At 46.2% G+C, this 72,089-nt stretch overlaps 2 protein-coding genes across 2 annotated transcripts in view; one reads left to right on the top strand and one right to left on the bottom strand.

The window, feature by feature from the left end:
* The window catches only part of LOC122552377 (glutamate--cysteine ligase regulatory subunit-like), a 24,987-nt gene extending 16,798 nt beyond the window's left edge, over positions 1–8,189 (top strand). The window contains exons 4-7 of the mRNA XM_087983210.1: positions 1,301–1,357; positions 2,838–3,040; positions 5,010–5,124; positions 7,673–8,189. Of these exons, the coding sequence (XP_087839336.1) occupies positions 1,301–1,357; positions 2,838–3,040; positions 5,010–5,124; positions 7,673–7,851 (554 nt within the window). The 3' untranslated portion in view covers positions 7,852–8,189. The remainder of the gene's footprint in view (positions 1–1,300; positions 1,358–2,837; positions 3,041–5,009; positions 5,125–7,672) is intronic.
* Positions 8,190–14,232: 6,043 nt separating this feature from the next.
* Positions 14,233–61,514, bottom strand: LOC122552273 (uncharacterized). The gene is made up of 10 exons (XM_043694965.2): positions 61,123–61,514; positions 52,462–52,575; positions 49,903–49,977; positions 39,059–39,130; positions 36,339–36,410; positions 33,806–33,880; positions 31,620–31,694; positions 25,618–25,733; positions 24,230–24,306; positions 14,233–15,857 (listed from the first exon to the last, which is right to left on the bottom strand). Exons 1-10 carry the CDS (start codon positions 61,370–61,372, stop codon positions 15,797–15,799), a joined length of 987 nt encoding a protein of 328 aa, XP_043550900.2. The 5' UTR covers positions 61,373–61,514; the 3' UTR covers positions 14,233–15,796.
* Between the last annotated feature and the right edge of the window lie 10,575 nt (positions 61,515–72,089).

The raw sequence follows: 72,089 nt of genomic DNA, 5'->3' as shown, positions 1-72,089 counted from the left end.
GATCAAATTTCCTCTCAACTTCCACTTCTCCGAACCAAACTGATCCAGTTTCTCCAACTTATCCGTACTCTGATGCTGAGAGGGTGTAGGGGCTGGAGGGGGTTACAGAGATAGGGAGGGGGTGTAGGGGATGGAGGAGATGACAGAGATAGGGAGGGGGTGTAGGGGATGGAGGAGATGACAGAGATAGGGAGGGGGTGTAGGCGCTGGAGGAGGTGACACAGAGGGAGGGGGTGTAGGCGCTGGAGAGTTTACAGAGATAGGGTTGGGGTCTAGGGTCTGGAGGAGGGGACAGAGATAGGGAGGGATGTAGGGGCTGGAGGGGGTGACAGAGATAAAATCATAGCGATGTACAGCATGGAAACAGAACCTTTGGTCCAACTTGTCCATGCCAACCAGTTATCCTAAACTAATCTAGTCCCATTTGCCAGCACCCGGCCCATATCCCTCCAAACCCTTCCTATTTATATACCCATCCAAATGCCTCTTAAATGCTGTAACTGTACCAGCCTCCACCACTTCCTCTGGCAGCTCATTCCATACACGTACCATCCTCTGCGTGAAAAAGTTGCCACTTAGGTCCCTTTTATATCGTTCCCCTCTCACCCTAAACCTACGCCCTCTAGTTCTGGACTCCCTGACCCCAGGGATAAGACTTTGTCTATTTATCCTATCCATACCCCTCATAATTTTGTAAACCTCTATAAGGTCACCCCTCAGCCTCCGACGCTCCAGGGAAAACAGCCCCAGCCTGTCCAGCCTCTCCCTATAGCTCAAACCCTCCAACCCTGGCAACATCCTTGTAAATCTTTTCTGAACCCTTTCAAGTTTCACAGCATCTTTCCGATAGGAAGGAGACCAGAATTGCACGCAATATTCCAATAGTGGCCTAACCAATGTCCTGTACAGCCACAACATGACCTCCCAATTCCTGTGCTCAATACTCTGACCAATAAAGGAAAGCATACCAAACGCCTTCTTCACTATCCTATCTACCTGCGACTCCACTTTCAAGGAGCTATGAACCTGCACTCCAAGGTCTCTTTGTTCAGCAACACTCCCTAGGACTTTACCATTAAGTGTATAAGTCCTGCTCAGATTTGCCTTTCCACAATGGAGCACCTTCCAATTTTCTAAATTAAACTCCATCTGGCACTCCTCAAAGATAGGGAGGGGGTGTAGGGCCTGGAGGAGGTTACAGAGATAGAGAGGAGTGCAGGGCTGGAGGGGTTGACTGAGATAGGAATCTGTTTACTTTAATTGCTTGTACTTCCTGACCTCATATTTCTCCTTCCCACAGCCAAACTGTTCATCTGTCAATCTGACTTAAGGATTGTTAAGGAGGCGGTGATGTGTGGTAAGTGAGATTGCCAGTTGGGAGAACCATAAGAGAGGGGTCTGTCCTCTGTCTGCTTTGTGTGTCTGGGACTGTCAGAGACATTGACATTACAACTGAGCTCTTTACTATGAATTTCCCAGAATCTGCAGGATTTGCCTGAGATTTCTCTTTGAGATGCTGTTGATAACAGTGTACATGGTCAAGACAATGTCTCTTCAGCCTTCCCTCCAGAGTTGAGCACAGGGTTTAACCTCCCTGTCCAGTGCACTGCTGGGAGAGGGCTACATTGCAGCTGGTGCTGGGAAATTATACCAAGGTATTCACCCACAGCTCCCATCCAACTGCTCCTGGATAACAGGCAGCAGAGTCACCATCTCAATGTGAACCCAGAACTCGCTTTTACCCCTGGGCCGCATTCATGACCTGACACCTCTTCACACCGGGCCCTTTGCTGTGTCTGGGATCCTGCTGTGCACAGGCGGGCTACTGTGGTTGCCTGGGAAAACGCAGAGAAAAGGTCGTGGATATGGCATAAAGTTCTGGTGTGCAACCTCTCTTGTCCGGTGACCGTTACCTTCAACGGGCTGAATGGCCTCCATCGGGCCAATCATGACTCCTTGAGGGTCCCTCAGCACATGTCCCAGATCCTCGCTGAAGGTTGGAAATGGTTCTCCTGTTCCAGCACCTTATTGGGCCAGCAGTGCTCCCTCCAACCTCAGCCTCCATGAGCATCCTCCTCAGCTGTGGGTGCTCCGACCCCAGAGGAATCCGCTGCCACTCACCTTAGCAATCACCCTGTGTTGTGCGGTTGCCAGCAAGTCCTTGGAAATCTCCTCCTAAATGTATCAAGAATGGTGGGGGGAGGGGTTCAGTTACAGATTCTCCCCCTCAGCATGGACCCCCTCCAAATGTAATTCTGGTGGGTCCTAAACTCTGGTGTTCACTGTCAAAATATGTGGTGCTGGAAAAACACAGCAGGTCAGGCAGCATCCGCAGAGCAGGAGAGTCAATGTTTTAAGCATAAGCCCTGTTCACCATCCACCAACGTGCAACTTCCCTTAATCTCAGGGGTCTGTTCACCATCATCATAGAATCCCTACAGTGTGCAAACAGGCCCTTTAGCCCAACGGGTCCACACCGACCCTCCAAAGAGTAACCCAGCCATTCCCCTACCCTTACCCCTGACTAATGCACCGAACCTGAACACAATGGGCAATTTAGCGTGGCCAATTCACCTGACCTGCACATCTTTGGATTGTGGGAGGAAACCGGAGCACCCGGAGGAAACCCACGCAGACACGGGGAGAATGTGCAAACTCCACACAGTCAGTCGCCCGAGACTGGAATCGAACCCGGGTTCCTGGTGCTGTGAGCCAGCAGTGCTAACCACTGAGCCACCATGCCGCACAGGTTGGGCAACTAAAGATCCAACTGACTTGTGATTCCAAATTCAGGAAGCGTGGAATTACAGAGGGCCTTTTTCCCTTTCCAATTACAGCCTGCTCGGAGCTCGGGGTCAGTCAGCTGGATTCGGTCATTCTCTCAGTTGTGGCCCTGTCGGAGGAGAACCGGCCAACTCTGGAGGACCTGATGCCTTACTGGAAGGAACTGGAGGTCTTGGTCCAAGGGCAGAAGGTTGCATCCATCGGAGTCTCAGACTTGGACCGGGAAGTGCTGGAGGCCTTGTGCCAACACGCTCAGGTATGCTCCCCACCCCTACACCCCACACACACCCCTCCCCACTCACCCCGGTTTCTCTTCCGTCACCATTCTCCCGAAGCCTTGTTGCATTTACAGCTCCCCAATTCCTTACCTAGGTGGATATACTCCATCGCCGGTGAGGACTTCAGTCAAAGCTCAGCATGTGTCCCTTTCCAGAGTGTAAACCCTCGCCTGAGCGTCCCCTGCATTACTGAGGGAGTGCTGCACTGCCAGATATGCTGGGTTTCTGATGAGGTGTGAAATCCAGGACCTCCTTGGCCTGAGTAATGATGCCACTAGGAGATGAACAGCCACATTCACCTTGACCAGTGTTTGTTCCTCTCTCAACATCGCCAACAGAGTGAGTGATCACATCACCGTCTGCTGCTGCACTGTCCCTTCATTAAACATCGAGGATTCCAGAATGACAGACAGAGCCACCCACGTCAGGCTGACTCCAGGTTCAATCCCTGATCTGACCGCACTGTTCATCAGGTGCAATGGCAGCCGCAGAACCAAAACAGCTTAAAATCGTTGTGTCTCTGTGTGTGAGTGAGTGTATGAATGTGTGTGACTGTCTGTGTGAGAGAGTGTGTGTCTGTGTGAGAGAGTGTGTGTCTGTGTGTGTGCGCACATGTGTGAGTGTATGTATGTGTATGCATGTGTGCCTCACTGTACATATACGTGTCTATGTGGGCAAGTGTGTGCACGTGTGTATGTATGTGTGTCTGTGCATTCCTGTATGTACATGCAGATGCATATGTGTCCATGTGTATGTATCAGTGAGTCTTGTGCATGCATATATGTGTCTGCGCATGCATATATGTGTGTGCAAGTGTGTAGAGTGTTATGTGTTTGGGAGTGTATAGACAGTGGTGTGTGAATGTATAGTGGGTGTGCACATGTATGTGAATGTGTGTCAGCAAGTGTGTAAAGTGTTGTGTAAGTGTTGGTGTGTGTGGGTGCATGTGTATGCATGCCTGTGTGAGTGATTGTGTGCTTGTGCGTGAGAGTGCGTGTGTGTCTGTGTGTATGACTGTGGATGTGTGAGAGAGTGTGCATGCATCTGTGTGTGTGAGGACTGTTTGTGTGTTTGCACGAGTGTGTGTGTATATTTGTACATGTGTGTGTATATGCATGTGTGTCTGACTATGCATATGCCTGTCTATGTGGGTATGTGTGTGCACATATGCGTGTGTGTCTGTGCATGCATTTGTATATGTTCGTGTGTATGTGTCGACGAGTCTGTGTGCATGTATGTGTGTCTGTGTATGCATATATGTATGTGCGTTTATGTAGTGTGCATACAAGTGTGTGTGTGCAAGTGTGCAGAGTGTGTTGTGTGTGGGAATGTGTAGTGTGTGTGTGAACAAGTGGGGTGAGAATGTGTAGTGCTTGTGCACATGTATATGAGTGTGTGTGTGTGTGTATGTGACCAAGTATGTAAAGCTTGTGTGAGTGTCTGTGTTTGTGTGAGCGTGTGACAGAGAGAGGGTGTGTGTGTGTGAGAAAGAGAGAGAGAGAGAGAGTATGTGTGTATGTGTATGTGTGTGAGTATGTAGTGTTGATGTGGACTGAGATTCAGTGTAACACATGTTGTAATTGAATAAGCCTGCATATTCTCTCTTATCAAGTCCCCACTCGGAGCAGGAAATATTGAATCCATCCACACCCTCTGTCAACAGGAAGGGTGTGAAGGCAATCAGAGAGGAGCAGATAAATATGAGAGAAATAAATCCGCAGAGAGAGAGAGAGAGAGAGAGGATAGAGACTGAGTTAACATTCCTCACGGAAAAATTCTTGAAATATTACCTCTCTTCCTCCACCCACAGAGACTACTGCTGAGCTTCTCCAGCACTTTTGATTTCTCTTTCAGATCTCCAGCGTCCACAGTATTGTAGCTTTATCAGTCACATCGAATCCCAATGTTTTCAGCTGCCTGATCTAACCCGGATATTTTTACTCCCAGGTACAACCCAGCAGTAATCAGGTGAACCTGGCCTCTTGCTGTGTAATACCACCTGACCTGGCTGCCTTCGCCAAAGACAATAATATCCAACTGCTGACCCATAATGACCCCGCAGGTAAGCTATCGGTCTGTTCAGGGCTTTCTCCAGGCAGTTTCTACAATGATCTGAACAATATTCCAGGCCGTTGGCTCGATGGATTGACTGTTAGAGGTGGAAATTCCTGCTCTGGTTCTGATAGCCATCAACATGTGTCCCCCTTGACAGAGTGGCTCGGGTTCAAATCCTACTTGAGTGATCCAGCCCCCGACAACTCAGGGGGAGAGAATTCTACAGACCCAATTGAGAGGGAAAGGTAGTACTCCATATTAAATATGGACCCCCCGGTTTTTAAACAACCTCTCCAAGTCTTAGCCTCCCTTAGAAGGTGAAACAGTTCAGAAAATGGTTCCGGGGGAGCAGAGAGGGGGAGGAACTTAGATATCAAGGACTTGAAACACCATAGTGTCCAAGCTGCAGGCTGAGTAGGAGAGGGGGGGGGTTAGAATAGAATCTTTACAGGGCAGAAAGCAGTCACTTGGCCCATTGAGTCTGCACTGACCCTCCAAAGAGCATCTCAACCAGTCTCACACCCCCAACATAGCCCTGCATGGCTTTTATTTTAACTATTGCTAACCCATATATTACAGGGCAGTTTAGCACGGCCAGTCCACCTAGATTGTACATCTTTGGACTGTGGAAGGAAACTGGAGCACTCAGAGGAAACCCACACAGACACGGGGAGAATGTGCAAACTCCACACAGACAGTTGCCTGAGGCTGGAATCGAACCTGGGTCCCTGGTGCTGTGAGGCAGCAGTGCTAACCACTGTGCCACCTTGTGGCCATTTACCCAGTTGGGAAATGAGTGTAGGGAGGTGGGCACAGTGAGGGTGGGCAGCTTGGACAGCGGTAGTGGGAGTGTTGGGGTGCGGCCGGGAGAGACAGAATTGGAAGCCTGAGGTAGATCCTCCAGAGAGGTGGTGGGACTGGGTTGAGGGGGAGGGGGTGCTGGGTCCTGCTGGGACAGACAGCAATCTCCAATCAGTGGGCAGGAATCTGCTCACATGATCAGCATTTATAACCCATCCCCCACTGCCCACGACTGTGTTCTGGGGCCGTGAAGTGTCCACCCCATTTCCTGCGGGTCTGGAGTTACATGTAGGCCAGGACAGATTAGGGAGGCCAAGATTTCCTTCCCCATTAGTGAACCCAGGTGAGCATTTACAACATAATAATAAAACAGGGAACAGCTGGAGATCCAAAACAGAAACAGAAATTGCTGGCAAAACTCAGCAGGTCTGGCAGCATCCGTGGATAGAAAGCAGAATTAATGCTTTAAGTCTGTTGACTCTTCATCAGAACTAAGCAGTTGCAACAATGGGTTTGCAAATTTATTAATTGAATTTAACTCAACATTTATGAATGAAATCTAAAGCTTAGCAGTCCCCTGGGCGGGATTCGAAACGATGCCCCACAGAATGTTAAGCTAAAAATCACTGACTTTGTGCCATTGCCAGTACATCACCATCGCCCCTGGTGTTGTCTGAGAGATGGCTAATTGGCTGCTGTTTGCCCTGGGATACTGTGCAGCTTTGAAGGCAGTTCAGAGAAGGTTCACTCGACTGGTTCCTCAGGGAGTAGTTTGGTAGGAAAGGGTTGGTTCTGTAGTCATTGGAGTGTCGGGGGGATCTTAGTGAAACCTGGAGGACGCTGAGTGGGCATGACAGGCTAAAAGACAGAGTCAGAGAGTTTCTACAGCATGGAAAGTGGCCCTTTGGCCCATCACCTCTGTGCCAGCTGTTAAAATCCATTTGTTGCAATCTGGGCGATTTTTGGGTGGCTCCGTGGTTAGCCCTGCTGCCTCACAGGACCACAGACCCAGGTTCGATTCCACCCTCTGGCAACTGTCTGTACATCCTCCTTGTGGGTTTCCTCCCACAGTCCAAAGATGTGCAGGTTAGGGTGGATTGGCCATGGGGAATACAGGGATAGGGTAGGTCTGGGTGGGATGCTCTTCAGAGGGCCGGTGTGAACTCGATGGGCTGAAAGGCCTGCTTCCATCCTGCCGGGATTCGATGATTTGACAGCCCAAAGCCAATCATCCCTCCCCCAGCCCAAGGACTACAGTCAGTATCTGCACAATAAAATCAATAGCTTTTTGCTTTAATTTAAGAGGAACTCAAATCTTTAATTGCCTCAAATCGAAGCCAAACACAGCATAAACAGAACTCCGAAACAGACACTGGAGAAACTCAGCAGGTTTGGCAGAACCTGTGCAACGAGAGGGGCAGAGTTCAAATTCCGAGTTGGGTACAACTCATCACCTGCGCATTGTTGTTTTCCCCCTGGTTATTGCTGTTGTCAATGGAGATGATCCTCCTATTCCTGGAGACTTCCTGGTCAGTCCCAGAAAGTTCCCAATCAATAGGAATCCTCCTTTAGAAATGACAGTCACATCACATGTCAGAAAATCAATGGGATCAAACTTCCCCAGAAGAATGCAAGAAACGCCACCCTACAGTGGGGTGGGGGGGTGGGGGGTGGGGGGAGAGCTGGGGAAATGCTACAAACAGTGAATCTTTCATCGAGAATGCAGATTTACAAAAGTGGTCTCATCCGTCTAGATATCCTCCCAGTGGGATCTTTCCAGCAAGCCCTGCGTACCAGTCTGCAGGACCCTCGTGCTGATGAGTGGGTACCACATTGGATCCTTCGATACTCAGCGGTCATTAAGGAGAGAGGAATCATCAAGTCAAAGGGTTACATGGTCCATGCTGAGAAACCAGCTGCAAGACACCAATGAAGTTGCCTTAAGGGCAGTTGGATTTGACGCTGCCCCAGTCTGGTTCTGACTCACTCACATTCGGAAAGCTTGGTGCACAGGAAGACACAAGCTAGAATCAGCCCTGAGAAAGGACATTTGTGAGAAATGTCATTCTCCCCTCTCTTTCTTTAAGACTTGGCCCTTATGTTTTCTTTCTATGACCATTTACAGTTACCGAAACTGCATCTCAAATTGTTTATTGCAATGGACGCATCCACCGAAAGCTGGTTGCTACAACTCCAATCGAGTGTTATGTTGTTAATCAGACTCACTAGGTTGCCACGTTATGGGATATTAAAGCAATTCTTACATTTCTATAGCAGCTTTCACGAACTCCAAGATGACCCCACACAATGATTTGCAACCAATGTTGTACCTGGAAACTCTGAGCAAAGTTGTGCATAAATTAAGACATCCAGAAACAGCCATGTGACAAATTGGCCAGCAAACTCAGTTGAGGGATTGTGAAACAAGGGAGTTAAAGCGAATTCAATTCCAGAAACACAAATAAAGAGAAGGAAAATGAATGAGTAGAGAGAAATAAGAGACAGAACGTAAAAGTAACAAAATAATCAAAGTATTTTAGTTAGAATCCCTACAGTGTGGAAACAGGGGCCCAACAAGTCCACACCAACCCTTCAAAGAGTCACCCACCCAGACCCATTTCCCTCTGACTAATGCACCTAACACTATGGGCTATTTAGCATGGCCAAGCCATCTAACCTGCACATCTTTGGACTGTGGGAGGAAACTGGAGCAAACCCACACAGACACGGGGGGAATGTACAGACTTCACACAGACAGGTGCCCAAGGGTAGAATCGAACCTGGGGCCCTGGTGCTGAGCAGCAGCAGCAGTGCTAGCCACTGAGCCACCATGCCACCCCAAATTTAAAATTGTAATTTTTTATTAACGAGGAAAAGTTGACTAGCTGAGGTAATGAGATTGATCAGGTTAAAATTGTTCCCTCTCCGGACCAATTAGTTTGAGTGGTTTTGCATTAAATTATCATATCATGAATAGGATATCAATACTATTTAGTATGAGCCCTAACATACTCAAGGGAATTTCTACAATTAATGCTGAAATTATTTAAAAATAACAGGTGCTTTACCACAAAAGATGGTGGCAAGCCAAGTGTGGAGCATTGTAAAATCGAGAAGCTATTTCTGCAGATTTGCAATGCAACCTGGCCCCCTGAGTTTCCTCATTTGTACGTTTACCAACAGCATGCAGTGTTAACTGTGATTTAATCCCCATCTCACAGAAAAACAAGAGAATGGGTGTCATGGTCAATATTTATCGTCTAGTCCACACTCAGCAAACTGGTCACTATCAGTGTGTGAGAGCTGGCTGTGAGGAAATTGGCTGCAGCGTTTCCTATATTACAGCACTCTAATTGGCTGTAAGGCATTTTGTAAAGCTATAAAACTTTACAAACCGAAGTTGCATTTCCACAGCCAACGGACTGCAGGAGCTGAAGAAAGCAGTTCATCATTTATTTCTGAAGAGCAATGAGAAGCAGCCGTGCCCACATCCCTTTCTATTTCCTTTCAAGGGATGTGGGGGCCACTGGTTAGACAAACAGTCATTGCCCGTCTATCATTGTCCTTGCACTGAATGGCTTGGTGAACCATTTTGGAGAGTAGTTAAACTCCACTGCTGGGTGCAATTCCCGCACTTAACTCAGCTGGCTGGTTTGTGATGCACAGTGATGCTAACGGTGTGGGTTCAGTTCCCACACCGGCTGAGGTCACCATGAAAGACTCTCCTTCTCTGCCTGAGGCATGGTGACCCTCAGGTTAAACCACCACCAGTCACCTCTCTCTCTCTACTGAGAGAGCAGCGCTATGGTCTGATGGGACCATAGTGATTTTATCCAATATACAGCCATTACACTGACGGGCCTGTGCTGATAAGCTACTGATTACAACCAAGCAGCATGCCATGCTTCAGGTCATCAGAGTTAAGATGGAGTACAGATTGTATCTTGCTACTCTGAGTCCTTTTTGTCAGGTAAAGGCCTAGTCCCAAAGCTACAGGGTCGGGAGATCCTTTGACATCTAGGTCCCATGATATGATGCAGTGTACAACATCACGAGCATGCCTCTTAAAGGTATACACCATACTGTGCTCCAGACTATGTCTCTTAAAGTTAAAATGACATACTGTGTTTCTTAAAGATATACCAATAGACTGTGTCACTTAAAGATATCCAGGCAGGAGGCTGGAAGAACACAGCAAGCCAGGCAGCATCAGGAGGGGCAGAAGTCGACATTTCGGGTATAACTCTTCTTCGGGACTGGGGGGTGGGTGTGAGGAGAACTGTAGATAAAGGAGGTGGCGGGGGCAGGGTGGTGAGTTGGGGATAGGTTGAAGATAGGTAGAGGGTACGACCTGGTTGGTCAATGGGAGGAATGAATCCGGTTGGTGGCGGGAGCAGTGGAAGGAGGAGGGAGGGGCTGGGAAAGGAGTCGGGGGATGGGGAGGGAGGTTATTTGAAATTGGAGAACTCAATGTTGAGTCCTCCGGACTGTTTGGTGCCCAGGTGGAAGATAAGGTGTTATTCCTTCAATAGGAGCTGTGGTTTGTTATGGTGTTGGAGGAGGCCAAGGATGGTCATTCAGGAAGGGAATGGGAAGGGGAATTGAAATCGGCCTTGAGTGGGAGGTCCAGTTGGCCCCTGCAGACTTGGCTGTGATGCTTGGTGAGCCATTCCCTGAATTAACATTTGGGTATACCAACATACTACACATGGGGTAGCACGGTAGCTCATGGCGCCAGGGATCTGGGTTCGATTCCAGCCTCAGGCGACTGTCGGTGTAGAGTTTGCACATTCTTCCTGTGCCTGTATGGGTTTCCTCCCACAGTTTAAAGGTGTGCGGGTCGGGTAGATTGGCCTTGCTGAGTTGCCCTGTAGTACCCAGGGATGTGTAGGCTAGGTGGGTTAGCCATGGGAAATGCAGGGTCACAGGGTTAAGGTGTAGGTCCAGGTGGGATGCTCTTCAGAGTGTTGGTGTGGGCTTGATGGGCTGAATGACCTGCTTTCACTCTGTAGGGATTCTATTCTATTTTTAAAGGTGTACTACATATTTGTGTCACATTAAGTTGTATAGACCTTGGGGGGGAAGGGGGATGGGGGTCAGGTTCACTCAGTTGGCTGGACAGCTGGTATATGGTGCAGAGTGATGTGTGGGTTCGATTCCCATCACCAGCTGAGGTTACCCTGAAGGACTCTCCTTCTCAACTTCTCCCCTATCCTGAGGCCTGATGGTCTGGTGGGACTATAATGACTGTTCACTTTATACCGACATACAGTGTGTCTTAAAGGTACATTAATCCTGAGCTGCAGTACACAATCCCTGATGGTTTTCCCTCATCGGGAATGTCCAGGGGATTACCCTTCAATCCCAGAGACTCGGATACAGTGTTAACTGGTGGCCTTTCTCCTTGGTGGTGCTCTGGGTCGGCAATGATGTGGAGAAGGGGTTGGTTCATTTCCAAATCACGGGGCAGTGATATTAATAAAATTATTGAGGTTTCTCGAACCTGAGTGTCGCCAGCAAAGCAGAACCGCAGCGAGCAGATTTCACAAGTCAAAAGGATCTGTCTCTAAGCAACAAGAACATAGACCACAGTTTTACTCATGCCGATTAGACATCTCAGTCTCTGAAGCCTCCCCATAAACCTGTATCCTGCTGAAGGAGCAGGGTAAAATGCATAAATCAGCAGAGACTGGTTTACCCACTGCCTGCAGAGCATCACAAGAAGGATGTTCTCAATCTTTCTATCACTTCGATTAGATAAGGAACGTACAGGAGAGACACAGTAGATGCTATCTCTGACCATAACTTGTATATTGCGCTTGGAAAGAACAACAGCAAACTTATCTCTAAACTGTGCTTCTTTGAGAAAGTAAATAACAAAAACCATTCTTGGCTACTTAAAGTTTCATCAGTTTTGGATTCATTTAGCAATGCTTCCTGGAATAGAGCTGAGACAGCAAACATTCTGGGTTCCCCCAGACTTCAGACAATACTCCAGGGACAGGGTAAAGTCACCACACAGTTCTCCCTATCAGACCATAGGGCACGCTCTCATCAGAGAGAGAGACAGACAGCTGAAGGAGAGTTTAACCTTAGGGGAGAGGTTGAGATGGAGAGTCATTCGTTGTAACCTCAGCCCCGTGCAGGAACTGAACCCACACTGTTGCCATCACACAGCAGATGTCCAGCCAACTGAGCTAACCAATACCTCAGGTACAGACAAGCCAGCTGCCAAAAGAAAAGGCCTTTGTTTGATCCTTCAATACCACATCCAGTTTCGGAGGTTGTGAGCTGTAATATAGACCTTGCCACATCAGAGGAATGCTGCTGGAGGCAAAACTACATCAGGGTAACCTGATCAAAACAATGTCCATATTCAAACAGCAGGGATGGGATGGGGAAAATAGGTTCAGAGGGATAGGGTGTTTGGTGGTGGGAGTGGACTCTCGGATTGAGTATAGAAGCAAAGAGGTGCTTCTGCAGCTGTACAGGGCCCTGGTGCGACCACACCTGGAGTACTGTGTGCAGTTCTGGTCTCCAAATTTGAGGAAAGACATTCTGGCTATTGAGGGAGTGCAGCGTAGGTTCACGAGGTCAATTCCTGGAATGGCGGGATTACCTTACACTGAAAGACTGGAGTGACTGGGCTTGTATACCTTTGAGTTTAGAAGACTGAGAGGGGATCTGATTGAGACCTATAAGATTATTAACGGATTGGACACTCTGGAGGCAGGAAACATGTTTCCGCTGATGGGTGAGTGCCGAACCAGAGGACACAGCTTAAAAATACGGGGTAGACCATTTAGGACAGAGATGAGGAGAAACTTCTTCACCCAGAGAGTGGTGGCTGTGTGGAATGCTCTGCCCCAGAGGGCAGTGGAGGCCCAGTCTCTGGATTCATTTAAGAAAGAGTTGGATAGAGCTCTCAAGGATAGTGGAATCAAGGGTCATGGAGATAAGGCAGGAACAGGATACTGATTAAGGATGATCAGCCATGATCATATTGAATGGCGGTGCAGGCTCGAAGGGCAGAATGGCCTACTCCTGCACCTATTGTCTATTGTCTATTGTCCATCCAGGTTCAACCAACCAGAGTGGACAGTAAATGTGGCCCTAGGGAAGTTTCTATTGTGGGTGTGTGGAAGTGGGAGAGGTATGTGTTGGCCAATGTGGCTGTATGTGGGTTTGTGAGTACGTGGTTGAACTGGGTGGAGTATGTGTGTGTTTATTTTAATTCATTTATGGGATGTGGACATCACCGGCCACGCAAATACTTATTGCTCATCAGTTGAGAGTCAACCACATTGCTGTGGGTCTGGAGTCACATGTAGGCCAGACCAGGTAAGGATGGCAGATTCCCTTCCCGAAAGGGCATGAGGGAACCAACAATCAGCAACAGTTTCATGTTCATTGTTAGACTCTTAATCCCAGATTTTTAAAAAATTCAAATTTGAACATCTGCCATGGCGGGATTTAAACGTGGGTCCCCAGGATTAATACCCTAGTAATAATACCACTATGGAGGTGTACATGTGTGTGTGTGCATGTGTGTATATGTGCATCTGCGTGCATATATCTGTGTGTGCGTGTGTATATGCCTGTGTGGATGCATGTGTGTGTATGTGTGTGTGAGAGTGTGTGTCAGTGTTTGTGAGTGTGTGTGTGTGTCTGTGTCTGTGTGTGTATCTGTGTGTGTGTGTGTCTGTGTGTGTGTCTGTTTGAGTGTGTGTCTGTGTGTCTGTGTGTGTGTATCTGTGTGAGTGTGTGTCTGTGTGTGTGTGTGTGTCTGTGTGTGTGTATCTGTGTGAGTGTGTGTCTGTATGTGTCTATGTGTGAGTGTGTGTCTGTGTGTGAGTGTGTGTCTGTGTGTGTCTGTGTGTGTCTGTGTGTGTGTGTGTGTGTGTGTGTGTCTGTGTCTGTGTCTGTGTGTGTGTATCTGTGTGAGTGTGTGTCTGTGTGTGTGTCTGTGTGTGTATCTGTGTGAGTGTGTGTCTGTGTGTGTGTGTCTGTGTGTGTCTGTATGTGTCTGTGTGTGAGTGTGTGTCTGTGTGTGTCTGGGTGTGTCTGTGTGTGAGTGTGTGTCTGTGTGTGTCTGTGTGTGTCTGTGTGTGTGTGTGTGTGTGTGTGTGTCTGTGTGTGTGTATCTGTGTGAGTGTGTGTCTGTGTGTGTGTCTGTGTGTGTATCTGTGTGAGTGTGTGTCTGTGTGTGTGTGTGTCTGTGTGTGTCTGTATGTGTCTGTGTGTGAGTGTGTGTCTGTGTGTGTCTGGGTGTGTGTGCGTATCTGTGTGAGTGTGTGTGTATCTGTGTGAGTGTGTGTCTCTGAATCAACAAGACATTTGGGTTACAAAGAGTGCTTGAAATAAAAACCAATATTCTTCAGCAATTATTTAATGAATTAGATGTAAAAATACAGACAACAAGAGACTGCCAAAGTGGTTTATGCCTCGGCTTTACCTTCCTCTTCAGCATGTTTCTAACCCTTCTCCAATAACAATGTTGTGGTTCCTCCTGGGGGGAAGGACCAGTTATTGTCCCAGTCCATTTCCCAAAACCGGCTTCAATCTTCACCATCGGTATTTACAAAGTACAACCCAGTATTCAGAGTAGGCAAACAGCCTGCTAATTCAACATCCGATCTAAACCATCAACCTTAGAGACTTTCCTCATTTCTAACAAACATGTGAAGAATAAATAGGATAAAGAACAGAGACACAATCAACATAAAACCAAGCACAGTGAGCACAGACACACTGCAGAGCTGCGGGGGTGGATGGTGTGTGTGTGTGTGTGTGTGTCTGTGTGTGTGTGTGTGTGTGTGTGTGTGTGCAAGTGTGTGTGTGTGTGTGTGTGTGTCTGTGCGTGTGTGTGTGCAAGTGTGTGTGTGTCTGTCTGTGTGTGTGTGTGTGTGCAAGTGTGTGTATGCGTGTGTGTGTATGTTGCGTGTGTGTGTGTGTGTCTGTGTGTTGTGCGTGTGTGTCTGTATGTGTGTTGTGCGTGTGCATCTGTGAGTGTCTGTGTGTGTCTCTCTGTGTGTGTCTGTGTTTGTTTGTCTGTGTGTGTCTGTATGTGCGTGTGCATATGTGTCTGTGTGCGCGTGTGTGTGTGTGTGTGGTCTGTGTGTGTGTCTGTGTGTGTTGTGTGTGTGCGTGTGTGTGTGTCTGTGTGTGTTGTGTGTGTGTTGTGTGTGTGTGTCTGTGTGTGTTGTGTGTGTGCGTGTGTGTGTGCATGTGTGTGTGGTCTGTGTGTGCGTGTGTGTCTGTGTGTGTTGTGTGTGTGTTGTGTGTGTGTGTTGTGCGTGTGTGCATGTGTGTGTGTGCATGTGTGTGTGTGTTGTGTGTGTTGTGTGTGTGTGCGTGTGTCTGTGTGTGATGTGTGTGTTGTGTGTGTGTGCATGTGTGTGTGTTGTGTGTGTGTCTGTGTGTGGTGTGTGTGTGTTGTGTGTGTGGTCTGTGTGTGTGTTGTGTGTGTGTGTGTATGTTGTGTGTGAGAGAGAGAGGATAGATATAACTAATAGCTATCACTTGATCCACCTTAGCTCAATTTCCCAGAGTAAGAAACCCATCCCTGTTTGCTGGTGCATTTATATAGTGCCGTTGGCATCCCATGTCCCTTCACAGGAGTGTCACCAGGCAATATGTGGCACTGACCGGTGATTACACAGAGCTCAGGTAAACACATGAACTGGAAGGGTAGACATTCAGAAAGTTGGTCCAAAGAAGTAAATCTCAGCTGGAGGACAGACAGGTTCATGAGAGATCATCTCCCTCCGTCAGTGGGTTCCCCAGGTCAGCAAGTTAGCAGTTTTTGTCTTGAAAATCCTAGTAACATATTCCAGCAATGTCATCTGTGTATTCCACCTCCGCACACGTCCTGTTGGTTAAGGTTCCATTGTGTGGCAAACCAGTTCCCTCGGAATCAGCTGCTTATGGAACACGCACCTGGACATGGAAGCAATGGGCTCCTTTTAAATGATTCAGCAACACCGACACCACTTCCTCATCTCTCTACAGTTGCCCAGGGCAATACTTGCCATGCTTACTTGTGGCTTACAAGATCTTGCTGCGTACAGGTGGCATTGAATTACCATTAGACCAGAAGCCCATACGACATAGGAGCAGAAATTAGACCATTCGGCCCATCGAGTCTGCTCCGCCATTCAATCATGGCTGATAGGTTTTTCAACCCCATTCTCCCGCTGTCTCCCTACAACCTTTGATCCCCTTGGCAATCATGAACTATCTACCTCTGGTTTAAATCCCTTTACTCTAAGGCTGTGCCCTGGAGTCCTCGTCTTCCCTGCCAGTCACACAGAACATACAGTATAGAAACAGGCTCAGCTAATCTGTGCAAATCCTGATATTCCACACCTATTCCTTAACTCCACTTCTCCCCCAAACCCTCAACCTTTCACAACATCTTTCGGTTCCCTTTAATTTCATGTACTGGTCGAAATTCCTGTCAAAAATGCCTGACTTACAGGGGGATCCGCGATTCACAAACTTCCAACTCATGCTCTCACAAAAGCAATCACATGCAGGAGTATGATTTTGAAGACCCACCCCAGTGGCTCAGTGGTTAGCACTGCTGCCTCACAGCGCCAGGGATCCAGGTTCGATTCCCACCTCGGGCAACTCTCTGTGTGGATTTCCTCCGGGTGCTCCAGTTTCCTCCCACAATCTAAACCTGTGCCAGTTAGGTGGATTGGCCAGGGGGAATTGCCCCTTAGCATCCAGGGTTTGTAGGTTAGACCAGTTAGCCTGGGGAAATGCAGGATTACAGACATGGGGGTGAGTCTGGGTGGGATGCTGTTTGGAGAGTTGGACTTGTTGGGCCAAATGGCATGTTTCCACACTGTAGGGATTCCATTTGAACATTTTCTTTATGTATGTATAAATCAACTTGGGAACAGACTCCAGACAGAACCCATTCACAACCTGGGCACTGCCTGTTATTTGCCATCTTCATTCCTCATTAACCCCACTCTCTGGATAAAGATATTCCTCCAATATACCGGCCACTGCAGCGGACAGCTGGAACTGACAACCGGAAGCGGCAGATTCAAACCACTACAAATGCTGGAGGAAACACCACAGAAGCGCTTAACAGGAGGCTCCCAAGCACTGAGGATGTCACCTAGACAGGGGACGAAACGTCTGCAACACAAATTCCCAGCTCGGCGAACAGAACCACAACAACGACATTCCTCCTCCTTTTCCTATCAGGGTGACAATTTTGTGGCTTTAAGAGGTGTGTTTTGTCCTGGTTTCTTTTAGAGAGAGATTGGGGGACAGAAAATGAGCAGTCCATGAGAAGATTAACAACATGTGAATCCATTTTTAAAAGTTGGAACAATACAAGCAGCCTGAGGGCGTGTGGTCAAGCTTTTCTAGAACGAGGATTTTTTGAGTTAGCTTTCAGGAATTATTGCTGAGGTCTCTGCAAGGCTGGAAGGCAGTAATCTCTTCCAGCTGCTACACTCACACTCTCAAAATTGTCTTTTGGTGTTCTTTCCTCCTGGATTGGAGAACTGCATGTGAGACAATCTGTTTTAAATTTACTTTTTTGCCAAAGGGTGTGTTTATAGGATGTTACTGTAGAGGAATAGTTAATTTAGTAATTATAATCTATTAGAACATCGAACATTGCAGTGCAGTACAGGCCCTGCGGCCCTCGATGTTGCATCAACCTGTCATACCAATCTGAAGTCCATCTATCCTACACTGTTCCATTCTCGTCCATATGCCTATCCAATGACCACTTAAATGGCCTTAAAGTTGGCGAGTCTACTACTGTTACAGGCAATGTTTGTCCTTTGTCCTGCCCCTACTATTCTCTGAGTAAAGAACCTAACCTGACATCTGTCCTATATTTAACACCCCTCAATTTAAAGTTATGTCCCCTCATGCTCGCCATCACCATAGTTCGAAAAAGGCCCTCACTCTCCACCCTGTCTAACCCTCTGATTATCTTATATGTCTCAACTAAGTCACCTCTCAACCTTCTTCTCTCCAACAAAAACAGCCTCAGCTCCCTCAGCCTTTCCTACTAAGACCTTCTCTCCATACCAGGCAACATCCTGGTAAATCTCCTCTAAAACCTTTCCAAAGCTTCCACATCCTTCCTATAATTCGGTGATCAGAACTGTACGCAATACTCCAAGTGTAGCCACACCAGAGTTTTGTACAGCTGCAGCACGACCTCATGGCTCTGAAGCTCAATCCCTCTACCAATAAAAGCTAACACACCATATGCCTTCCTAACAACCCTATCAACGTGGGTGGCAACTTTCAGGGATCTATGTACCTGGACACCGAGATCTCTCTGCTCACCTACACTACCAAGAATCTTACCATTAGCCCAGTATCTGCATTCCTCTTACTCCTTCCAAAGTGAATCACCTTACATTTTTCCACATAAACTCCATTTGCTACCTCTCAGCCCAGCTCTGCAGCTTATCTATGTCCCTCTGTAACCTGCATCATCCTTCATCACTATCCACAACTCCACCAACCTTAGTGTCATCCTCAAATTTACTAACCCATCCTTCTGTGCTCTCATCCAGGTCATTTATAAAAATGCCAAACAGCAGTGACCCCAACACTGACCCTTGCAGTACACCACTAGTAACTGAATTCCAGGATGAATATTTCCCATCAACCACCACCCTCTGTCTTCTTTCAGCTAGCCAATTTCTGACCCAAACCGCTAAATCACCCTCAATCACTTGCCTCTGTATTTTCTGCAATAGCCTACTGTGGGGAACCTTATCAAACACCTTACTGAAATCCACATACACCACATCAACCACTTTACCCTCATCCACGTGTTTGGTCACCTTCTCAAAGAACTCAATAAGGTTTGTGAGGCATGACTTAATCTTCTCAAAACTGTATTGACTATCCCTAATCAACTTATTCCTTTCTAGATGATTATAAATTCTATCACTTTTAACCTTTTCCAACACTTTACCAACAACTGAAGTAAGGCTCACTGGTCTATAATTACCAGGGTTGTCTCTACTCCCCTTCTTGAACAGCGGAACCACATTTCCTATCCTCCAGTCTTCAGGCACTATTCCTGTAAACAGTGATGACATAAAGATCAAAGCCAAAGGCTCGGCAATCTCCTCCCTGGCTTCCCAGAGAATCCTAGGATAAATACCATCCGGCCCAGGGGACTTATCTATTTTCACATTCTCCAGAATTACTAACACCTCCTCTTTGTGAACCATCTAGTCTAATAGCTTGTATCTCAATATTCTCTTCAACCACATTGTCTTTTTCTAGTGTGAATATTGATGAAAAGTATTCATTTAGCGCTTCCCCTATCTCCTCGGACTCCACGCACAACATCTCACTACTATCCTTGATTGGCCCTAATCTTATTCTTGTCATTCTTTTATTCCTGATACACCTGGAGAAAGCCTTAGGGTTTTCCTTGATTCTATCTGCCAACACATTCTCATGTCCCCTCCTGGCTCCTCTTCACTCTTTCTTCAGGTCTTTCCTGGCTACCTTGTAACCCTCAAGCGCCCTAACTCAACCTTTACATCTCATCCTAACATTAGCCTTCTTCTTCCTCTTGACAAGAGATTTAACTTTATTCAAAAAACACAGCTCCTGCGCTCGACCACTTAGAACATAGAACATAGAACAGTACAGCACAGAACAGGCCCTTCAGCCCACGGTGTTGTGCCGATCATTGATCCTCGTATATGCACCCTCAAATTTCTGTGACCATATGCATGTCCAGCAGTCTCTTAAATGTCCCCAATGACCTTGCTTCCACAACTGCTGCTGGCAACGCATTCCATGCTCTCACAACTCTCTGTGTAAAGAACCCGCCTCTGACATCCCCTCTATACTTTTCTCCAACCAGCTTAAAACTATGACCCCTCATGTTAGCCATTTCTGCCCTGGGAAATAGTCTCTGGCTATCGACTCTATCTATGCCTCTCACTATCTTGTATACCTCAATTAGGTCCCCTTTCCTCCTCCTTTTCTCCAATGAAAAAAGTCCGAGCTCAGTCAACCTCTCTTCATAAGATAAGCCCTCCAGTCCAGGCAGCATCCTGGTAAACCTCCTCTGAACCCTCTCCAAAGCATCTTTCCAATAATAGGGCGACCAGAACTGGGCGCGGTATTCCAAGTGCGGTCTAACCAAAGTTTTATAGAGCTCCAACAAGATCTCACAGCTCTTAAACTCAATCTCCCTGTTAATGAAAGCCAAAACACCATATGCTTTCTTTACAACCCTGTCCACTTGGGTAGCCATTTTAAGGGATCTATGTACCTGCACACCAAGATCCCTCTGTTCCTCCACACTGCCAAGAATCCTATCCTTAATCCTGTACTTAATGCATCACCTTGCATTTATCCAGGTTGAACTCCATCTGCCACCTCTCAGCCCATCTCTGCATCCTGTCAATGTCCCGCTGCAGCCTACAACAGCCCTCTGTACTGTCAACGACACCTCCAACCTTTGTGTCGTCTGCAAACTTGCTGACCCATCCTCCAATCCCCTCATCCAAGTCATGAATAAAAATTACAAACAATAGAGGCCCAAGGACAGAGCCCTGTGGAACACCACTCACCACAGACTTCCAGGCAGAATATTTTCCTTCTACTACCACTCGCTGTCTTCTGTTGGCCAGCCAATTCTGTATCCAGACAGCTAAGTTCCCCTGTATCCCATTCCTCCTGACCTTCTGAATGAGCCTACCATGTGGAACCTTATCAAATACCTTGCTGAAGTCCATATACACCATATCCACAGCTCGACCCTCATCAACATTTCTAGTCACATCCTCAAAGCCATTTTGACTGCATTTAATCAAGCAAATTAAATCTCTTCCCGATGGTCATAAATCCTCTCCCTCTGAATCCTTTCTAACACCTTACAGACGACAGATGACTTCCTTCCCTGCCTGACAGGTACATTCTTATCTAGGACACACAGGAGCTTTTCCTTGAATAAGCTCCACATTTCAGTTGTGCCCATCCCCTGCAGTTTCCTTCCCCATCCTATTCTTCCTAAATCTTGCCTAATCGCATCGTAATTGCCTTTCCCCCAGCTATAGCTTTTGCTCTGCGGTATATAACTATCCCTTCCCATCACTATAGTCAACATAACCGAATTATGGCTATTGTTATTATTCTGTTAAGTTTTCCAAGCGAGTTCAGTTATTCCAAGTCCCTCTTTCTTTTGTTGTATTTTAACTACAGTGTTTTTCTTAAAGTCAAGTAGTTTGACCAATCAAATTGCATCTGGAGCCCATTTTCACCTTTAAAAGAAAAAAAGTTAAGTCTATACTACTTTCTTAATATATTTTGAGGGGGCATCTGCTGGGGTTCATAACATTAACAACAGTCTTGTGTTTATGTCTTGGATTTTATGAGAAATGGAAGCATTCTCTCCCCATCTATTCTGTCCCACTCCATCATAGTCCGATCAAACCCTACCCTGTCAGCCCAGAGTCCCCTCTAGGAGGACAGCGATTAACCCAAATGAGCTGCTGAGCTCAGCACTGTAACAGGTGCTGCATTTCAATGGCCACGTGCTGGCTATGATGTCGGGAAGATTTGGTTAAACGCAGGTTTGAGTCAGGCTGAAAAGAGGGGGCCTTAAGGCAAAACAAACATAGCGCACAGTGGTTAGCACTGCTGTCTCACAGCACCAGGGTCCCAGGTTCAATTCCAGCCTCGGTGACTGTCTGTGTGGAGTTTGCACATACTCTGCGTGGGTTTCCTCCGGGTGCTCCGGTTTCCTCCCGCGGTCCAAAGATGTGCAGGTCAGATGAATTGGCCATGCTAAATTGCCCCTAGAGTTAGGGACATTAGTTAGAGGGAAATGGGTCTGGGTGGGTTACTCTTTGCAGGGTCTGTATGGACTTGCTGGGTCGAAGGGCCTGTTTCCACGCTGTAGGGAATCTAATTTCTAAAAAAAGATAGGAGCTGGATAGGCCATTCAGCCCTTTGAGCCTGTTCTGCCAGTGCTCCTGGTCTTGCACTCATCAGGACCCAACACAAGAATGCCAAATTTCAACCCATCGCAACAATGTGTACTACAGGAGGAAAGGGTGCTGATTGGTTAATTCTGAGTGCCTGAGGCAGTGTGAAGGATAAAACAATGAGGAGCTACGGGATCCCATTTCTTAATTCTTCCAGATGATGTCAACAAGGTCAGTATGTCAGTAACTGGGTCACAATTTCAAAATTGTTGGCAAGACAGCTAGGAGTGAGATGAGGAGAAACCTCTTTACACAGAGAGTTGTTAGGATTTGGAATGCATTGCCTGGGAGAGAGAAAGGGACGGATTCCACAGGAGATTTCAAAAAAGGCCTCGATAGGAAGTTAGTGGACTGCAGAGATAGGGCTGGGGAGTGGGACTAGCTGAGGTAGCTCTTTTGGGAGCTGGTTCAGACATGATGGGTGGAATGGCCTCTTCTTGTACTGCTGTTTCCAAGACTCTAAGGCCAGCATGTATTGTCCATCTGAATGATGAATTCAAAGGCTTTGAGTCCGGAGTCCCATGGAGGTCAGACCAGGTACAGACATCAATGACCCAAATGGATTTACCCAGCGATCAAAGACAGCTTTGCATTCCTGATTCAATTATTGAATTTTCCTTCCATCACCTGCAGTGATGGGATTCAAACTCATGTCCCTGGAACATTACCCTGGGCCCCTGGATTACTGCAGCAGTGACATTACCATTAATGTCACCGTCTCCTCCTGTTGTATAAACTGTTAATGTGCCCCCATTTGAAATTTGGCATTCTTGCATTCGTCCTGATGAATGCAGGATAAAAGTTTTGGTATCATGGCCTTGTTTTCAGCAAGGCTAAATGCAAATCCGTCTATCTCCCGGCACACCGCAGTCCTCATGGTGTACTGTGCAGTGTTAGCATCTCAATGCTGAATATGTCATGTGGCACCACCAGGTCCACTGCGCTGTGAGAGGGTGGCGTTTGCCAGTGTTTCTCAATTCCCTGTCACAGCACAGTGCCTCTGCTCGAGTGAACCTTACTCATGGCACGGGGTGTGCATCTACAGTCGCCACACCAATGCCCTCCTCCATCACCATTCCACTCCAGCCCCAGGACTCGCACAGTTCAAAGAGGCAACTCAAGGGCAATTAGGTCTGGGTAACTAATGCTGCTAAACCAGCGACACCCCCGCGTCCCCATGATCAAATGAAATAAAAATCTCATTCCTCGCGAGTTGGTCAAACTGGACCAGAATATAAACCACCAAAGGCCGAGTTAACAGCACTCATCGAACACTTCACCGGGACACAACCAGGTAAGACCAGAGTTCTTACTAAGGGTTTAGGAGCATTCGAAAATGAGACCCAGAAAAAATTCCAAAGGCATGCCAAGAAGGCATGAGCAGAGACAGGAAGGGTGATTGCAGTTAGACAAAATGTTCCATACGAAACATTAACCTGACCTTGTACCGCGGACATACACAATCAGTCAAGGCAAAATACTGCAGGTGCTGGAAATCTGCAAAAAGTTTGGAGAATGCTGGAGAAACTCAGCAGTAACTGTGCAGAGAGAAACAGTTAACGTTTCTGAAGAAGAGTCATATCAGACTCAAAATGTTAACTCCGTTTATCTCTGCACAGATGCTGCCAGACCTGCTGAGTTTCTCCAGCAATTTCTGTCTTTGTTTCAGATTTCCAGCATCTGCAGTTCTTTGGTTAACTATATGATCCTTGCTGACTGTCACTGTCATGCTGACTAGTACCAGTTTGTGGCTGGGATAGTTCGCTACCACCTCCCTCTGTCCTTGTCTTTATCTTGGGTTACTATGGGAAAGAAAAACCACTATTGAGTCTCAAATGGAAAAGACTCTTTTGTGGGACGTGGGCATCGCTGTCTGGGCCCAGCATTTATTGCCCATACCTAGTTGCCCATTTGAGAAGGTGGGGGGGTGAGCTGCCTTCTTGAACCGCTGCAGTCCACCTGCTGTGGGTTGACCCACAATGTCCTTAGGGAGGGAATTCCAGGATTCTGACCCTGAAGGAACAGCGAGATATTTCCAAGTCAGGATGGTGAGGGGCTTGGAGGGGAATTGAAGGTGGTGATGTTCCCATGTATCTGCTGTCCTGCAAAATTGTACCTGATTTGAGCTACCCAGCAAATTTGTTTTGTTTCGCATTACCAACATGTTTTATTTAATGGTAGCGAAGTCCCTTGACACTGTTTTATCTTCTGAACATTTGCCCTAACTAAAACTCTGCTGTCTGTGCGGAGAGGGGTTATTTGAAATATACCACGGTGACTGAAAGCAAAATATTGAGTTACCTTGCAGTGTCTGTGTTGTTAACCGATGTCACCTCGCACTGGATTTCAATACAGGGCTTATTCTCCTGCTTTGCAGACTGTGTGGGGAATAAGTACACAGTTACTACCTGTAAAGCAGGTTCACTGGAGAGTACGGGCTTAGTCATCGTGTCATAGAGATGTCCAGCACAAGAAAAGGCCCTTCGGCCCATTGAGTACAGTGGTCAAAAATAGGCAACCTAAATTCTAATCCCATTTCCCAGCTCTTGGCTAGTAGTCTTGGCATCACAAGTGCACATCAAAATCCTTCCTCAATGTGATGAGGGTTTCTGCCTCTCCCACACTCACAGGCAGCGGGTTCTAGACTCCTAACACCCTCTGGGTGAAATGGTTTTATCTCGCTTCTTCTCTAAACCACCTGCCCCTCACCTTCAATCGTTGCCCTCTAGTCATTGATCCCTCGCTCAAGGGGACAGGTCTCCCTGTCTACCCTGAAGTGAAATGTCAACCCAATGCAGAGTCAGATAGGTTTCCAAGGCTAATACTCCTAATGAGAAATGAGGAGGAGCTAACCTACGTTGAGGAGTTCTGTTGTACTCACCTGGACAAAAAACTATCAAGACTGGCCATTGTGGAAGGGGTTGGTATACCTGCCTAAGAGTGGGGCACTGGGGACAGGGGTTAGCTGGTTAGGAGAGGGGGGGGAGGTGTGACGTTAGGCAGCACAGTAGCTCAGTGGTTAGCACTGCTGCCTCACAGCGCCAGGGAACCAGGTTTGATTCCAGCCTGAGGCGACTGTGTGAAGTTTGCGCATTCTCCCCGTGTCTGCATGGGTTTCCTCCGGGTGCTCTGGTTTCCTCTCCCAGTCTGAAGATGTGTAGGTTAGGGTGGATTGGCCATGCTAAATTTCCCATAGTGTGCATGGAGGTGCAGGCTACATGGGTTAGCCATGGGTAATGCAGGGTTACAGGGACGGGTGCAGGTCTGGGTGGGATGCTCTTCAGAGGGTTAGTGGACACTTGATGGGCCGAATGGTTGTTTCCACGCAGTAGGAATTCTGCGATTAACCATTGCGACGTGTGCAGTGACTGGAATTGCTAATGGAAGGGGTGAAGTATTGCCCAGGTGGACGTGTGACACAGCGGGCATTGTTCCTGCTTCTGGGAGCGGGAGCAGAGTGTTCAGCACTAAGTCCACATTGGCAACATAAGGGTAAACCGGGAGAGATTCCTGGCCAGCCACATGATGGAGAGAAACTGTGGAGCCCCTAACATTATCACCTGTAACTCCACACTGGAACATACTGGGCAAATGAGCACGTTTGGAATCCCTGAGTGAACAGCAGCATCCGAATCCAAAGCCCCATAAGACCGCATTACCATTTCCACTGTGTGTTAGGACAGACTTACCTGTGTTCCATTGTTTTCTTCAGCTGTCTTGTTCAGGTCAGACTGTTTCGATGTAAAACGATAACATTGTCCTTTCGTCAAACGTTGTTTCTCAGGAGATTGCCCAGTAAAGTTCCCTGGTGGCGAAAAATGAGGCATCCAAAAGTTTTCTCAAGACAATTGTCGGTTTACTGAGCGCAAGTATATAATGTCATTTCAGTATCTGCACTTCACAAGTTACTACACATCACTTGATGTAGAGATTAATGGTAAATGGTGACGTTTTCATACCTCTTACAATCAGCCACACACACTGACCGGAGAAAACATTTTTACTGAACTTCAGAATGGCTACAGAGGAAAATATTTTATTTCAGCAGTGTTTTAGCCAATGAAAAGGTGGTCGTACTGTGGGAAAAGCAGCACATTTTACAGCTCCAGGTCCTGTTCCTGAACACAGCCCATCTCTCCTTCCCATTACGATGAAAGCACAGTGCGTTAGGTATCCACTTTGCATGGAATCATCGGAATTAAGAGCATGGAAAGAGGCCATTTGGTCCATCAAGTCTGAGCAGGGCACACAAAGGGCTACCCAGCCTATTCCCCATCTTCTGGCTCTGGGTCAGTAATCTTGTGAATCATGACAGCTCTACAGGAGTGCCAAATGTGAGTTAAAAGTATTGAGGGTTCATCTCTCTACCATCCCTTCAGGCAATGCGTTCCAGAAACCCCTCACCCTCAGATCCTGGGTGAAAGAAATTTCTCAATTCACCCCTAATCTTTTTATCAATTCCATTCAACGACCAACTGGTATTGAACTCTCTGCTAACGGATACAGGTCCTTCGTGGGTCTCCTGTTTAAGACGAGAAGAACATTTTTTTCTCTCTCTCATCAAAGCCCATGAGCCTGTGGAACTTTTCCCAGGAGTGTAGGGGACCTCACTGAATATTGGTAAGGCTGAGTTAGACAGTATCCCGATGAGCAAGGACAGCCCAGGGACGGGATGTGCAAGGCTGAGTTGAGCCCACAATCAGATCACCCACAACCTTCTCGGGAGCTGGTGCATGTTCGAGGGGTCAAATGGTCTACTCCAGTTCCTGGTTCAGATGTTCACACCCACTTCATAAGCCTGAGAATTTTAGGCACTGCAACTAAATGTTCCCTCGGTCTCTCTTATTCCAAAACAACTCCAGTTATCCAATCTCTCCTTGTAGCTGAAACTCACCAGTCTTTACAAACCTTCTGTGACCTCTGAAACATGATTGAATTCCTTCATTAAAAGTTTAGGATTATGGCCCAGTGTATGAGGATGATTGTGGCACTTATTCCAGAGAATATCTGAGCGGGTTGATTAGTGATATCGAAAACCCCTAGCTGGAGCTGCACAGTCCCAGCATGCATTTCCTTCTGTTTGATGCTTCTTTATTAATAAAAGACCCTCAAGCTGACAAGAATTTTAAATACTGCAATACATCTTGATCTGAATATGTACAAACAATTAAGGACAACAGAATAATGGAGTTACTCAGAGCAAAAATGTCAGTAAATTCACATTTCCTCACCATGAGATTCCTGCTGGATTGTAACATAAAGACTCACAAGGACATACTCTGAGACCACTCACTGTTGACATCTAGAGCATAGAACAGTACAGCATAGTACAGGCCCTTCAACCCTCGATGTTCTGCCAACCTTTAATCCTACTCTAAGATCAAACTAACCTACATAGCCTACATTGTACTATTTTCCATGTGCCTATCCAAGAATTGCTTAAATGTCCCTACTGTTTCTGACTCTATTACCACTGCTAGCAGTGCATTCCACACACCCACCACTCTCTGTGTAAAGAACCTACCTCTGACATCTCTCCTAAACCTTCCTCCAATCACCTTAAAATTATGACCCCCTGTGACAGTCATTTCTGCCCTGGGATAAAGTCTCGGCTATTCACTCTATCTATGCCCCTCATTATCTTGTACACGTCTATAAAGTCACCTCTCATCCTTCTTGGCTCCAATGAGAAAAGCCCTAACTCCCTCAACCTTTCTTCATAAGACATACCCTCCAGTCCAGGCAGCATCCTGGTAAGTCTCCTCTGCACTCTCTCTAAAATTTCCAAAACCTTCCTATAATGAGGCGACCAGAACAGAACACAATATTCCAAGTGCGGTCTAACCAGGGCATTATAGAGCTGCAGCATAACCTCATGGCTCTTAAATACTATCCCCCTGCTAATGAAAGCCAACACACCATACGCCTTCTTAATAACCCTATCAACTTGGGTGGCAACTTTGAGGGATCTATGGATGTGGACCCCAAGATCCCACTGTGCCTCCACACTGTAGAGAATCCTGACTTTAACCCTATATACTGCATTCAAATTTGACCTTCCAAAATGAATCACTTCACTTTTCCAGGTTTAACTCCATCTGCCACTTCTTAGCCCAGCTCTGCATCCTGTCAATATCCTATTGCAACCTACAACAGCCCTCCACACTATCCACAACTCCACCAACCTTCATGTCATCAGCAAACTTACTAACCCGCTCTTCCACTTCCTCACCTTAGTCATTGATAAAAATCATAAAGAGCAGAGGTCCCAGAACAGATCCCTGTAGGACACCACTGGTCACTGAGCTCCAGGCTGAACATTTTCCATCTACTACCACCCTCTGTCTTCTATGGACCAGCCAATTCTGTATCCAGACAGGCAAAGTTCCCTGTATCCCATGCCTCCTTACTTTCTGAATGAGCCTATCATGGGGAGCCTGATCAAACACCCTGCTAAAATCCACATACACCACATCCACTGCTCTACCTTCATCAAATAATTCAATAAGGTTTGTGAGGTATGACCTGCCCCTCAAAAGCCATAGTGACAACATCAAAGTCCCAGATACCAACCCATGCTGCAAGTTCACCCACCTTATTCCGGATGGTCCTGGCGCTGAAGTAAACACACTTCAAACACACTTTAGTCTGCCGGTGCCCTCTTGTGACCTTGAGATCTTAGTTCTGACCTCACTACTCTCAACCTCCCGTATACTTGGACTACAATTCTGGTTCCCATTCCCCTGCTGAATTAGTTTAAACTCACCCGAAGAGCATTAGCAAATCATCCCCCCCAGGATATTGGTACCCCTCTAGTTCAGGTGAAGACCATCCTGATTGTAGAATAGATTCTGATCTATCTCAGAAAGAGCTCCAATTATCCAGGAATCCAAAACCCTCCTTCCTGCACCATCCCTATAGCCACATGTTCACCTGCTCTCTCTCCCTATTCCTCGTCTCGCTAGCACGTGGCATGGACAACAAACCAGAGACAGCAACTCTGTTTGTTCTAGCTCTAAGTTTTCATCCTAGCTCCCTGAATTTTGCCTTAAATCCCCCATCTCTCTTCCTACCTATGTCATTGGTGCCTATGTGGACCATGACTTGGGGCTGCTCTCCCTCCCTCTCAAGGATCCCGAAAACACGATCCGAGACATCACGAACCCTGGCACCTGGGAGGCAACACACCAACCGTGAGTCTCTCTCGTCCCCACAGAACCTCCTGTCTATCCCCCTAACTATGGAGTCCCCAATGACTACTGCTCTGCTCCTCTTCCCCCTTCCCCTCTGAACAATAGGGACAGATTCTGTGCCAGAGACCTGTACCCCCTGGCTTACCCCAGCAGTATCCAAAACAGTATACTTGTTATTGAGGGGAACGGCCACAGGGGATCACTGTACTGCCTGTCTGTTCCCTTTCCATCCCCTAACGGCAACCCATCTACCTTCTTCTTGTACCTGAGGTGTGACTACCTCCCTGCAACTCCTCCCAATAACCCCCTCCACCTCCCCGAATGATCCGAAGTTCATTCATCTCCAGCTCCAGCTCCCTAATGCCATTTCCGAAGAACTGGAGTTGGGTGCACTTCCCACAGATGAAGTCAGCAGGGACACTAGCGGTGACCCTTACCTCCCACATTCTGCAGGAGGAACATTCAACTGCCTTAATCTCTATTCCCACTATTCTATATTCCCAATGAGTCTACCGAAAAGTGTCCATTCCACCTATACATGAGGTAAGTTTTTATATATTTCAAATTTATCATCGCATCGGGCCTCTGGTCCTCGCTGTCACACCTCTCACTCCAACTGCTGCCGAAAAATGTGACCCCTTATCACCGAAATGCTCTCCCTCCACGAGATCTGACACCTGGCCTGGTTCATTGGCAAGCACCAAATCCAATATGGCCTCCCCTCTAGTCGGCCTATCCACATATTGAGTCAGCAATCCTTCCTGGACACACCTGACAAACTCTGCTCCTTCCAAACTATTTGAACTAAGGAGGTTCCAATCAATATTGGGGAAGTTAAAGTCACCCATGACAACAACCTTGTTGCTGCTGCAACTTTCCAAAATCTGCCTCCCAATCTGCTCCTCTGTGTCTCTGTTGCTATTGGGTGGTCTTTAGAAAACTCCCAAAAAAGTGACTGCTCCTCTCCTGTCTCAGTAGACAAACCTTCCTCAATGATCTCCCTTTCTGCGGTTGTGATACTATCCCTGATTAGCAATGCCAGCCACCCCCCCCCCCCACCTCTTTTACCTTCCCCACCCCCCCATTCCTTTTGAAACATCTAAACCCTGGAACATCCAACAACCATTTCAGCTGAATTATCATCTGCACTTTGCCACAACTTGCTGAAAGGAATGAAGATTTGAGAGAAACAGCAATCTCACGCAGACATTCATTCACTGAGACCCAACAAGGAGCTGAGACCAATAACAGCACTAGTTACAATCCCATCGGGTTTCAGAAATAATGGCTGGTTGAAAGCCATTGACCCTGATTATCGCAGACATAAACAAAAGGAAACAAGCTCTATTGCACATTGTCATGACCTGTAGTCCTTTAAACCTTGGCTTGGGGTCACTCGGGAAAACAGCAGGCAATTTGGCACAGCAAGATTCCACAAATAGCAAAGCGATAATGATATTGGCTGAGCAGTTAGTTATGCTGCCTCACAGTGACAGGGACCCAGGTTTGATTCCAGCCTCAGGCAACTGTCTGTGTGGAGTTCTCCCTGTGTCTGCGTGGGCTTCCTCTGGGTGCTCCGGTTTCCCCCCAGAGTCCAAAGACGCGCAGGTTAGGGTGGATTGGCCACGGGAAATTGCCAAAAGCGTGCAGGCTAGGTGGGTTAGCCATGGGAAATGCAGGATTACAGGGACAGGGTGGTGGTGGATCTCAATGGGATTTGACAAGGGGAGTCACAGGAATTTTGATCTCACAACAGTTAACATCTTTCCACCATCTCTCACCTCACCAAAGATTAACACATGGAACAACACTTGGAACGAGAATTGCAAGCAATAAACATCCAATGGCACAGCTTGTCTCTGATGGAGAGTCATCTAGACTTGAAACGTTAGCTTGCTCTCTCTCCATGGATGCTACCTGACCCACTGTGATCTCCAGCAATTTTTGTTTACAGCATATTTTGTCTCTTCCTGGTGTCATGCCCAACTCACTGAAGTGTGTGTGTGCTCCTTCTTCACAAAGACCGAGGTGACAATGTCAGAACATTCTAGAATAATCCCACTCCCTCCGAGTCCAGTAGTTACACTTCACCGTCTTTAAAGGTTGAGAAAAATAGATGGTAATGGAAAAAAGTAGACATGGAAGTGACCTGAAATGCTGGAGTTCAGAATAATCTGCCTTCACATTATTTCTTACAAGGCCAATGCCCATGGTAATGGCAGTTTAAGCTACAATAGGGGTAACCCTACATGATTTACGCTATGTATAAGGAAGGTCTTCCCCTCCCAATTTGTGAGTAACCAGGCCAGGGTGGGAGCCAATCCCTTGGGATGGAGATCCAGTGAAATGGGGTCAGATACATCCTGAGAGAGATAAAGTACTGGAGGAGAGGGGGAACAATGTCACTGCTCCCTCCCCTGTTGACCAGAGGATGGTGGGAAGTTTTCAAAAACTGACATAAATCAAAAAAAACTTGCAAAACCATTTCGAAAACTTACTATTTTTTCGAATTTTGTCGAGTTCGCTCATTATTTCCTCCTGCATTGGTTTCACTGCATCTAGGATCAGTGAGGCTGTAAAACAGATCAAACTCAACCTGAAGATATATCAAGATACACCAGAGAATTTAAAGCAACCTTTTTCCTAAAGTGTGAGAAACATTTTGTTTCAAATTACTTGGATGTTCTTTCAAATTTTCTCACCTCTCACATCTAATTCCTCACTTCAATCGTTCAACCCTGAGGATTTGTCAAGGGCAATGGCAGCAATCACAATGTCATAACAAGTAACATTTTCACACCATCTCTCACCTCATCCAAACTGAACACTTTTGCCCAGAATAGCAGACACGAAACAGTCACTGGGACATTGGCTGATCTAGTCTCCAGCTGGGTGTCATGGTCAATGAAGTGAAGACTGTAACAAACACAGACATTGCTGGAGAAACTCAGCAGTGTCTACGGTGAGAGGGAGAGACAGAGTTAATTGTTGAGTCCAGAATGACTGTTCTTCAGAAGTGGTTGGGTCTGCTTTATATCAGTGAGACCAAATGCAGACTGGGTGGCCGCATTTCAGAGCATCTCTGCTCTGTACAAATGACCCTGCACCTCCCCAGCCAGCCAATTGCTGCCAGCCCAGTAAATCACCTCTCTCCCTCACATTAACGCTTCTGTCCTGGATCTGCTGCAAGGTTCCAATGAAGCACAACACAAGCTCGAGGAACAGTACCTCATTTTCCACGTTACAGCCTCAAGGTTTCCGGGATGTGGAGGTGCCGGTGTTGGACTGGGGTGGACAAAGTCAGGAGTCACATGACACCAGGTATTAGCCCAACAGTTTGATTTAAAATCACATGCTTTCGGAGCACTGCTCCTTCATACGGGGAAATCTGGTCAAGTTTTCAACATTGAATTCTACAACTATATTGTGTCTGCTTTGTATTTTAATTCCACTCTCACCTCCAATTCGCCCACAGCACTGACATGTTTACTTTGCAATTAGTAGCGAGGATCCATTGTCTCAATCTTACACCTTAATTTAAACCCTTTTTACATCCCTTTCTGTGTTTTTATCCCCACTATCACCAACCCTTTAGTTACTTTGACTTGTTCCCCACACCCACTGATCTCTCCCTTCTTCTCTGCCTCTGTCTGGAGTATAAAAAAGGATCATTTTTCAATCCCTTCATGTTCTGAAGGAGGGTCACCACAATCAAAATATTATCTCTGTTTTTCTCTCTCCACAGATGCTGCCAGACCTGCTGAGTTTCTCCAGCAATCTCTGGGCTTGTTTCAGATTTCCAGCATCTACAGTAATACAGTAGATTAGAGTGGAAGGTGTGAGGTGTTACTTTTCTCAAAGACTGAGATTATTAGTGACAATGCCAGAACATTCCAGAACATTCCTGCGCCCTCCGTCCCCAATGGTTACCCTTCAACATCTGAGGAAATTAGTTGATAATGGACAGCAGCAGACAATGAAGTGAACTGAAACTCTGGAGCACAGAATAAACTTCCTTCACTTTGTTTCTCAAGAGGTCAATGCCCATCATTATTAGAGCTTAACCCAACGATAGAAACACAGTTTACAGAATGTATAAGGAAGGTCTTCCCCTCCCAATTTGTGAGTGACCAGGTCAGGGTGGGGACCAATCCATTGGGATGGAGATCCATCAAAATGCAGTCAGGTAGACCCTGAGAGAGATACTGGAGGGAAGTGAGACAGTAAAGGCTGAGAGAGTGAGAGAGAGGGAGAGAGAGAGAGAGAGATTCAGAGAGAGACAGAGAGAGAGAGAAAGATCCAGAGGGAGAGAGAGAGAGAAAGATTCAGAGGGAGAGAGAGAGAGAAAGATTCAGAGGGAGAGAGAGAGAGAAAGATTCAGAGGGAGAGAGAGAGAGAAAGATTCAGAGGGAGAGAGAGAGAGAAAGATTCAGAGGGAGAGAGAGAGAGAAAGATTCAGAGAGAGACAGAGAGAGAAAGATTCAGAGAGAGACAGAGAGAGAGAGAAAGATTCAGAGGGAGAGAGGGAGAGAAAGATCCAGAGGGAGAGAGAGAGAGAAAGATTCAGAGGGAGAGAGAGAGGGGCAATGTCATTGCTCCTCCCCTGTTAGCCAGTGAATGGTGGAGAGCTTTCAAAAACTGACATAAATCAAAAACAACTTTCAGAAACATTTTGAGAACTTACCATTTTTTTGAATGTTGTTGAGTGTGCTCATTATTTCCTCCTGTATCAGTTTCATTGCATCTAGGATCATTGAGGCTGTAAAACAGATCAAACTCAACCTCTGACAGTGAAGATATAACAACCCGACAAGATACACCAGAGAATTTAAAGCAACCTTTTCCCTAAAGTGTGAGAAACATTTGGTTTCAAATTACTCGGACGTTCATTCAAATTTTCTCACCTCTCACATCTAATTCCTCACTTCAATCGTTCAACCCTGAGGATTTGTCAAGGGCAATGGCAGCAATCGCAATGTCATAACAAGTAACATTTTCACACCATCTCTCACCTCACCCAAACGGAACACTTGTGTCCAGAATAGCAGACACGAAACAGTCACTGGGACACTGGCTGATCTAGTCTCCAGCTGGGTGTCATGGTCAATGAAGTGAAGACTGTAACAAACACAGAAAATACTGGAGAAACTCAGCAGGTCTGGCAGTGTCTACGGAGAGAGAGAGAGAAATAGAGTTAATGCTTCGGGCCCAGAATGAATCTTATTTAGAACTGTAAGTGGTTGGAGATTGCCTTACATTGGTGAGAGTGAAAAGGATCCATTTTCCAACCACTTCCGGTTCTGAAGAAGGGTCACCACACTCAAAATATTATTTCTGTTTCTCTATCTCCACAGATGCTGAAATTCTCCAGCAATCTCTGTGGTTGTCTTAGATTCTGCGTCCACAGTATTCTGCCTTCATTAGAGCGAAGTGCGTGACTGAGATTGTTGGTGACAATGCAGAATATTCCAGAACATTCCCACTCACTCTGAGCACAGTGGTTATACTTCAACATCTTCAAAGGTTATAGGAATTAGATGATAGTGGACAGCAGCAGGCATGGAAATCAGAGTAGGTGACAGTACCTCCTCCCTGATATTCTTCAATCACCCAGTCCCCTTACTATACTCCCAGTAAATTCACCACTGTACAGACAAGGCTTATCATAACTCCATCTTGCACCACTGTTATGGGCCAGATCTCAAACAATAACACGACAAAATGCAGAAAAGAGTAAAGAGTACTTGGTGGTGTGGTGTAAAGATAACAATCGCTCCCTCAACATCAGCAAAATGAAGGTCATTGACTTCAGGAAGTGGATTGGAGGGCACACCCATCTCTGTATCAATGGGGCTGAGGTGGAGATGGTCCAGAGCATCAGGTTGGTGGGAATGATAGCCATCAATCTGTCCTGGTCCACCCACGTTAATGCTGCGGTCAAGAAAGCACACAATGCCTCTCCTTCCTCAGGATGCTATGGAAATTCAGCATATCCACAGGGACTCTTACCAATTTTGACACATACACCACAGTAACTATCCTATTCAGATGCATCATGGTGTGGTATGGCAGCTGCTGTTCCCAGGACAGGGAGAGTTATGAACACAGCCCAGTCCATCCCACAAGCCAACCTTCCATTCATTGACTCCATCTACACTTCCCACTGCCTCAGAAAGACAGCTCACATTATCAAAGACACCTCCACCCCGGCTATGATTTCTTCGAATCTCTTCCATCAGGCAGGAGATACAAAAGCTTAAACACACATACCAACAGATTCAAGAACAGCTTCTTCCCCATTGTTATTAGACTTTTGAATGGACCACACAAATTTCCAATTTAATGTAGATCTCGCTCTTTGAGCTCCTCCTCTGCAGCTGTAACACTGTATCCCTTGCTCTGTCCTATTACCCTCATTCACTTTGTATCCTATGATCTGCCTGTACTGCCCACAAAACAAAACTTTTCTCTGTAATTAGGTACATGCGACAATAATAAATCAAATTGAACTGAAACTCTGGAGCAGAGCATAAACTTCCTTCACGTTGTTTCTTAAGAGGTCAATGCCCATCATTATTAGAGAGCTAAACCCGAAGATAGAAACACGGTTTACAGAATGTATAAGGAAGGTCTTCCTCTCCCAATTTGTGAGTGACCAGGTCAGGGTGGGAACCAATCCATTGAGATGGAGGTCCAGTGAAATGGGCTCAGATACATCATGAGAGAGACACTGGAGGGAAGAGACAGTAAAGGCTGAGAGCGAGAGAGAGAGACAGAGAGAGAGAGAGACAGAGAGAGAGAGAGAGCCCTCTGCCCCCTTCAACATCTTTAAAGGTTGAGGAAATTAGTTGATAATGGACAGCAGCAGACATTGAAGTGAACTGAAACTCTGGAGCACAGAATAACCTTCCTTCACGTTGTTTTTCAAGAGGCCAATGCCCATCATTATTAGAGCTTAACCCAACAATAGAAACACAGTTTACAGAATGTATAAGAAAGGTCTTCCCCTCCCAATTTGTGAGTGACCAGGTCAGGGTGGGAACCAATCCATTGGGATGGAGATCCATTGAAATGGGCTCAGATACATCCTGAGAGAGATACTGGAAAAAAGAGAGAGTATAAAGGATGATATAGAGAGAGAGAGAGCTTGAGACTGGTGGGGAGTTTTTGAAAACTGACATAAATTAAAACCATTTAATGACGTCTTGAATACTTACTGTTTACAGCTTTGCTGCGTTCTGCCTTTAAGCTGTCCAGTATCAGTTTCACTTCATCTGGAACCATTGAGTCTGTAAAATATATCAAAATCATTCTCTGAGAGTGAAGGTGGAACAACCTGTAAAGATACAGCAGAAAATTTGAAACACCCTTTTTCTTAAACAGTGAAAACTGCTTTGTTTCAGATTAACAGGTTTGTATTTCATTGTCCATGTCTTACTCCTCACAAAACAAGTCAAATCCTTGAAGGTGAGGGGCTGGATGATTGGAGGTTGGCTAATGTGGTACTACTATTTCAGAAAGGTGGTAAGGAAAAGCCAGGGAACTACAGACCAGTGAGATTGACTTCAGTGTTGGAGTGAATCCTGAGGGACAGGATTTGCAGCTATTTGGAAAGGCAAGGACTGTTACAGATAATCAACATGGCTTTGTGCGTGGGAAATTATGTCTTACAAAATTGATTGAGTTTTTTGAGAAATAACGAAGAGGATTGATGAGGGCAGAGCCGCAGATGTGATCTATATGGATGTCAGTAAGGCGTTCGACAAGGTTCCCCATGGTAGACTGGTTAGCAAGGTTAGATCTCATGGAATACAGGGAGAACTAGCCATTTGGATACAGAACTGGCTCAAAGGTAGATGACAGAGGGTGGTGAGTGAAGGGTTGTTTTTCAGACTAGAGGCCTGTGACCAGTGGAGTGCCACAAGGATCGGTGCTGGGTCCACTGCTTTTTGTCATTTGTATAAATGATTTGAATGTGAGCATAGGAGATATGGTTGGTTGGTTTGCAGATCACACCAATATTGGAGGTGTAATGGTGAGTGAAGAAGGTTATCTCTGAGAATACCGGAATCTTGATCAGATGGTCCAATGGGTTGAGGAATGGCAGGTGGAGTTTAATTTAGTTAAATGTGAGGCAATGCATTTTGGGAAGGCAAATCAGAGCAGGACTTATACACTTAATGGTCAGGCCCTGGGGAGAGTTGCTGAACAAAGAGAGCTTGGAGTGCAGGTTCATAGCTCCTTGAAAGTGGAGTCGCAGGTAGATAGGATAGTGAAGAAGGCGTTTGGTACGCTTTCCTTTATTGGTCAGAGCATTGAGTTTAGAAGTTGGGAGGTCATGTTGAGGCTGTACAGGACATTGGTTAGGTCAGTTTTGGAATATTGTGTGCAATTCTGGTCTCCTTCCTATTGGAAAGATGTTGTGAAACTTGAAAGGATTCAGAAAAGATTTACAAGGATGTTGCCAGAGTTGGGCGATTTGAGCTATAGGGAGAGGCTGAACAGGCTGGGGCTGTTTTCCCTGGAGTGTCGGAGGCTGAGGGGTGACCTTATAGAGGTTTATAAAATCATGAGGGGCATGGATAGGATAAAGAGACAAAGTCTTTTCTCTGGGGTCGGGGAGTCTAGAACTAGAGGGCATAGGTTTAGGGTGAGAGGGGAAAGAAAAAAAAAGAGGGTGGTGATTTTAAAAAGGGGCAACCTTTCATCATAACTCCACCTTGCACCACTGTTATGGGCCAGATCTCAAACAATAACACGACAAAATGCAGAAAAGAGTAAAGAGTACTTGGTGGTGTGGTGTAAAGATAACAATCGCTCCCTCAACATCAGCAAAATGAAGGAGCTGGTCATTGACTTCAGGAAGTGGAGAGGAGGGCACACCCATCTCTGCATCAATGGGGCTGAGGTGGAGATGGTCCAGAGCATCAGGTTGGTGGGAATGATAGCCATCAATCTGTCCTGGTCCACCCACGTTAATGCCGCAGTCAAGAAAGCACACAATGCCTCTCCTTCCTCAGGATGCTATGGAAATTCAGCATATCCACAGGGACTCTTACCAATTTTGACACATACACCACAGTAACTATCCTATTCAGATGCATCATGGTGTGGTATGGCAGCTGCTGTTCCCAGGACAGGGAGAGTTATGAACACAGCCCAGTCCATCCCACAAGCCAACCTTCCATTCATTGACAGCATCTACACTTCCCACTGCCTCAGAAAGACAGCTCACATTATCAAAGACACCTCCACCCCGGCTATGATTTCTTCGAATCTCTTCCATCAGGCAGGAGATACAAAAGCTTAAACACACGTACCAACAGATTCAAGAACAGCTTCTTCCCCATTGTTATTAGACTTTTGAATGGACCACACAAATTTCCAATTTAATGTAGATCTCGCTCTCTGAGCTCCTCCTCTGCAGCTGTAACACTATCCCTTGCTCTGTCCTATTACCCTCATTCACTTTGTATCCTATGATCTGTCTGTACTGCCCACAAAACAAAACTTTTCACTGTAACTAGGTACATGCGACAATAATAAATCAAATTGAACTGAAATTCTGGAACAGAGCATAAACTTCCTTCACGTTGTTTCTTAAGAGGTCAATGCCCATCATTATTAGAGAGCTTTACCTGATGATAGAAACACAGTTTACAGAATGTATAAGGAAGATCTTCCCCTCCCAATTTTTGAGTGGGAACCAATCCATTGAGATGGAGGTCCAGTGAAATGGGCCCAGAAACGTCGTGAGAGAGACACTGGAAGGAAGAGACAGTAAAGGCTGAGAGCGAGAGAGAGAGAGAGAGGGAGAGGGAGAGAGAGAGAGAGAGAGAGAGCCCTTCTCCCTCCCGTGTTAGTTTGAGAATGGTGGGGAGTTTTTGAAAACTGATATAAATCAAAAACAACTTTTAACGACGTCTTGACTGCTTACTGTTTACAGCTTTGCTGAGTTCAGTCATTAAGTTCTCCAGCATCAGTTTCACTTCATCTGGGAACGTTGAATCTGTAAAACATATCAAAATCATTCTCTGACATTGAAGGTTGAACAACCTGTAAAGATACAGCAGAAAATTTGAAACAACCTTTTTCTTAAACAGTGAGAACTGCTTTGTTTCAGATCAACTGATTTGTATTTCAAGTGCTCTCATTGTTCATGTCTAACACCTCACAAGGCAAGTCAAATCCTTGAAGGTGAGGTGCTGGAAGACTGGAGATTGGCTAATAGAGTCAAGGAATCATAGAGATGTACAGCACGGAAACAAATCCTTCGGACCAGATATTCCAACCCAATCTAGTCCCACCTGCCAGCACCTGGCCCATATCCCTCCAAACCCTTCCTATTCATATATCCAACCAAATGCCTCTTAAATGTTTCAATTATACCAGCTTCCACTGGCAGCTCATTCCATACACGTACCACCCTCTGTGTGAAAAAGTTGCCCTTAGGTCTCTTTTTTATCTTTCCCCTCTCATCCTAAACCTATGCCCTCTAGTTCTGGGCATCCCCACCCCAGGGAAAAGACCCTTGTCTATTTATCCTGTCCATGCCCCTCATAATTTTGTAAACCTATATAAGGTCACCCCTAGGCCTCCGACGCTCCAGGGAAAACAGCCCCAGTCTGTCCAGCATCTCCCTGTAGCGCAAATCCTCCAACCCTGGCAATATCCTTGTAAATCTTTTCTGAACCCTTTCAAATTTCACAACCGTGAAATTTCACACCGTGGGCGGCACGGTGGCACAGTGGGCGGCACGGTGGCACAGTGGTTAGCACTGCTGCCTCACAGCGCCAGAGACCCGGGTTCAATTCCCACCTCAGGCGACTGACTGTGTGGAGTTTGCACGTTCTCCCCGTGTCTGCGTGGGTTTCCTCCGGGTGCTCCGGTTTCCTCCCACAGTCCAAAAGATGTGCAGGGTCAGGTGAATTGGCCATGCTAAATTGCCCTTAGTGTTAGGTAAGGGGTAAATGTAGGGGTATGGGTGGGTTTCGCTTCGGCGGGTCGGTGTGGACTTGTTGGGCCGAAGGGCCTGTTTCTACACTGTAATGTAATCTAATCTAAACATCTTTCCAATAGGAAGGAGACCAGAATTGCACGCAGTATTCCAACAGTGGCCTAACCAATGTCCTATACAGCCGCAAACGCCTTCTTCACTATCCTATCTACCTGCGACTCCACTTTCAAGAAGCTATGAAACAAGGTCTCTTTGTTCAGCAACACTCCCCAGGACCTTACCATTAAGTGTATAAGTTCTGCTAAGATTTGCTTTCCCAAAATGCAGCACCTCACATTTATATGAATTAAACTCCATCTGCCACTCCTCAACCCATAGGCCCATCTGGTCCAGATCCTGGTGTAATCTGAGGTAACCCTCTTCGCTGTCCACTACACCTCCAATTTTGGTGTCATCTGCAAACTTACTAATTGTACCTCTTATGCTCGCATCCAAATCATTTATTTAAATGACGAAAAGTAGAGGGCCCAGCATTGATCTTTGTTGCACTCCACTGGTCACAGGCCTCCAGTCTGAAAAACAACCCTCCACCACCTTCTACCTTTGAGCCAGTTCTGTATCCAAATGGCTAGTTCTCCCTGTATTCCGTAAGATCTAATCTTGCTAACCAGTCTCCCATGGGGAACCTTGTCGAACGCCTTACTGAAGTCCATATAGATCACATCTACTGCTCTGCCCTCATCAATCCTCTTTGTTACTTCTTCAAAAAACTCAAACAAGTTTGTGAGACATGATTTCCCATGCACAAAGCCATGTTGACTATCCCTAATCAGTCCTTGCCTTTCCAAATACATGTACATCCTGTCCCTCAGGATTCTCTCCAACAACTTGCCCACCACCGAGGTCAGGCTCACTGGTCTATAGGTCCCTGGCTTGTCCTTACCACCCTTCTTAAACAGTGGCACCACGTTATCCAGCCTCCAGTCTTCTGGCACCTTACCTGTGACTATCGATGATACAAATATCTCAGCAAGATGCCCAGCAATGACTCCCCTAGCTTCCCACAGAGTTCTAGAGTACACCTGATCAGAGCCTGGGGATTTATCCACTTTTATGCATTTCAAGACATCCAGCACTTCCTCCTCTGTAATATGGACATTTTGCAAGGTGTCACCATCTATTTCCTTACATTTTATATCTTCCATGTCCTTTTCCACAGTAAATACTGATGCAAAATACTCGTTTAGTATCTCCCCCATTTTCTGTGGCTCCACACAAAGGCCGCCTTGCTGATCTTTGAGGGGTCCTATTCTCTCCCTAGTTACCCTTTTGTCCTTAATATATTTGTAAAAACCCTTTGGATTCTCCTTAGCTCTATTTGCCAAAGCTATCTCGTGTCCCCTTTTTGCCCTCCTGATTTCCTTCTTAAGTATACTCCTATTTCCTTTATACTCTTCTAAGGATTCACTCGATCTATCCTGTCTATACCTGACATATGCTTCCTTCTTTATTTTAACCAAACCCTCAATTTCTTTAGTCATCCAGCATTCCCTATACCTACAAGCCTTCCCTTCCACCCTGACAGGAATATACTTTCTCTGGGCTCTCGTTATCTCATTTCTGAAGGCTTTCCATTTTCCAGCCGTCCCTTTACCTGCGAACATCTGCCCCCAATCAGCTTTCAAAAGTTCTTGCCTAATACCGTCAAAATTGGCCCTTCTCCAATTTAGAACTTCAACTTTTAGATCTGGTCTATCCTTTTCCATCACTATTTTAAATCTAATAGAATTACGGTCACTGGCCCCAAAGTGCTCCCCCACTGACACCTCAGTCACCTGCCCTGCCTTGTTTCCCAAGAGTAGATCAAATTTTGCACCTTCTCTAGTGGGTACATCCACATACTGAAACAGATTTTTTTTTGTACACACTTAACAAATTCCTCTCTATTTAAACCCTTAACACTATGGCAGTCCCAATCTATGTTTGGAAAGTTAAAATTCCCTACCATAACTACCCTATTATTCTTACAGATAACTGAGCTCTCCTTACAAATTTGTTTCTCAATTTCCCTCTGACTATTGGGGGTCTATAATACAATCCCAATAAGGTGATCATTCCTTTCTTATTTCTCAGTTCCACCCAAATAACTTCCCTGGATGTATTTCCAGGAATATCCTCCCTCAGCACAGCTGTAATGCTATCCCTTATCAAAAATACCACTCTCTCTCCTCTCTTGCCTCCCTTTCTATCCTTCCTGTAGCATTTGTATCCTGGAACATTAAGCTTCCAGTCCTGCCCATCCCCGAGCCATGTTTCCATAATTGCTATGATATCCCAGTCTCATGTTCCTAACCAATCCCTGAGTTTGTCTGCCTTCCCTGTTAGGCCCCTTGCATTGAAATAAATGCAATTTAATTTATTAGTCCTACCTTGTCCCTGCCTGCCCTGACTGTTTGACTCGCTTCTGTTCTCAGCTGTACCAGTCTCAGATCAATCTCTTTCCTCACTATCTCCCTGGGTCCCACACCCCCCACCCCCCCCCCCCCCACCTTACTAGTTTAAATCCTCCCAAGCAGTTCTAGCAAATTTCCCCGCCAGTATATTAGTCCCCTTCCAATTTAAGTGCAATCCGTCCTTTTACAGGTCACTTCTACCCCAAAAGAGATTACAATGATCCAAAAAAGTGAATCCCTCTCCCATACACCAGCTCCTCAGCCATGCATTCATCTGCTCTATCCTCCTATTCCTGCCCTCACTAGCTCGTAGCACTGGGAGTAATCCAGATATTACTACCCTCGAGGACCTCCTTTTTAAATTTCTGCCTACCTCTCTGTAATCTCCCTTCAGAGTCTCAACCTTTTCCCTTCCTATATTGTTGGTTCCAATGTGGACAATGACTTCCTGCTGGCCTCTCTCCCCCCTTGAGAACATTCTGCAGCCTCTCTGAGACATCCCTGATCCTGGCACCAGGGAAACAACACACCATTCTGATTTTTCACTGCTGGCCACAGAAACGTCTGTCTGTTCCTCGGACTACAGAATCCCCTAACACAATTGATCTCTTGGAAGCCGACGTACCCCTCGTTGCATTAGAGCCAGTCTCAATACCAGAAACTTGTCTGTTCGTGCTACATTCCCATGAGAATCATCACCCCCTATGTTTTCAAAAACAGCATACCTGTTTGAAATGGGGATATCCACAAAGACTCCTGCTCTAGCTGCCTTCTTCCCCTACCTTTCCTGGAGTTAACCCATCTATGTGACTGTATCTGAGACTTTCCCCCCTTCCTATAACTGCCATCCATCACATACTGTTGCTGTTGCAAATTCCTCATCGCATCTAACTGTCTCTCCAACCGATCCACTCGATCTGATAAGATTTGCATCCAACAGCATTTATGGCAGATATAAACCGCAGTAATCCTTAAACTCTCTTTAACCTCCCACATCTGACAAGAGGTAAGTATCACTGCAAAGGCCATTTTTGCTCCTTCACAATCTACAGACCCAGAAAATAACACCGTCTTATTCCTCTACAAACACTGCCCCAGGTTAAATTAATAGTTATGGCTTATATTTTAAGTTTAATCAAGAGACATGTCTCAAAAAACATATAATCAAGAAAGGATCCACTCTACTCACTACTGCAGACTTCCTGTAGGTCACACTTAAAAACACTTATCTGCTTCTGTGCTGTGAACTTTGCCCAACAGTTCCTCCAAGATTAGTTGTGAATTTCACTGTTTGCCAATTTTCCCAGATGCACTCCGATGTCCAGCGATACATAAATTCAAACAGCAAAGGCAGTAACTGTGCAGGTTCACTGCTGTGTCAGTTTTTTTCTCTCTCTCTCCTGCACTGTCCTCACCGTGTGCTTCCTTTGTCTGTGATTCTTCCTCTTAAAACTGCTGCTGTTTTGACTTTTTTTTCCCCAAAGTTCCAAAACGATGCAACAGCATATAAAACAGTAATCGCTGCTCCTGGAATTTGAGAAAATCACCTCCAGCACCTAAAATACCTCAAAAAAGGAGCAGCTCTTACAGCCACAAATGTATCCCTTCCTCCATCTTGGATTACCCAGAATCCTGTGGTACCAATATTTAAGAAAGGTGGTAAGGAAAAGGGATCTACAGACCAGTGGGACTGACTTCAATGTTGGAGTGAATCCTGAGGGACAGGATTTGCATCTATTTGGAAAGGCAAGGACTGATTACAAATGGTCAACATGGCTTTGTGTGTGGGAAATCATGTCTCACTAACTTGACTGAGTTCTTTGAAGAAGTGACGAAGAGCATTGATGAGGGCAGAGCGCAGATGTGATACGGGCTTCAGTAAAGCATTCAAAAGGGTTCCTCGTGGGAGACTGGATAGCAAGTGTAGATCTCACGGAATATAGGGAGAACTGGCCATTTGGATACAGAACTGGCTCAAAGGTAGATGACAGAGGGTGGTGAGTGGAAGGTTGCTTTTCAGACTGGAGGCCTGTGACCAGTGGAGTGCCACAAGGATCATAGAGTCATAGAGCCATAGAGACGTACAGCATGGAAACAGGCCCTTTGGTCCAACCCGTCCATGCCAACCAGATATCCCAACCCAATCTAGTCCCACCTGCCAGCACCCAGCCCATATCCCTCCAAACCCTTCCTATTCATATACCCATCCAAATGCTTCTTAAATGTTGCAATTGTACCAGCCTCCTCCACTTCCTCTGGCAGCCCATTCCATATATGAGATGGAAATGTGTTGCTGGAAAAGCGCAGCAGGTCAGGCAGCATCTAGGGAACAGGAGAATCGACATTTCGGGCATTAGCCCTTCTTCAGGAGGCTAATGCCCGAAACGTCGATTCTCCTGTTCCCTAGATGCTGCCTGACCTGCTGCGCTTTTCCAGCAACACATTTCCATCTCTGATCTCCAGCATCTGCAGACCTCACTTTCTCCTCAAACATTCCATATATGTACCATCCTCTGTGTGAAAAAGTTGCCCCTTAGGTCCCTTTTATATCTTTCCCCTCTCACCCTAAACCTATGCCCTCTAGTTCTGGACTCTCCCACCCCAGGGAAAAGACTTTGTCTATTTACCTTATCCATGCCCCTCATGATTTTATAAACCTCTATAAGGTCACCCCTCAGCTTCCGATGCTCCAGGGAAAAACAGCCCTAGCTTATTCAACCTCTCCCTATAGCTCAAATCCTCCAACCCTGGTCACATCCTTGTACATCATGTTTCACAACATCTTTCCAATAGGAATGAGACCAGAATTGCAAGCAATATTCCAACAGTGGCCTAACCAATGTCCACTACATTTAATCATTTATATATATGATTTGGATATAAACATAGGAGGTATAATTAGTAAGTTTGCAGATGACACCAAAATTGGAGGTGTAGTGGTCAGTGAAGAGGGTTACCTCAGATTACAACAGGATCTTGACCAGATGGGCCAATGGGCTGAGAAGTGGCAGATGGAGTTTAATTTAGCTACATGTGAGGTGCTGCATTTTGGGAAATTAAATCTTAGCAGGACTTATACACTTAATGGTAAGGTCCTGGGGAGTGTTGCTGAACAAAGAGACCTTGGAGTGCAGGTTCATAGCTCCTTGAAAGTGGAGTCGCAGGTAGGTAGGATAGTGAAGAAGGCGTTTGGTATGCTTTCCTTTATTGGTCAGAGTATTGAGTACAGGAGTTGGGAGGTCATGTTGCGGCTTTACAGGACATTGGTTAGGCCACTTTGGAATATTGCATGTAATTCTGGTCTCCTTCCTATCGGAAAGATGTTGTGAAACTTGAAAGGGTTCAGAAAAGATTTACAAGGATGTTGTCAGGGTTGGAGGATTTGAGCTATAGGGAGAGGCTGAACAGGCTGGGGCTGTTTTCCCTGGAGCTTCGGAGGCTGAGGGGTGACCTTATAGAGGTTTACAAAATTATGAGGGGCATGGATAGGATAAATAGACAAAGTCTTTTCCCTGACATGGGGGAGTCCAGAACTAGAGGGTATAAGTTTAAGGTGAGAGGGGAAAGATTTAAAAGAAGGTGGTGATTTTAAAAAGGGGCAATTTGTTCATGCAGATGGTGGTACGATTTTGGAATGAGCTGCCAGAGGAAGTGGTGGAGGCTGGTACAATTACAACATTTAAAAAGCATTTGGATGGGTATATGAATAGGAAGGGTTTAGAGGGAAATCGGCTAAGTGCTGGAAAATGGGGCTAGATTAGTTTGGGATATCTGGTCGGCGTGGACAAGTTGGACCACAGGGTCTGTTTCCGTGCTGTCCACCCCAATGACTCTGTGATGAGGAGAGTGACAGGAATTGTGACAATCTTAAGAGTTAACATCTTCACACCATCTCTCATCTCACTACTAGGAAACAGTATTGTAGAAACTAGCCATTCCAGGGAGACCATGGCTGGGTTAAGCCTCAGAGAGTACCTCAGCAGAGAACGTGACACATTTTGGAAGTTGTGATTCAGCCACTCGATGATGGTCACTGTGAGGGAAGGAGCTGGTTGGAAACAGATCTGTAACCTAGATGAGCAGAAACCAACAGCTCATTTTGATACTATCCTGCATGAGTCAGGCAGATCAGATCAGTTTGAATCTCTCCACAATCCCACCTCATCTGATAGCAAGACAGAAAGAACATGTCCTCGCGCAGTTTGGGGATGTTTTGAAGACAGTGGCAGCCTGTTTTGCTTTAAGGCCATCCAGGGCAGTGAGGGGGTGAAGGCAACAAAAAGACATTAACCTTTCATGTGACATTCACGCCTTACTGCTGCTCCATGTGCTGGCAGCTCACTCAGGGCACAATGAGGGGACTGGGAAGCTTCACACTTTCTGCTGTTACACTCAGTGGGCAGACGTGTGTGATCTGCTCCGCTCTCCCAAAACATGGAGACTCACAATGTCAGGATATACCTCCGCCTAAATCTGTCACAATTCCCAGAAAGTGCCCTGGTGCCTTACCTAAATGATACTCTGACACCTCCCCAACCTGGTTATATGGCACCTTACCTACCTGGTATTCTGGCACTCTCCCTACCTGGTACTCTAGCACATTACCCAACCTGGTACTCTAGCACTCTCCCTACCTGGTACTCTGGCACCTTACCTACCTGGTATTCTGGCACTCTCCCTACCTGGTACTCTGGCACCTTACCTACCTGGTATTCTGGCACTCTCCCTACCTGGTACTCTGACACCTCCCCAACCTGGTTATATGGCACCTTACCTACCTGGTATTCTGGCACTCTCCCTACCTGGTATTCTGGCACCTTACCTACCTGGTATTCTGGCACTCTACCTACCTGGTACTCTGGCACCTGACCTACCTGGTACTCTGGCAATAACCCTACCTGGTATTCCAGCACACTTCCAACCGGTTGCTCTGGCACCTTATCTACCTGGTACTCGGGCACTCTCCCAACCTGGTATTCTGGCACATTACCCAACCTGGTATTCTGGCACTCTCCCTACCTGGTACTCTGGCACTCATCCTACCTGGTACTCTGGCACCCGACCTGGTATTCTGGCACCCGACCTACCTGGTACTCTGGCAATAACCCTACCTGGTATTCCGGCACACTTCCAACCGGTTGCTCTGGCACCTTACCTACCTGGTACTCTGGCACTCTCCCAACCTGGTATTCTGGCACCTTACCTACCTGGTACTCTGGCACCCGACCTACCTGCTACTCTGGCAATAACCCTACCTGGTATTCCGGCACACTTCCAACCGGTTGCTCTGGCACCCTCCCTACCTGGTACTCTGGTATCCTCCCTACCTGGTACTCTGGTACCCTCCCTACCTGGTACTCTGGCACTCTCCCTACCTGGTACTATGGCACTCTCCCTACCTGGTACTCTGGCACTCTCCCTACCTGGTACTATGGCACTCTCCCTACCTGGTATTCTGGCACCTCACCTACCTGGTACTCTGGCACCCTCCAAACCTGGTACTCTGGCACTCTCCCTACCTGGTACTATGGCACTCTCCCTACCTGGTACTCTGGCACTCTCCCTACCGGGTACTCTGGCACTCTCCCTACCGGGTACTCTGGCACTCTCCCTACCGGGTACTCTGGCACTCTCCCTACCTGGTACTATGGCACTCTCCCTACCTGGTACTATGGCACTCTCCCTACCTGGTACTATGGCACTCTCCCTACCTGGTACTATGGCACTCTCCCTACCTGGTACTATGGCACTCTCCCTACCGGGTACTCTGGCACTCTCCCTACCGGGTACTCTGGCACCCTCCCTACCTGGTACTCTGGCACCCTCCCTACCGGGTACTCTGGTACCCTCCCTACCTGGTACTCTGGCACCCTCCAAACCTGGTACTCTGGCACTCTCCCTACCGGGTACTCTGGCACTCTCCCTACCGGGTACTCTGGCACTCTCCCTACCGGGTACTCTGGCACCCTCCCTACCTGGTACTCTGGCACCCTCCCTACCGGGTACTCTGGTACCCTCCCTACCTGGTACTCTGGCACTCTCCCTACCTGGTACTCTGGTACCCTCCCTACCTGGTACTCTGGTACCCTCCCTACCTGGTACTCTGGTACCCTCCCTACCTGGTACTCTGGCACTCTCCCTACCTGGTACTCTGGTACCCTCCCTACCTGGTACTCTGGCACACTGCCCTACTTTTTACTCTGGCACCCTCCCTAGCTGGTACTCTGGCACCCTCCCTACCTGGTACTCTGGCACCCTCCCTACCGGGTACTCTGGTACCCTCCCTACCTGGTACTCTGGTACCCTCCCTACCTGGTACTCTGGTACCCTCCCTACCTGGTACTCTGGTACCCTCCCTACCTGGTACTCTGGTACCCTCCCTACCTGGTACTCTGGTACCCTCCCTACCTGGTACTCTGGCACTCTCCCTACCTGGTACTCTGGCACTCTCCCTACCTGGTACTCTGGTACCCTCCCTACCTGGTACTCTGGTACCCTCCCTACCTGGTACTCTGGCACACTGCCCTACTTTTTACTCTGGCACCCTCCCTACCGGGTACTCTGGTACCCTCCCTACCTGGTACTCTGGTACCCTCCCTACCTGGTACTCTGGCACACTGCCCTACTTTTTACTCTGGCACCCTCCCTAGCTGGTAGTCTGGTGCCTTACCGATCTGGTACTCTGGCACTCTCCCTAGCTGGTAGTCTGACACCCTCTCAACGTGGTACTCTCACACCCTACCAACCTGCACTCTGGCACCCTATGTATCTAGAACTCTAGCACCATACTCTTGTAGTACTCTAACACCCTACCTTATCAGCACCTTACCTAGCTGGTATCCTGCGCTATACTGACATAACTGGCACGTTGGTATGCAATTACCTGAAACCCTACCAACCTGATACACTACTCGACTGACACCGTACCCACCTGGGACTCATTCAGATGGCATCCTAACCCACACTTGACTTATGCAGCTACCATTTCACAGGAGCAGTTGCATTCTTGCCATTTCAACACAGGATACCCAGGGGAAGTAAGAGACTGAGGTTTACCTGCCCTCACCTCACTCCCAACAAGCCTGCCCAACTGGATCGAAGGTCCACTCCGGATTTGTGCAGGAGCTGCGATCCCAGTCAGAAAGGCCAAGCCCTTTCCCCGGTGTAACAATGTTAGGGTGGAGTTGCACTTTGACTGTGTTTACTGCATCTTGCAAAACCCAGCCCTGACACATGGGAGACAGAGAGAAAGAGAGAGAGAGAGAGTAAGCATGTACTGCTCCCTACTCTGTTGGCAGATACTGGAGGGGAGTTTGGAACGACTGAAAACAAAAAGCGAAAATAACTTTGAAAAATGAATCGCAAACTCACTAATAGTTTGATCCTTGTTGTGTTCAGTCTTTAATGTCGTCTTAGCTGGGCTCACTTTCTGTTCCACAGTCGAAACTGAAAGAGAGTGAAATCGACCTCCATCACTGAATAGGACAACGTAAGAAAATTTGGAATATATGGAACATAAGAAAATTTGAAACAATTTTCTCCTTAAAGAGTCAGAAGTGTTTTGTTTCAGGTTTATCAGCTTTATTTCCAACGTCCTCACCTCTCACATCCTACTCTTGGTGGTCATCCCTGTTGGTCCTTGTGTTTTCTGCATTGTGGAAAGGTGGTGTTGGGACTGCACCTTCTCAAGCACTGAGTTGCCAGAGATTGGGTGCTAAAGAAGGCTCTGCAGGTACCACTCTCACCTAGGGTGCCAGTTCCCGTCCCACCCTAGCACTTGGTATTAAATCTATCAAAGCTGACTCTATGCAGCGGTACAGACAGAGTGCTACACTGTCTTTTGGGATGAGAGATGCTCAGACTGCATGACTGGCTAGCCATAAATTCCCGACAGCACTGTCTTGAACAAAGGCAGGGGAACTTTGGCCAATGCCCAGACCACATCAATAAGCCAGCCTGCCTGCTGATTACCTGAATAGTACTATGGGATCTTGCTGTGTACAAACTGGCTAGTGTGGAGCAGAACAATTTACAAAAGACTGGCTTCTGGAAGAAATGCACTTGAACTGTCACAACAATAAAGGGGGCAGGCTAAGTGCTGGAAAGTGGGACTTGTGTAGGTTTGGAGTCAGCAGGAATTCAACGGGCCAAAGGGCTCCTTTTGTTCTGTATGATTCTCCGAAATGCTTTCAGCCGGCTGGTTAATTTGCCCTCCTTTACCTTTTCACGTCTGCCTGATGTTATGAAGCTGAAAGAGACTTGGGGTGGGACCTGGTTGAGACAGAGGGGTTTGTCAGCTCACAGGGCAGCGAGAGATCACTGCATCCTCTCCCTCTGAACTGAGAATGAAGACATTTTGCCTTCTTTCTTAAGAGACTGGGTTTTTGCTGAGGCAGGGGAGTTATCAGAAAGTTGCAAGTGCAGCTCATCCCTGCGTTAGAAAGACACCTTACAGAATTTACACAGACGGTACTCTTCGCACATGGACTCAGATTGGGAGCCAATTCTCTGCGGGGGCTGTCCCTGTGAAATGGAACCAGAAACATTTAGAGACAGAGAGACAGACAGAGAGAGAGAGAGAGAGAGAAACACGTTTGAGAAACTCGACCCAGCAGAGGCTCAGACAGGGAGAAAATGTCACTGTCCCCTCCCTTGTTGCTCGGGTGGGCAACCTGGGCAGTGGTGAAACAAAATGGAAATCTCTCAAGGGTATTTTGAAAACATTGGTTGAGTTTGGTCATTAATTTGTATCTCTGTTGCATTTCAGCTTGGTGAGTTGAGACTTCCGTAAGAAGTTCCAAGTTACTCTGGGGGATGATCTATGTGAATGGTCATTTCTCCTGGATTTCCACAGCAGGTGATTGTGTCACAAAGATTAGAGTAGATTCCCTACAGTGTGGAAACAGGCCCTTCAGCCCAACCAGTTCACACCGACCCTCCGAAGAGTAACCCACCCAGACCCATTTCCTTCTGACTAATGCACCTAGGACTATGGGCAATTTAGATTGGCCAATTCACCCTGATCTGCACATCTTTGTGACTGTGGGAAGAAACCGGAGCACCCGGAGGAAATCCACGCAGACACGGGGAGAATGTGCAAACTCCACACAGACAGTCGCTCGAGGCTGGAATTGAACCTGGGACCCTGGTACTGTGAGGCAGCAGTGCTAACCACTGAGCCACCACACCGCCCTTTCTTTCTAAAAGCTGTTCCTTTTCTCAAGGAGACTCTGTCCTTGATTTTCCTCAGCAGGGTAATAAACCAGGCCGGGCTCCAATCAGTCTGGTTTGGCACAGAGATGACAAGGATTTTGAGAGGCCTTTTGTTTATATGTAAACAGGTGGGACTCCAGGCCAAAGTCGTCATGCTTTAGAAGTATAATGGAAGGGGAGTGGTCAGCTCTCTAGCTGAGTAGTTTTAGTTCAGTCCAGAGCTAGTTAGAAGTTCAACAGTGTGGAAACTCTCTCTCTCTCTTCCTGCCCTTCTAACTTCAACCTGTTAGTATGTGTTCCATTTATACTGGGTTTTAAAGGGAGTTTGCTTATTGGGACTGTTGTGTGTATTCGGAACAGCATAATTAAGTCTTGTTTGGATAGACTGAGTTCTGTAGGGGCTCTTTTTTCTGTTCTTTGTGTTTCATTGTGTAATTTTGTGAATAAATTTTTATCTGTTTTAAAATTTAGTAGTCAACCTAGCTATCTTACTCCAGGTAATTTCACTGTGCACTTACTGAAACTAATTGCCAAGTTATGGTCTGGGGCTACCTGCTCAATCATATTTTGAGTGGTCCGGCCGAGTCCATAACAATTGGAAGGCGTCCTACGCCACACACTTTTATAAAAAAAAGGTAGCAGAAAACAGCTCATTTTCGTTCACTTCCCTCGCGTGTCCCTCACGGGCCGTTCCTGGAGTCAAGGTGAAATACTTACTTCTCGAAATGCAAACCACAAGCAGAACAAACATCACGAGAAAAGAGATGATCAACATCATGGTTTTTCCCAAAATAATGGTCCATCCTCCACACGAAATCTCCCTTCCACAACCTTTGAACGAAAGAAATCGGGTGTGAGCAGTTTAGTTCAGCGCAGATTAATTCTCCAATCCCCACCAGCAGAAAGGAAGCATTCCACAAGAGACTTTAAAGTCAGCCTTCACTGCCCCTCACTAACTTTGGTATGTTGGTGGTGGGTCTGCTTCTTAAACTGATGTGGCCCCCATAGTGTTGTTAGGGAGAGAGTTCCCGAATTTTGACCCAGTTACAGTGAAGGAACAGTGACATATTTCCAAGTCAGGACGGTGAGTGGCTCAGAGGGGAACTTGCAGGGGGTGGTGTTCCCATGTATCTGCTGCCCTTGTCCTTCCAGATGGAAATGGCCATCTGAGGGAGTGTTGCTAGGCTGTAAACTGTTCTCAGCTTTCCTCTGCTTCTTGAGGACTGTCCAAGTTAGGTTATTAAAGGATATTCAAGGTTAAGATAGATGGTTTTTTAAACAGTAAGGGCCACAGTAAGAATTATGGGGAAAAGGCAGGAAAGTAATGCACTACCAGACTGCCATGATCTCACTGAATGATAAGAGTTGACTCGATGGGCTGAATGGCCAATTTCTGTGTCTAAATTTAACCGAATCCAGAAAATATCCAAGCTTAGGCTGACAAGTGGAAATTATATCCATGCCATACAAATACCAGACAGTGACCCTCTCCAATAAGAGCCAATCTAACCACCACCCCTTGATATTCATTGGTGTTACCATCACTGAATTCCTCACTATTCGCATTCTGGGGATTACCATGGACCAGAAACTGAACTAGACTTACCACATAAACACAGCAGCTACAAGAGCAGGTCAGAGGCTGGGAATACTGCAACGTGTAACTCCCCTCCTGACTCCCCTAAGCCCATCCACCATCTGCAAGGCACAAGTCAAGAGGGTGATGGAATACTCCCCACTTGCCCTGGATGGGGGCAGCTCCAACAACACTCAAGAAGCTCAACACCATCCAGGACAAAGCAGCCCACTTGATTGGCAGTGCATCCACTCCCTCCACCACCGACGCTCAGTAACAGCAGTGTGTCCCATCCACAAGATGCACTGCAGCAATTCACCAAAGATCCTCAGACAGCACCCTCCAAACCCATGACCACTTCTATCTAGAAGGACAGGGGCAGCAGAGACATGGGAACACCACCCCCTGCAAGATCCCTCCTGAGCCACTCACAATGCTGACTTGGAAATATATCACTGTTACTTCACTGTCAGTGAGTCAACTCCCTCCCTAGCAACACTGCGGGAGCCACATCAGTTTAAAAAGCAGACCCACCACCAACATATCAAAGTTAGTGAGGGGCAATGAAGGCTGACTTTAAAGTCTCTTGTGGAACAGTGGTAATGTTCCAACCTCTGAGTCTGGAGACCCAGTTTCAAGTCTCCCCTAGTCCAGGGATGAGTCTTAACATTCCTGAGCACCTCGATTAGAAAATATGTAAATGCTGACCTTACCAGCAATACTCACAACCTGTGAGGTTTTTTTGTTTATAAGTATCACAGCATCACTCAAAGTCAGTCTGTCAAACTTGTGCTGAACTATCTACTCATCTCACTCTCCTCATGCTCGGTTTCTTATCCCTGAAAGCCTTTAACTCCCTTCTGGAATGATTTTGATTGTTCACCCACAGTAGGGGTGACAAAGTGGCAATGTCCCAGTCTCTGGACCAGAAACTCCAGGTTCAAACCACAATGCAGGAGGGCCTCTGCAGTAAATGATTGAATGCTCATGGTGTAATTCCTTCCAATAGACTGGCCAACAGTGGTGCAAAGGGAATTTCCCGATCAGCCCTCCTGCAGACGTCCGCCATATTGCCAATAAGCATGGACCAATCACACGGCCCCAGTCTTTGGACATGGGAGGAAATGGCAGATTTCATGAGGAGCTTATAGCAGAGATGGTCACGTTCAAATCACCCTCTGCACACCTTCTCTCTAGCCGCCCATCCATTGTTTTGGGGATTATCTTAAACCTCTACAGTAGCCACTGACTGAAAGTGCAAGAGAGTGCAACTAGAAACACACCCTCGAAAATAAGAGAACTCTGGCCAGGAGATGACAAGAAGCAATCAAAATGGCCTCTTGATGCTGAACCATTTAGAAGTTTTGTTAACACAACCCTCAGGTTCCAATCAAGGGAGGATCATAACCAATGGATGCGCAGTTAAGAAAATTGACAAGACAACTTGGGGCAGCGCAGTGGCTCAGTGGTTAGCACTGCTGCTTCATAGCACCAGGGTCCCTGGTGCGATTCCAGCCTTGGGTGACTGGCTGTGTGGAGTTTGCACATTCTCCCTGTGTCTGTTGGGTTTCCTCTGGGTGTTTCGGTTTCCTCCCACACTCCAAAGATGTGCAGGTCAGGTGAACTGGCCGAGTTAAATTGCCCGTAGTGTTAGGTGCATTAGTCAGAGGGATATGGGTCTGGGTGGGTTACTCTTTGGAGGGTCAGTGTGGACTGGTTGGGCTGAAGGGCCTGTTTCCATTCTGTAGGGAATCTAATAAAAAAAAGCCCAAGTTGAGAATGGAAGGTCTCTTTCTTCCTCACAGCTTTCTTTTATTCGTTCACAAGATGAGGATGACACGAGACAGACCAGTATTTATTGCCCATCCCTAACTGCCCAGAGGGCAGTCAAGAGTCGACCCCATTGCTGGAGGTCTGGAGTCACATGGAAGCCAGACAGGGTAAGGATGGCAGATTTCCTTCCTTACAGTACAGATGGGTTTTTCTGACAATGAATACATGGTTATCATTAGACTCCTAATTCCAGATTTTTATTAAATTCAAATTCCTCCATCTGGTACCCAGGCCGTTACCCGGGTCTCTGGATTATCGGCGCACATGGCCATTGTCTTCCTGAGTTGTTGCAGTTTGAGTCACACTGAAAAGCCACTGAAAGCAGATTCAGTCGCAATTTCCAAAAGGAAAATTTTAAAATGGAAAGAGAAAGTGAAATTGCCGGGCCTTGGGGAAGGCGCAAAGGGAACTGTGACTAATTAAACCAATCTTTCAGAGGGCTAGCACAGCCACAAGGGGCAGAAAGGCCCCCTGCTCTGTGTGTGATATGAATGCACATGGCATTGATCATGTTAATGAAGGAGGAACATTGGCCAGGACAGGAGGAGAACTCCCACCAAGCAGGAGATGTAAGGTGCGGAAAATCACAGAAACATCCTTTTCCACAATACACAGAGTGCTCTGACACTGGCATCAAAGTGGGAAATGTACATTAATTAGAAAAGTTGGCATAAAATATGAAAACATGAATCAGAGACTCTCACAAACAAAAAAAGTTAATTGAAGATTAATATCTTTGGCCTTTTCTACGTGTTAAACAGATCTTTGGCCGGTTTTATATGTTAAGATCAGGAGAGACCAGATTCAATTCAAATAGAGGAGGCTCCCAGGTGACTTGAGAGAAGTGTTTAGAATGTGAGCAAGGTGCAATGGAGTGGACTTTATTCGTGATTAAGGGTTGACAGTAAGAAAGTGCAGGATTTGGGAAGTAACGTTGTACAGGATATTGGTGAGACCTTGGCTGGAGTATTGTGTCCAGTTCTGGTCACCCAGTTATAGGAAGGATATGATGAAGAAGAGATTTACCAGGACTTCGCCAGGAATGGAAGATTTGAGTTATAAAGAAAGACTAAATAGGCTGAGATGTTTTTCACTGGACTGCAGGAGGTTGAGAGATGATCTGATTAGATTACTCACAGTGTGGAAACAGGCCCTTCGGCCCAACAAGTCCACACCGACCCTCCAAAGGGCAACCCACCCAGACCTATTCCACTACATTTACCCCTTCACCTAACACTACGGGCAATTTAGCATGGCCAATTCACCTAACCTGCACATTTTTGGACTGTGGGGGGAAACCGGAGCACCCGGAGGAAAGCCACGCAGACACGATGAGAATGTGCAAACTCCACACAGACAGTTGCCCGAGGCGGGAATTGAACCTGGGTCTCTGGTGTTGTGAGGCAGCAGTGCTAACCACTGAGCCACCGTGCCACCCACAAGGTGGATTCTGATAGAATTTATAAAATAATGCGAGCTATAGATAGAGTTAATGGTAGTTGTGCACTCCCTAGAGTGGGGTATTTCAAAACTGGGGGCACATTTTTAAGGTGAGAGGAGAGAGATATTAAAAAGGCATAAGGGGAAAATTGTTTACCCAGAGGATGGTTCACGTGTGGAATGACCTTCCTGAGGAAGTGATGGATGCAGGAACAGTTACAATGTTTAAAAGACATTTGGATAAGTTCATGAATAGGAAAAGTTTGGAAGGATATGGGCCAGGAGCAGGCAGGTGGGACTAGTTTAGTTTGGGATTAGGGTAAGCATGGACTGGTTGGACCGAAGGGTCTGATTCCATGCTGGATGAATCTATGACTGTATTAACTCTTATTGTAGAGAAGTGTGCAGGACAGTTCTCTTTCTCTGATTCACTCATGGGGTATGGACATCACTGGCAAGGCCAGCATTTATTGCCCATCCCTAATTGCCCAGAGGGCAGTTAAGAGTCAACCACGTTGCTGTGGGTCTGGAGTTACATGTAGGTCAGACCAGGTAAGGATGGCAGATTCCTTCCCTGAAGGACGTTAGTGAACCAAATGGGTTTTTCCAACATCAATGGTCTCATGGTCACCATTAGACTCTTAAATCCAGATTCTTTACTGAATTCAATTTCCACCATCTCCCATGCTCCAGAACATTAGCTGAGTTTCTGGATTAAGAGTCTAGTGATAATACCACTAGGCCATTGCTTCCCCTAATAGAGGGTTTTCACAGATGGTTGCAATACCATGGACTAAAATCAGAAAGTACTGGAGAAACTCACTGGGTATTATAACATCTGTGGAGAGAGGGGTTACAAAGAGGAATCGTTCTGCACATTAACACTCTCCACTGTTGCTGAGTTGCCTTTCTGGCTTAATAATAATGTGAACTGAATGGATTCTTTCATCAAATAATACCTTTATAACAATATGTTAAAGTAAAGAAGGTGTCTGTAATGCAGTCAGTATCAAAGATTTATATTGTGCAAGGACAGTTAAAGCTCCTGGGGTGGGGGTGGGGGGGGGGGAGTTCTTTTGATGTAATTTGATTTATTTTTGTTGCAAAGCTTTGAATGGCATGCAGTACAGGCAGATCATAGCGTACAAAGTGAATTAGGGTAATAGCACAGAGTGAGGAATACAATGTAACAGCTGCAGAGGAGGGGCACGGAGACCAAGATCTACATTAAATTGGAAACTTGAGAGGTCCATTCAGAGCTGAAAATGTGTTGCTGGAAAAGCGCAGCAGGTCAGGCAGCATCCAAGGAACAGGAGAAGGGCTTATGCCTGAAACATTGATTCTCCTGATCCTCGGATGCTGCCTGACCTGCTGCACTTTTCCAGCAACACATTTTCAGCTCTGATCTCCAGCATCTGCAGTCCTCACTTTCTCCAGGTTCATTTAGAAGTCTAATAACAGCAGGGAAGAAGCTGTTCTTAAATCTGTTGGTATGTATGTTTAAGCTTTTGTATGTTCTATCCAACAGAAGAGGTTGGAAAAGAGTGTAACCAGGGTGGGAGGGGTCTTTGATGATGTCGGCTGCTTTCCCGAAGTAGAGATGGGATCAATGGAAGAGAGGCTGGATTATGTGACGGACTGGGCTGTGTTCACAACTCCCTCTCGTTTCTTACGGCCCAGAGCAGAGCAGTTGCCGTAACAAGCCGTGAAACATCCGGATAGGATGCTTTCTAGAGTGCATCTAGAAAAATTAATCAGACAGTTCTCCCCTTCTACTGACCCGGTTCCAGCACAAACCTCCAGGCAACGGGGCAAAAGTTTCCGGACTCTGCATTCCCCGATTTTCCACCCCAAGGCTGTGACCAGTGTTTCCAAAATTACTCCAAATTTACCCAACCTTTCACCGTTTTTAGTGGGACAAAGGTCAGTGGAAACTGATTTACCATAAACATAGAGCAATTTAACTGTTATAAATTCTGCCAAAGTGCAAAATAAGCGGCATTATCCAGTGGGTTATTCTAACAATAACTCTCAATACAACAAGCCAGTCCCTGTCTCTCTTTCCCTCAGATCAAGGTTAGATTTAGAGTTCCCTCAATGCTGTATACTTTCCAACATTATCTATAAACAATTGGTTTCGCATTGATCTGTTACTGGGTGGTGCAATTAAAATGGTGTTAGATGTTGGATAAAGTTAGATACATTTGTTTTGTACACTATAAAAATTTTAACCAATGCAGTTACCAACATTCTCCTGGAATAAAGGATAAATTACTCAAATTTTAATAAACTAGAGATTTCTGACCCTTCTGAGGAAGGGTCACTCTACCTGAAACGTTAACTCTGATTTCTCTCCACAGACGCTGCCAGATCTGCTGAGCTTTTCCAGCAATTTCTGTGTTTGTTAGTGATTTTTTTGTTTAATTGTTTATGAGTGTTAATCCCTAACTGAGAATTTCACGAAGCAACATTTGGATCTAATCTGACAGACTGGTTGCTGCCCTTTGTACAAACCGTGTCTCCAACCCGGTCTGATTTCTAGCCCTTTGAAGTCATGGATGGGAACAGTGGCCATTCGATTTGTGGTCCTTTGATCATTCCCACATCACACTCTACAAAGAAACATGTTACCACCAACAAAATGCTCCTCAATTCTCACACACTCTAGAATCTGATTCTTCTTGCCGTTGGTATTTTTTACGCGTTGTGGTAACGAGTTCAAGACGAAAACCTCGCTCAAAATGTGCCTTTTTGTGTGGCAACCTGCAAATTCTGCATCACCAGACAAAAAGGGTTTTCTACAATATTTCAGATCAATCCCCTTACTTTCTTTGTTCAGTGAAATATCTCATGACAGAAGAGCAGAAAACTGCCTTTGAAATATCGCCCATTTAAAATCCCTCAGCTGGTTCCATCCCTTATTAAAAAGATTGATTTTTCATGTAAACACCACAACGTTACCTCTCAAATTAGGAAATTTATCGGTCAACTCCATCAAGAATAGAGCCATAGAGATGTACAGCACAGAAACAGACCCTTCGGTCCAACCCGTCCATGCTGACCAGTTATCCTGAATTAATCTAGTCCCATTTGCCTGCGTTCATCCCATATCCCTCCAAACCCTTCCTATTCATAAACCCATCCAAATGCCCTTTAAATGTTGTAATTGTACCAGCCTCCACCACTTCCTCTGGCAGCTCATTCCATACACGTACCACCGTCTGCGTGAAAACGTTGCCCCTTAGGTCTCTTTTATATCTTTCCCCTCTCACCTTAAACCTATGCCTTTATTTTTGAACTTCCCTACTCTGAGGAAAAGATCTTGTCTATTTGCCCTATCTGAGCCCTTCACAATTTTATAAACCTCTATAAGGTCAACCCTTAGCATCTGACGCTCCAGGGAAAACAGCCCCAGACTGTTCAGCCTCACCAACCCTGGCAACATCCTTGTAAATCTTCTCTGAACCCTTTCAAGTTTCACAACATCCTTCCTATAGCAGGGAGACCAGAATTGCAAGCAGCATTCTAAAAGTGGCCTAACCAATGTCCTGTACAGCTGCAACATGATCTCCCAACTCCTGTACTCAGTGCACTGACTAATAAAGGCAAGGGTTCTAAATGTCTTCTTCACCACTCTGTCTACCTGGGACTGCACTTTCAAGGAACTAATAGTCTTGCACCATTTGCAAATCCTGCTTTCCCTCCGTCCTGGATGGTGGAAGTGTTCAGACAAGAGAAAGCTAGTCACCTCTTGCTTTTCCCTGCCACCACGCAAGAAGAGATGAGAAGCTAGGACTGTTCTCCAGCAACATCTCAACATCTTCAAAGTGCCACTACAGACACCCGTAAAAAGATCATAGTCACTTGGAAGGACTTGGATAGAGTGAGTGAAGGGAAACAGTTTGCAATGACAGGAGGGTTGGAAGTCGGTGGGGGGTGGGGGCAGCTTTAAAGTAACTGAAAACTGAAGCAGAGAGAGAGGGTGAAGGGAATTTTTTTTAACACAGCAAGTTATTGCGATCTCTAACGTACAGCCCAACAGAACTCGAGAAGCAGATTTGGCAACAGTGGGGCAGGAAACATCAAGGAAGACGATTGGCAGCATTGTGTTAGTGTCAGCCCCGCATTCATCCTTTCAGCTCCCTGCCAAGCCCCCTCTGTACAAGTGCCCCGCTGACTTCGCCATCATCAAGCCTTTCCCTGATTCCCTTCAGACAGTGACTAGTGAACCTGCTCCCAACCTGGGCAGTACTTTCAAGACCTTACTGTGTTGAAAAATAAAAGACGGCACTTTTTGTGAAACATTCTGACACGCTTGCGCTCCCTGTGGGGGACAGAATGTCCTCTCTCACCCATCGCTCGAAATGGCTTCTCTCCATCCACCTATCAACACTCCCTCAGGATTATAAACGGTCCAGTCAGATTGAACCGTGATCCCCCCACATTAGGAGCTGGTTGGTTGGGGGGGGGGGGGGGAGAGGGTGGGGGAGGGGCGGTGGCATGCAGTGGTCCCAGGACCCACTCTTTACCTTGGGATCTTCCTGCCCGGCCACTGCTCTGCCGGTGGATATCGCAGTTGTTGTAGATGGTCTCGTTCTCCCTGTGGTCCCGGAGAATATGGAAGTTGGTGTATGTTGGCTCGTGAGGCATGGTCTCCGGCATGGCACGGACCTGGCCAGCTGAGTCTGCCCTTTCTAGCGAGGTGCTCCAACTGAGCTCAGGGCACATGAGCCTACAGAACAAGTGGGCAGGACCTTCAATGTCTGCTTCGTGCATCATGCTGCTCTCTGAAACGCAGGTTTTCTAAGAGATATTATCTCCTGCACTTCCTGTGATTCACTTATCTCAGTGAGTACCGGCAAAAAAAAGGACTGTTATCAGAAATGATCTCTGCTTTACAGTTTTACCCTTACTCAATCACTTTATATTCCTCAACATGGGGAGCAGTGGGCTGGGGAGGAGGGGAGGAGATGTTTGAGCTCAGAGATAGTTTTGTAAGTTTTTTCCTGGATGTGAGTTAGAGAAAGACCAATTGCATTAATCTTCCCCAGCAGCTTGCTTCCTCCCAATCTCAGACTGGTTTGTTCTATTGTAGGAGGTAGTCTGACCTTTGGAAACCATTTATCACAGCCAGTGGGTGGACTTCACGCACGCGCGCACACACAGACGCAGGCACACACACAAACACTCACACACACAGACATGACATACACACAAACACACATACACACACACACACAGACACACACACACATACACACACAAACACACACACAGACATAACACACACAAACACACACAGGCACACACACATGCACACACACATGCACACACAGACACACACACACACATGCACACACATACACACACAAACACACACACAGACATAACACACACAAACACACACAGAGACACACACAGTCACACACACACAAACACACACACAGACACAACACACATGCACACACACAGACACGCACACACATGCACATGCGCACAGACACACGCACACACAGACACACATGCACACACACACATGCACAGATACACACAAACACAGTCACACACAGAGACACACACACAGACACACACAGACACACACATGCACACACACACAGAGACACGCACACACACATAGACACACACATGCACATAGACTCACACACAGACACACACACAGACACACACACAGACACACATACACACACATGCACGCGCACGCACGCACACAATTCAATTGCTCTCGAGTCAAGTGAGATTTCAATCCCACGTCCAACTCCCAATGAATGCGGCATAGCTCAAAACCTGGTACTGCATGGTTCCCACCAACTGAATCCCAACACAGAATGAGTCGATTCGGCCTATCGCCTCTGTGCTGGCTGTCAGAGAGAGCTACCCAATTAGCCTTATTCTTCCTGGCCTTTCCCCAATCTGGCCTTGTTCAACATGTCCCTGTCCAATTCACGTTTGGAAGCTGAATCTGTCTCCATGACTGAGTTCATTCCAAAGCAGAACAGCTCACGATTTATTTCCCCTGTGGTTCTTTTACGAACTAATCATAACTGTTTGTCTGCACTGGAAACAGCTTCCCTTCATTTACCCGATCAAAACAGTCACCGTTTCTTAACCCTTTACCTTCTCCTTCAAGGAGAATGGTTCCAATTCCTTAACAACTGTCCCTCCTCAATCAATTCCTTCATTCGTTACTTCTCTTCTCACTCAGTGAAAATCAGGGTCCATGGTGAGGTGGTCAGCAGGTGGTCAATGAGGAACCTCTCAACTTCAAGACCCAACAATCCCATTGTCCAAGCAAGTGTTGAGTAGTGAGATCGGTTACTCATTGGTGAGCGGTGAGATGCCTATTTCCAAGGATAATCACCTACTAAAAGCTTGGTTCTTGCTTAGTCTCACTTCATTGGTATGCAATCACCCAACCTCCCAACTGCCAGTTAGAAACTAAACATTGACAACCCTTGGCATGACAGTCTGAGCGGGTACTTGGTGACTACAGTTCGTCCTCCATCTTGAACACCCAGCATCATGTCACAGGGCACACTCTGTGTGCAATAGTGGCACGTAACCCATGTCCACAGACATTGGCATTGAGACGTATCAGCCTCACCCCTTTATCCTGGCAGATACCATGCCATGCATAGTACGTTCTGTGCTTTGGAGCAGCCCGGGATCTCTCACTATAACTACACAGAGGGACAGACACTGTGCTCAGAGGGTCTCAGCACTCCCTCACTCACTGTCCGCTCAACCTTTGTCATGAAGGTTGGCATTTTGCCCAATCAGTTGCATCCCTGCCTTGCTGTTTAGTGCAAATATGAAGCCAAACAGATAGTGGTGGTTGTCTCTGCCAAGGGCGTGGGCACCATGTTGTACAGTACTGTGCCCCATCAAGCAGATAGTGGTGGTTGTCTCTGCCAAGGGCGTGGGCACCATGTTGTACAGTTCTGTGCCCCATCAAGCAGATAGTGGTGGTTGTCTCCGCCAAGGGCGTGGGCACCATGTTGTACAGTACTGTGCCCCATCAATCTCACACCCGGGCCATGTCCCAGCAGGACAGGACAAACAGATCACACCTGCTTCAGCCAAATGACCAAATGACCCTTTCTCAAAGCGAAAAGGATGTGGCCCTCACGGATGGAGAGGTCATCACTTCGGGAGGTGGGAAAGCAGGGGAGTTGGGGGGGGGGGGGGGGGGTACAACTAATCAGAGGCATCACGTGATGGAAGAGCTGGGGTGGTCAGGGTCAGGGGGTCCATCTCACTGCTGTCCTGGGACAGAGCCACGATCAGTCCTACACACCAAGCACAAACCATCAAGGGACCTCCAGGTCTCCGTTTGGGGATGGGGGGGGGGGAGTGGGGGAGATGGGTCAGGTCACCCCAAAGCCTTGCAGTAAGCCCCAGAGGGGGTTAATGTGCTCTGCCCAGCTGGAGTAGATGGGACAAAGAGCTGGCGTGATGGAGAGCAGGGGGAGCAGGAGTAGTTACCTGAGGAGGGAGAGCAGAATGTTAGGCAGGAGAGACCTCACCGTCACAGAGAGAGCACAATGGGATGGACTGCTCCAACACCAAAAGAGGCTGATGGACACTCGGCTCCAGCCAGAAGGTCTCTCACACATGGACATGGTGAGCAGGCGTTATCCAGTGAAAGCAGCATCCAATGTCTGGCCCTTGTTGTTGCTGAATACAAGTGAGTGGATTGAGGCATTACAAAGACCGCCTGTATATGAAGGCACCACAGTGAGAAGATGCTGGGCTATAGTGGTCATTGGATAAAACATAACACTGACCCAGAGACAACCCAGACATAAACACTGACCGAGAGATAAACCTGGACCCAGAGATAAAAACAGACCCAGAGATAAACACTGACACAGAGATAAACACTGAACCAGAGATAAACACTGACACAGAGATAAACACTGACACAGAGATACACACTGACACAGAGATAAACACTGAGAGATAAACACAGACCCAGAGATAAACACTGACTCAGAGATAAACACTGAGAGATAAACACAGACCCAGAGATAAACACTGACTCAGAGATAAACACTGACCCGGAAATAAATACTGACTGAGAGATAAACATTGACTCGGAGATAAACACTGACTCAGAGATACACACTGACCCAGAGATAAACACTGACCCAGAGATAAACACTGACACAGAGATACACACTGACCCAGAGATACACACTGACCCAGAGATAAACACTGACACAGAGATACACACTGACCCAGAGATACACACTGACCCAGAGATACACACAGACCCAGAGATAAACACTGACTGAGAGATAAACACTGACACAGAGATACACACTGACACAGAGATAAACACTGACCCAGAGATAAACACTAACACAGAGATACACACTGACACAGAGATACACACTGACCCAGAGATACACACAGACCCAAAGATAAACACTGACTGAGAGATAAACACTGACACAGAGAGACACACTGACACAGAGATACACACTGACCCAGAGATACACACAGACCCTGAGATAAACACTGACCCAGAGATAAACACTGACACAGAGATACACACTGACACAGAGATACACACTGACCCAGAGATAAACACAGACACAGAGATAAACACAGACTGAGAGATACACACTGACCCAGAGATAAACACTGGACAAGAGATAAACACTGACAGAGATAAACACTGACTGAGAGATAAACACTGACTCAGAGATACGCACGGACCCAGAGATAAACACTGAGAAATAAACACTGACCCAGACATAAACACTGACTCAGAAATAAACACTGACCCACAGATAAACACTAACACAGAGATAAACATTGACCCGGAAATAAATACTGACTGAGAGATAAACACTGACTCAGAGATAAACACTGACTCAGAGATACACACTGACTCAGAGATACACACTGACCCAGAGATAAACACTGACTCAGAGATAAACACTGACTCAGAGATACACACTGATCCAGAGATAAACATTGACCCAGAGATATACTCTGAGAGATAAACACTGACTGAGAGATAAACACTGACCCAGACATAAACACTGACACAGAGATAAACACTGACACAGAGATAAACACTGACCCAGACGTAAACACTGACCAAGAGATAAACATTGATCTGGTGATAAACACACACCAAGATATAAACACTGGCCCGGAGATAAACACTGACCCAGATTGAAACACTGATCCAGAGGTAAACACTGACACAGAGATACACACTAACACCGGGATAAACACTGACACAGAGATAAACATTGACACAGAAATAAAAACTGACGTAGAGATAATCATTGACACAGAGATAAACACAGACCCAAAGATAACCACTGACCCAGAGATAAACACTGACCCAGAGATAAACACTGACACAGACTTAAACATTCACCCAGAGATAAACACTGACCCAGAGATAAACACGGACACAGAGATACACACTGAGCCAGAGATAAACACTGGCACAGAGATACACACTGAACCAGAGACAAACACTGGCTGGGCGATAAACTCTGACCCAGAGATAAACACTGACACAGAGATAAACACACACCCAGAGATAAACACAGAGAGATAAACACTGACCCAGAGATAAACATTGACTCAGAGATAAATACTGACTCAGAGATAAACACTGACACAGAGATAAACACAGACCCAGAGATAAATACTAACACAGAGATAAACACTGATCCAGAGATAAACACTGACTGAGAGATTATCTCTGACCCAGAGATAAACACTGACTCAGACATAAACACTGACCCAAACTTAAACACTGACCCAGAGATAAACACTAACACAGAGATACACACTGACCCAAAGCTATACAATGAACCAATGAGAAACACTGACCCAGAGATAAATACTGACACTGAGATACACACTGACCCGGAGATAAACACTGACACAGAGATAAACACTGACACAGAGATACATACTGACCCAGAGATAAACACTGACACAGAGATAAACATTGACACAGAGATACATACTGACCCAGAGATAAACACTGACACAGAGATAAACATTGACACAGAGATACACACTGACCCAGAGATAAACACTGACACAGAGATAAACATTGACACAGAGAAAAACACAGACACAGAGATACACACAGACACAGAGATACACACTGACACAGGGATACACACTGACACTGAGATAAACACTGACACTGAGATAAACACTGATGCAGAGATACACACTGACCCAGAGATAAACACTGACACAGAGATAAACACTGACCCAGAGATACGCACTGACACAGAGATACACACTGACCCAGAGATAAACACTGACACAGAGATAAACACTGACATAGAGATACACACTGACACAGAGATAAACACTGACTCTGAGATAAACACTGACTGAGAGGTAAACACTGACCCAGAGATAAACACTGACTCCAGAGATAAACACTGACCCTGAGATAAACACTGACTCAGAGATAAACACTGACTCAGAGATACACACTGACCCAGAGATAAACACTGACCCTGAGATAAACACTGACTCAGAGATAAACACTGACACAGAGATAAACACTGACCCAGATTTAAACATTGATCCAGATGTAAACACTGACCCAGAGATAACACTGGCCGTAAGATAAACACTGACACAGAGATAAACATTGACACAGAAATAAAACTGATCGGCTGAGAAACACAGACCCAGATAAATACTGACCCAGAGATAAACACTGACCCGGAGATAAACACTAATACAGAGATAAACACTGACCCAGAGATAAACACTGACTGAGAGGTAAACACTGACCCAGAGATAAACACTGACTCCAGAGATAAACACTGACTCAGAGATACACACTGACCCAGAGATAAACACTAACACAGAGATAAACACTGACCCAGAGCTATACAATGAACCAATGATAAACACTGACCCTGAGGTAAACACTGATCCAGAGATAAATACTGACTCAGAGATAAACACTGACACAGAAATAAACACTGACACAGAGGTAAACACTGACCCAGACTTAAACACTGACCGAGAGATAAACACTGATCTGGTGATAAACACAGACCAAGATATAAACACTGACCCAGAGATACACACTGACCCAGAGATAACACTGGCTGTAAGATAAACACTGACACAGAGATAAACATTGACACAGAGATAAACACTGATCTGGAGAGAAACACAGACCTAGAGATAAACACTGACACAGAGATAAACACTAACACCGGGATAAACACTGACCCAGAGATAAACATTGACACAGAAATAAACACTGACATAGAGATAAACATTGACACAGAGATAAGCACAGACCCAAAGATAAACACTGGCACAGAGATAAACACTGACACAGAGATAAACACTGACACAGACTTAAACACTGACCCAGAGATAAACACTGATCTTGGGTGAAACACTGACCCAGAGATAAACAATGAACCAGAGATTAACACTGACTGAGAGATAAACACTGACCTGGTGATAAACACAGACAAAGTTATAAAAACTGACTCAGAGATAAACACTGACCCTAAGATAAACACTGACCCAAACTTAAACACTGACCCAGAGGTAAACACTGACTCACAGATACACACTGACCCGGAGATAAACACTGGCTGGGAGATAAACATTGACACAGAGATAAACACAGACCCAGAGATACACACTGAGCCAGAGATAAACACTGACACAGAGATACACACTGACTCAGAGATACACACTGACTCAGAGATAAACACTGAGAGATACACACTGACCCAGAGAAAAACACTGACTCAGAGATAAACGCTGACCCAGAGATAAACACTAACACAGAGATAAACACTGACCCAGAGATAAACACTGACTCAGAGATACACATTGACACAGAGATAAACACTGACACAGAGATAAACACTGACTCAGAGATACACACTGACACAGAGATACACACTGACACAGAGATAAACACTAACACAGAGATACACACTGACCCAGATATAAACACTGACACTGAGATAAACACTGACCCAGAGATAAACACTGACTCAGAGATAAACACTGACCCAGAGATAAACACTAACACAGAGATAAACACTGGCCAGAGATAAACACTGATCAAGAGATAGACACTGACTCAGAGATAAAGACTGAGAGATAAACACTGACCCAGAGATAAACACTGACTCTGAGATAAACACTGACCCAGAGATAAACACTAACACTGAGATAAACACAGACGCAGAGATAAACACTGACTCTGAGATAAACACTGACCTAGAGATAAACACTAACACAGAGATAAACACTGACCCAGGGATAAACACTGACTCAGAGATAAACACTGACTCAGAAATACACACTGACCCAGAGCTATACAATGAACCAAAGATAAACACTGACCCAGAGATAAACACTGACTCAGAGATAAACACTGACCCAGAGGCAACCCAGAGATAAATATTGACACAGAGATATACACTGACCCAGAGATGAACACTGACACAGAGATAAACACTGACTGAGAGATAAACACAGGCTCCGAGATAAACACTGACCCAGAGATAAACACTGACCCAGAGATAAATACTGACCCAGAGGCAACCGAGAGATAAACACTGACCCAGAGATAAACACTGACCCAGAGATAAATACTGACCCAGAGGCAACCCTGAGATAAATATTGACACGGAGATATACACTGACCCAGAGATAAACACTGACTGAGAGATAAACACAGGCTCAGAGATAAACACTGACCCTGAGATAAACACTGACAGAGATAAACACTGACACAGAGATACACACTGACACAGAGATACACACTGACTCAGAGATACACACTGACTCAGAGATACACACAGACCCAGAGATAAACACTGATTGAGAGATAAACACTGATCCAGAGATACACACTGACCCAGAGATAAACACTGACACAGAGATACACACTGACACAGAGATACACACTGACTCAGAGATACACACAGACCCAGAGATAAACACTGATTGAGAGATAAACACTGATCCAGAGATAAACACTAACACAGAGATACACACTGACACAGAGATAAACGCTGACACTGAGATAAACACTGACTCAGAGATAAACACTGACCCAGAGATAAACACTAACACAGAGATAAACACTGACCCAGATATAAACACTGACTCAGAGATAAACACTGACTCAGAGGTACACACTGACACAGAGACAAACACTGACACAGAGATAAACACTGACCCAGAGGTACACACTGACCCAGAGATAAACACTGACACAGAGATACACACTGACACAGAGATACACACTGACTCAGAGATACACACAGACCCAGAGATAAACACTGATTGAGAGATAAACACTGATCCAGAGATAAACACTAACACAGAGATACACACTGACACAGAGATAAACGCTGACACTGAGATAAACACTGACTCAGAGATAAACACTGACCCAGAGATAAACACTAACACAGAGATAAACACTGACCCAGGTATAAACACTGACTCAGAGATAAACACTGACTCAGAGGTACACACTGACACAGAGACAAACACTGACACAGAGATAAACACTGACCCAGAGGTACACACTGACCCAGAGATAAACACTGACTCAGAGATAAACACTGACCCCGAGATAAACAGTAACACAGAGATAAACAATGACCCAGAGCTTTAACATGAACCAAAGATAAACACTGACCCAGAGATAAACATTGACCCAGAGATAATTACTGACCCAGAGGCAACCCAGAGATAAATATTGACACAGAGATACACACTGACCCAGAGATAAACACTGACCCAGAGATAAACACTGACCCAGAGGTAAACACTGACACAGAGATACACACTGACCCAGAGATAAACACTGACCCAGAGGTAAACACTGACACAGAGATACATACTGACCCAGAGATACACACTGACCCAGAGATAAACACTGACCCAGAGATAAACACTGACCCAGAGATAAAAAATGATCTGGAGAGAAACACAGGCCCAGAGATAAACAATGACCCAGAGATTAACACTGACCGAGAGATAAACACTGATCTGGAGATAAACACAGACCCAGATATAAACATAGACATGGAGATAAATACTGACACTGAGATACACAATGACCCAGAGATAAACACTGACTGAGAGATAAACACTGACCCAGAGAAAAACACTGACTGAGAGATAAACACTGACACAGAGATAAACACTGACCCAGAGATAGACACTGACTCAGAGATACACACAGACCCAGAGATAAACACTGATTGAGAGATAAACACTGATCCAGAGATAAACACTGACACAGAGATAAACACTGTCACTGAGATAAACACTGACTCAGAGATAAACACTGACACTGAGATAAACACTGACTCAGAGATAAACACTGACTCCGAGGTACACACTGACACAGAGACAAACACTGACACAGAGATAAACACTGACCCAGAGGTACACACTGACCCAGAGCTAAACACTGACTCAGAGATAAACACTGACCCTGAGATAAACACTAACACAGAGATAAACAATGACCCAGAGCTTTAAAATGAACCAAAGATAAACACTGACCCAGAGATAAACATTGACCCAGAGATAAACACTGACACAGAGATAAACACTGACCCAGAGATAAACACTGACCCAGAGGTAAACACTGACACAGAGATACACACTGACCCAGAGATAAACACTGACCCAGAGGTAAGCACAGACCCAGAGATAAACACTGACACAGAGATACACACTGACCCAGAGATAAACACTGACCCAGAGATAAACACTGACCCAGAGGTAAACACTGACACAGAGATACACACTGACCCAGAGATAAACACTGACCCAGAGATAAACACTGACACAGAGATACATACTGACCCAGAGATACACACTGACCCAGAGATACACACTGACCCAGAGATAAACACTGACCCAGAGATAAAAAATGATCTGGAGAGAAACACAGGCCCAGAGATAAACAATGACCCAGAGATTAACACTGACCGAGAGATAAACACTGATCTGGAGATAAACACAGACCCAGATATAAACATAGACATGGAGATAAATACTGACACTGAGATACACAATGACCCAGAGATAAACACTGACTGAGAGATAAACACTGACCCAGAGAAAAACATTGACTGAGAGATAAACACTGACACTGAGATACACACTGACCCAGAGATAGACACTGACTCATAGATAAACACTGAGAGATAAACACTGACCCAGAGATGAACACTGACTCAGAGATAAACTCTGACCCAGAGATAAACACAGACAAACAGATAAACAGGTACACAGACCAGATACACAGGTAAACACTGACCAGAGATAAACACTGACCCAGAGATAAACACAGACACAGAAATAAACACTGACCCAGAGATAAACCCTGACACAGACTTAAACACTGACCCGGAGATTAACACTGACCCAGACGTAAACACTGACCTAGAGATAAAAAATG

The sequence above is a fragment of the Chiloscyllium plagiosum genome, unplaced genomic scaffold, assembly GCF_037043375.1.
Source record: "Chiloscyllium plagiosum isolate Xiang-an unplaced genomic scaffold, Cpla_swu_hap1 HiC_scaffold_45, whole genome shotgun sequence".
NCBI lineage: Eukaryota > Metazoa > Chordata > Chondrichthyes > Orectolobiformes > Hemiscylliidae > Chiloscyllium > Chiloscyllium plagiosum.
Note: the sequence above shows the minus strand (reverse complement) of the source record. Positions and strands in the feature narration are given on the sequence as shown.

Excerpts from the sequence above, each read along its gene's own strand:
- LOC122552273 (XM_043694965.2), bottom strand. The coding sequence starts at position 61,372 with ATGATGCACGAAGCAGACATTGAAGGTCCTGCCCACTTGTTCTGTAGG. Across the intron at positions 31,695-33,805 it reads CAACAACATTCAAAAAAATG|CCTCACTGATCCTAGATGCA; the intron begins GTAAGTTCTCAA and ends TCTGTTTTACAG. Across the intron at positions 25,734-31,619 it reads CGACAAAATTCGAAAAAATA|GGAACTTTACTGGGCAATCT; the intron begins GTAAGTTTTCGA and ends TTTCGCCACCAG.